Genomic DNA, 72,089 nt, shown 5'->3' with positions numbered 1-72,089 from the left:
TCAAAGGATATATCTCACTATCGGGATCCTTAAACCTCTTTCAACGCCGTGGCGTTCTAAAGTTCTTCGGTTCTTGGGTCCCTGCTACTTTGGAACGTTGTGCTTTACAATATTTACATTATTTCATTTCACCCTCCTTTTACATTCCCTCATTTACACCATTCGTTTTACCCATCCTTGGAAGTCACGGTCTTCCTCTACGCGAGAGTTCATGAGTCAGTCGCGTACTTTTAAGACGGAGTGTCGTGTTGTCGATCCGATCCGTCCTCCAGGGCTGGGCAACCATCTTCCTTTAACCTTAAAGAGAGAGCAGAGTAGGGTGCACAGAAAAAGAACTTTCCTACCCAACCCATATTGTTTTAAAATAAAGCATGCAATACCCGTCCATAGTTTCAAAGACTTTATTTTGCAAATTCATTTCAGCATATGGATTAGGAGGGTGTGGTCGTATTTGGTCGGTCGTGGCAATGGCTAAAGTGCGTGCAGTGGGGGGGGTGTCGTTTGCAACAATAAAAACATCGGAAAGTTTTACTCATTCATTTGTAAGAGACTAAAACGTCTATTAATTGGCTGGGGGTTCGGGGGCATATATTTTCATAATTTAGAAACATAATCATAACAGTTGTAATCAGATTTCCTATATGCATACCGTACGTGTGCATCGTAAATGAGGGTTACATCGGTTATAAAAATATAATACATTGTACATTTGTAATCAACATTTGTAATGGGGATTCTTTCATACTGTTCGTCGAGTGAGCTCTCCTTGTCTTTTCTAGCCAAGTGTACAAAGGATCACAAAAATCTCAGAACATCAAGTTTATATTAGTGCGAAGGAACACCACGAGGTGTTCGTAAGTTCCGATTGATACCAGCGCCATTTTGGGCGGGGCCGGCACAGTCCGGAAGCAGCATCAGGGGGAAATGTTTCCATTACTGGCAGTTTGGACCAGAGTCCTTTTCGGCAGTTCTAGAATTCACGCTAACAGAAGGTGTGGCAATGTCATGTTTGTTTCGTTTGGCGATTGAAGCAGCCGTCCCTTACCGGAAACCCGCAAAGGCCGAAGGCTCCGCCGGGGACCTTTGTATGATCTTCAAGGCTGCGGAGATGCTGTCGGAGATGGGGGCTCGTGTTCCATGGGACAAATGTTCGAGTTGTATGGCTGGCCAAAGTTACTCTAGTGGCCGGGGCCCGCCTTCCAGCGGATCCAGACGCCATTTTGAGGCCCTACAGGGGCCACTCTCGTCGAGTTTGCAAGAATGGAAGAGACCCTTCGGAGTGAAAGGAAGAGGTCCCTGTTTTGTGAGAGCGGGACGTTCAGCTGGGGTGCGGCTGTGATGCCCCCACCTGGGGGGGCGAGGGAGACTCGTTCACATCGTCTCCTTCTCCCGGTGCACTCCATGCCGCTCCTTTTCATCGCCCCGCATGAAGGCCTCTCCACATCCGGTGTTCCCCAAGTGCCACCATTGTACGTTCGGTGCTGCGCAAATACTGGGGTGCCACCATTGTGTGTTCGGTGCTGCGCAAGTACTGGGGTGCCACCATGGTGTGTCCGGTGCTGTGGAAGTATGGGCACCATCGCCTGACTGGGGGTGTTCGGCACCGGGCTGGGGGCTGGGAAACCTCCTACCGGTGGAGGTGGGAGAGGCTCGTCCGCGTCGCCTCTCCCTCCCAGCCCAACTTGGACAAATTGTTGTGGAGGTACGTGCAGGACATCCCGCCGTCCAGGACTGCTGCGGCTGTGACGGAAGAGAAAAGGAAGAGGTGCCTCGCTCTCCTCTTGACATGTGGCGGGACTACCTTAGTCTTTCCAGGCCCGTTGCGGCCGGCCAAGGAGACACGTGGCGGGACTACCTGCAAATGCCCAGGCTGCGGGCTCCTGCCTCTCCTCCGGCTCCCCCATACGTTAAGATTTCCTGACCAAGAGTTGGCGGCGGGGCTCGCCTTATATGGGTTGCCGTTGGTTGGGCGTAGCCGTAACCATGCCCTACTTTGGAAGGTTCCAGAATGGGGGGGGCGAATGTTCTGTTTGACTTTCATTTTCTACAGTTTATCGTTATTATTCCTTGTTTGTTGTGCTAGATTAAAAGTTCAAGTTTATTAATGGTCTACGGATTTTGTTTTATCATTTCTTTCTTTCCAGGTTGCTTTTATGCTAAGTTTCTGCTAACAGGGGTCGAGTAACACGGAAATACGTGTAGAGGGATGACGCAGATTTGTACATTACATACACACGAACTCAGACGGGGGACAGTACAAGTACGACATACAAAGACCCAAGACAAATATAAAAACAGTTATTGGTCATAATTATCTCTTTCCGTCTGTGAATTTTAAACGAGGCTGGGTTCCCGTCTTGACATTGCCCGACCTAGGAGAACTTGATCATGCCGCCGAGATTTTCCTGGCGAAATCTGTGCCATCGGGCATAATCAAACGTGGTGGTTCTGTCTGGTCTGTCTATGTAAGTCGGGTTCTTCTCTGTCTCGCGCCTTTTCTCGTACTGTCGGTCTGTCGTTCTTGTCGGCCCTTTGCCTTTACTTACGCTCAGTAGAGTCGGGCATTGGGCTTTCCAGTGTCCGACATACCTACAAAAAGCGCATTGGTCTGACCCTAAGTCTGGTCGTCCTTTGTATAGTGTCGGGGGATAAGTTGTGGGTAGCGGTGTCCTGGGGTTGTCCTGTCGGTATATTTCCCTACTTGGTTTATCCTCGTTTTTTCTCTGTCGTTTCGTAGCCTCTCTGCGCCACATACCGAGACTGTCGAGCATAATTGGCGTCGTCTTATTATTTCGAAGGGCTATTTCTAACGTTTCTATTTTATCAAGGTCAAAGGATCCTGCCAGTGGCCACTGTTTGTCTTGGCTATCTTCGGTATACCTGTGCCATAATTTATTATAAGCTATGGTGACTAACCCATAGTTTATGAACATGTCCTTATTTGGGGTGCCTTCTAGTGGAGCCATATGGTCCACCTCTAACACCCGGTCCGGGCTAAACAGGCTATTTATCAATGGGGAGAAGACAGACATGACGGCTCGTAACGAGGGACTAAAAAGTCAGCACTGCCTATCTTATCACTAGGTGCAAAGACTAGACAGAATATTTCTATTCTACGTTGTTTGCAGGTAGTGAATACCTCATGGATCCAAAAAAAACCAAAAGACCAACAAAATAACAATGGGGAGAATGAGTAGGACCGCAAAGATCTGCGTTACCTACCCTTTTCACTATCTGCAAAAAGGATGGTCTCTTCCCTGCTTGCAGACAGAGAATCTCCAGGAAACAATAGTTTGTGAACAACAGTTCAGTTTCAAGCAATTATTGAGTGGGGGAGAAAAAGAACAAGCACGGCTGCTACCCTACTTATCCTCCACTGCTTGCAAAGGGAGAGAGAGCCTGTTGCTTCTCCGTTTGCAGACAGTGAATCTCTAAATAAAAATAAACAAGGCAATACTAGTATTTTTGAACAATCAAGCAATCAAAACAAATTCTTTCGCAACTTGTCGTGGCAACACGACCTTACCCGGACCATGTGGACAGTTTCTTGTCTTCCGAATCCAGCGCCCGATCGTCCTCTTTTTCTCGTATTTCTCACGGCACTCCTGATGGTTCCCAGTCAGGACCGTAGATCACTCGAGAGAGGTCTGTTCGGAACTAGTGAAGTTCGGATGATCGGCTGCCAGACGAGGGTCTATTGGGCAAGAGCTCTCCCGATCGTTGCAGTCGTTCACTCTGTCGTCGGGACCTCTCCCACTGGATCCACGAGTCGCTGATGGGCCCCACGCTTGGGACGCCAATTGTAAAAAGTTCAATCGGGTCGGGGACAATCGATATTTGCCCGGCGGTATTGCCTCTGTGACCCTCTAGTTATTTAAATCAATGAAGAGGCAGGCGCTGGAGACTGGAAAGCAGGAAACAAGGTTTTTTTATTTTCTCCGGAGGAGAACACAACGAAACGGACAGAAGGTATCGTTCTGAGGTGCTCTAACTGTATTTCTGAGGCCTGGCCTCTTATATCCACATTTATGACTTTATTGCAGATTACACATACATGTTTAAAGCTTTGATGTGCGGAAAAGACATTCTCGGAACTCCCCTTTGGGCCCGTTCCCACACACATTTACAGTTAAAGTCCCCACCCTAGTCACAACAGGTGATGAGCATCGCGCAGCTGGATAATCCGCCGATTCACGGAATGAGGGGAGTCTGATCGGATCTCATGGGGTGGGGGGGGGCTTTGATCAACCCGGGGATTCTTTGATGGGGGAAGCTTTCTATTGTACGGGGAGGGGCAAGGATGGTATTGGCAGAGCTGGGTGTCGGCTTGGGAACGGGGAGGACAAAACGGGCACACGGGGAAAAAGGGGGTTTGCATCTAAGGGCCGGAGATCATGAAAGGAAAGCAGGGAGGTGTCGCGCTGGGAACAGGATGAGGGCCGGGGGCAGAGCAGCGCCGAAGAGGGGTTTATGACTCAAGGCAGGTGCAAGCAGGGGGTGGTCAGCGTGCAGGCTTAGTGAGGGCAAAGGGCTATGTCAGGGGCCAGCGGCATGCAAAAGGGTTTGTTCTGATCGGGGCATCTTAAAATGGCGGGCGCGCACGACAAAAGTGTGGCATCAGGGGAAGAGGCAAGATGGCGCAGATAATGTTCACAAAAACGCACTAATTTTTCACAATCTTTTGTGTATTCCGCCCAATTTTCCAACCATACACATGTGTTGTACCCTTTATCGAACATCATGAAAGATGCGGGAGTATTTGGTGGCGGAATTACAACACCTTCTCTAGTTTTAATCGGCTTGTCCTTTTTGAAAAAATTCTTTACTTTATTTACAAGGGACAATTTTCTCTTATTTCCGTACATAATGTCGTGTTTTATGCCTTTAAACTGATCTCTCTCAAATCCCAAATCTCTCGGATCGGGTCTAGTATGCGGTCTGTACGAGTGCCACATACGATTCCTACGAGTGACTTTGTTTACAAATCACTTCCAATCAAAATGCGTCTTTTATTTTCGTGCGGCCAATAAAATGTACGAGTTCAAATATTTTCGACCAATGGGTGCGCGACCCTTTCGCGAGACAGTTCTCACGCTTCGGCGCTCACCCCTCCTTTACAATTCCAGCCCCGCTACCCGCCCGCTGCGTCTACCAATCCCAGCGCGGCACAGAGTGACGTCAGAGAAGCTTCGCGACTGACTCCCTCCTTTACAAGGTAACGGAAACTTTCTTACTTTCTAAAGTGCTTAGTGCTTGGTTATTTCACAACGAATACACATTCGCCACTGTGCTCAAGTGTCTAGACAGGAAATAATTTTTCACTGCAAGTAAACTACTTCCATTTACTTTTCACACACTACGGGTAGATCTCTTCTGCCTACCCTTCACTCAAGCATTAGAGAACCTGTTACTTCCCTAGACTCATCCACCTTTCCGGGATATATCCGAGCCTAAAGTTTCCCCAGCGAACCCCTTTGCCTTCACCCGAGCTTCGATAACCCTGCTACTCTTCCGGTGTGACCCTCACTAGGTTATGCCACAATAGGAATTTTACCAATGAACCTCGTTGCTAACATTTATTCAAACAAACATTCAGAAAAACCCTAGTTAGTGCTTCCAGTTCTGCCTAACCTGCACCAACTTTCCTTGTAGCAAGTGACCTCACCGCAAGTGGATTCTATTCACCACTCGCTATGCAATTCCCGGGGATTCCTAACAACATAAAAAACGTTTTACGTACGAATGGATTAATACATATAACAGTATAATAACAAGAATAACGATTTTAAAACATTTCATAATTTTTCAAAGTAAACACTTCAAGTGAGTGATCAGTCCACCTGAATTGCCCACTCTCGCTAGCAGCATCCAACTTAGCTAGACTAACTAGTCCTACCTAACCTTTAACTATTCCCTAACCATCCTCGATGCTACCAGAAAAATACTGATAGAGATCGCAGGTCACCCGACCAATAATTTCGCCACTCTGGCTTCGGGCCCATATACTCCAATTCACTATATATACATTGATCAGATGACCTTACAACCTACTACCAATAATCATTGAGTCCCTTTCGATTATTTCCAGTGTACCCGACTTACCATCCACCGTTACGGGTACCTATGACCATGATGGGTCAGGGAGCTAGCTGTAAAAGGAAAGGCAGCAAAATACAAAAACCCAACTTATTGTACTTTTATTTTCATGAAATGACCACGAACAACTGGGAAGTTTTAAGACCTTTATCTAAAGTTCAAATTCAGTGAGCAGACAATTTATTGCGAGCAGACAATCAATAACTAAGATGACAAAAATTACATATCCATATAGGAAAAATGCTAAAACAACCATTTATGAATGCAAATATGGGAAGTGGAAAACAGGGATATACTATGTAGATTCAGAGGTGAGATCTAATAATGGACATTCCTAAACTTATGCACGTACTAGGGTTGTACTATTGGAGAAGTGTTTTATACTAAGGGAAAATTCAGAGATCCTATACATCTATAGGAAGAGCGAGGAAAGAGAAACACACTATGCATCTAGGAACTACTTTAGTCAGATTTATATGAGAAAATTATAGACCACATCAGCGATAAAAAAACAATGGAGAAATGATTTCTAAAAAAGGTAGGGTAACATAGGAACACGCTATGATATTAAATGCAAAATGACTTTAAGATATGCAATGGTTGCGGAAAGCATGGAAAATTATCATATGCAAAGGTATGTCTTTATTGTAGCAAAGACAGAAAATAGAAAGGTGCAGTTTCAGAGTTTTCAGCAAGATATTTACCTAGACTGGTGTGAAAACCAACCCTGGCCACGGGTCAGTTAAGGACAGGAAATACACCCAGGAAGGATAGACATCAACGGGACAGCAGGTGCAGAATGGACACCCCAGGACAGGACAGGACACCCAGATTAGGATCAGGACAGGACCACCAGGACACGACCAGCACCCGCAGTTTGGACGCAAAGCCTGCGCTCCACCCTCTCTGCAGCTATCAGTCAGAACCCCGATTGGGTTAGCGAACTCCCCAGCAAAGTGCTCCGCCAGCACTTTAAGGTTTAGTAAAACCTTAGTCTATGGTCAAATTCGGACAGAGTGCTCCGCAGCGCTCTGTATCTTTAGTCACCTATTGAGTGCGTTGGGTCAGTGACAGGTCAGCTATTCGGACAAGTCGGACAAATTCCCTAGGTGAACCTAGGCTAGATATACTGTTTTGGGACAGTGTACCACCCCCCCAAATGTTGCAAAGTGTCAGAATCCCCAATTTCGATTGGTCCTAAGGTAGGATTTGGTTAACACACCAATCAGAATAGACTATTTCAAGACTTATTTTGCATGTTAAGGTACCGCCTAGCAAGATTGGGGTTCCCATGAGAAGCCGCATAGTACAATAGAGAAAATGTCATTGTATCAGTTTGAGGACAGTTAACTCCATCTTGCTGGGTCAGAGGTGGCGTTCACATGAGCATCTTGACTGTGGCTGCCAGCTGACTGAGTTCCACTGCCCAAGGTTGTTTCTTGCCTCGCATCATGAGCATGCGCGGAAGGGACCTTCAAGATGGCTCACGACCCATTCGGACCCCCATTTCCCGCGATACATGAAAAGTAAGCGAAAACAAATTTAAACATAGAAAATAAACGAATGTATTACATGTCATGATTTCGTACTTCAGTTTTATCATTATAAAAATATACTATGCAATTAGATATTAGTGCAATACTTAACGACACGAGAGCAAAGGCACGAGCTTCACCACATGGTTATGTTTGAGCAGCCTTTCTAGGCTATTACGCATGCGCACCCTTTCCCTCTCAAACTGTGACTGCGTCATGTCACGTGACTATGCCCAACGCATGCGCAGAAACAGAAATACAAGCAGTGGCCATTTTAGGTACAACGGTTATTTATATTAGTAAAACACATAGGCAAGCTTCGCTACCACACACGCATTTTCAAAATAAAGAGATTAGTAAAACGTACATCTTTGTTATGAGGTTACAACAGATTCGAGGTTCATGAATCGAGCAAGTCGCGATGCGAAATCTTGCTCTATCAGTATCCCCTTATCGATCACAATCTTGGCATTCAGGCATGTCGCCGTTTCTTTCATGGAAAACCTCTGGATAGATATGATCATTCAATAATGTTATAAGAAATGTTCAGATTTTGATTGGAAAACAACTTTTTTCTTCTTTAATGAGGTGGGGACTGCCATGCTTTGCTTCGAGTTACGCCTTCATTTTTATGGGCGGGTGGGAAGAACAGCATGTGTGGGTTGATACGAATGAAAGATGGACCAAACATATCACATTCTGGACCAGCTACATAGACGATTTGTTTATGATAATGGAGGGTCCAAAAGACATCTTGCAGGAATTTTTGACTCCCATTTCCCACAATGATTTAAATCTGAGTTCCAAACAAAATTCATGATAGTGAAATGGATTTTCTTGATGTTTCACTCAAGGTGGTGGACAATAAAGTGCAGACCCACCTTTTTCTGAAAAGTACAGCAGGCAATAGTATCCTTCTTGGAGGCAGTCACCATCAGAATAAGTTGAAGTGGAGTATTCCTTATGGGGAGATGCTTAGAGCCCAGCAGAATTGTAGTACTGATGTTGCTTTCAAAGAGGAAGAGGAAAGTATGACAAAAAGAATTTAAGTCCAGGGGTTACCCTAGTAAAGTATTAGGATAAGCCAGTGGACAAAAACAGCACACACAGCTAGAGAGAATCTGCTCCATACAAGAAGGCTTAAAATATTCAAGGACCAGCAGGCAGTCAGATTAATAACAACCTATAACAGCGAGTCTCACAATATCCGCAAAGTATTTAATAAACACCAGCATATAGTAAAATAAAAACAGACCGGATCAATCCTCGCCCCCCTGATAACATATGGTAAATCTAAATCCCTGCGAGATTTACAAGTACAGAGTTACACGAGCACTAGGGAAAGGCAATGTGGGTGGCTGTGGGAGCAAAACTGTTTTTTTCAAATGTGGCAGATGTAAAACCTGCAAGGGTAATCGAAATGTTAAGGAGTATTTACTCCCTACAGGAAGAAAACATACCAGCAACAAATTTACCACATATAGGAGGGATTATGTGAAGTATGCTTTGATACGTCCCTGTGGCTATAGATATATAGGCATTACTTTCTGCCCAGTGAAGAAACCTGTACAGGAGCATTACAGGGCCATTAAGAATGGTGATGTGAATTAACCAGTTCCCAGGCACTGGGCAAAAGTACAGAACCAAAATGCTGATTTAATGTCTTATTTTGGAATTGACAGGGTGCTGAAGAATACACAAGACAGAGACAAGGAGAAGAGGCTCAGGGTTTTGGAATTGGAGAACATTGTTCTTCTTGGGAGTAAATGCCCGGCAGGACTGAATGAAGCTGAGGAGTTGCACGTCCAAGTCGGCTGATTTGGACCTTGTTGAACTGCATTATCTGAGCTTTGTATTTTTCTTCATTCCTTTTTAATATTCTTTATCAGGCAATTTTAACACGTTCTATCCCGCCGCATCTTTCCTGCTTCCCTTTCATATACCTACTCTATTGATGTATATGATGGAGTTTTCTCCATAAAGCTACTGGTTTCTGGATTTTGTGATGATTAATTGGTATATTTAATTTCTTTTCGAGAATAAGAGAGGCTTGCACAGGATGAGCTTGCTTTGATCACTTTTGTTAAAAAGCAAAACCAAATATGATTTCAATGCTTTGATTTCCCTTTGGCTGGATTCCTAAAATATGTATCAAACAGATGCATCTGTAGTCTGTTATTTTTATAATTGCGATATGGCATCATCAAATGTAAATTAAAAATATGTGTTGGCATTCTTTGTTATATGTGCGCATTAGGATGTCACTGTCCATACAATCACGTGACATTGCCTCCTTTCTAAAGGTGATGGGGCACAGTGTAATTTGTAATCAGGCTGTGACTAAGCCCCGGGGGGGGGGGGGGGTGAAACACGTTGTCCATAAAACATTGTGGAATTCGGATTATTATGTAGGAGTCTTTCTGAAGTCCTTGATGGTTGGATTCTGGTTTCTTTTGAAAATATTACAGGTCCTGCACCAGTGAGAAGCACTGATCCTGCTGAGTGGACATGGCCAGGCTGCTGCAGAACTGTGATATATATACACATATAAATAGATTTCTACCCAACATACATTTTTACCAAGTGTATTCCTTTACCACGAATGCATTTGTGGTGTAATAGCATGAGTGATAAAGGCATATTCATGATAAAAGTTCACCTTGTAATGGTAGTTCATTGTATTAGAATTTGGGTAGCAATATCTGCATTGTAATAGCATGTGTGGTATTAATACACATTGTAATGTTATACATGTGTTTCCTATACATGAGGGAAATGGCATTATCTGTCATAGGGTCAAGGAGCAACTGGTCTTCCAGACCTTTCCTTCTTTGAACAAGGTATAAGAAAAACGTCTAAAAAGCCCATAAAAACAGTCTTAGTAGCTCATCCTTCCAAGCTTATACCAACATTTGTGCAGCTTTGTCACACAGTGCAAATTGTATTAGCAAGTGAAAACTTCAAGCTTTTTTTTTTTTAAACTGGGCCCTTGTTCATGGATATGCATGAATTTGAGGAAAAAACAAGAGTAGGCCAATTACATTTCATACTGATCTATCAAAGTGCCAAAGTCATTAGTTAATCAGAAATGTTTTCACCTCCACCTTTGCTTCCCACTTAATCAGCATACAACAATAAATACCTGCACTAGGTATAACTTGCTAACTACCAGTCGCATTTGAAGTGGATACATTGAACCGCAGGGAAATTAAAAGCCAATGAAAATGTTATTACTCCCCTTTAACAATTACCCTATTAATGGATTGGCACAAAATTTGACATGTTATGTTATGTTATATGATCTTCTATAGCGCACGGCTGCCCCAGCAAAGGGGCGCCCCGGCGCTTTCCAGAAAGGAAAGAGAGTACGCCACAGCAGATGGAACAGTGGTAATCACATAACGTAACCGTCTAGCAGAAGAGATGGGTTTTTATGGCCTTTCTGAATGACAAGAGATCAGTCATTCCACGAATCTGGAGGGGTAGGGGATTCCAAAGCTTAGCTGCAAGGTACCGGAAGGAGCGACCTCCCATCCGGGCTTGCTTAACACGGGGGACCACTGCCAGATTCGGGCCCTCCGAGCGGAGAGTACGTCGAGGCATGTATGTGGTCAAGAGTGGGCATAACATGGGTGGGGAGGCGGTTTTCAGAATTCTGAATGCGAGGCATAGGGTCTTGAAATGAATCCTCTTCTCCACGAGAGCCAGTGGAGATTGGTGAACGTACTTGCCACCGAGTGATGACGGGGGAGACCTGTCAAGGCTCTCGCTGCTGCATTCTGAACTCGTTGCTTGCAGCCTTACTTTCTCCGCCTGGTAACCCCTAAGAGTATGGAGTTCGCATAATCCAGCCGCCAAAGGATGGCAGACTGTACCACGAGCTGGCGCGTCTGGGGATCGAAAAACTTTAGGATCGGCTTAAGGTTCCGGAGGATCCCAAAGCACGAGGCAGCAACCTTTTTAGTATGGTGGGTAAAGTTGAGAAAGGATTCTATCCAAACTCCGAGGTTTTTCACCTGACTTTTAGGCTCAGGGAGCTTGCCAAGGGTCTCAGGCCACCATTTGTCTCCCCAAGCCGCCGCCTCTTTACCTACAAGCAAGACCTCGGTCTTGCCAGCGTTTAATTGTAGGTAGTTTGCTGTCATCCAGCTGGTTATGGCTGTAAGGCCCTGTTTGAAATTTTGCACACTCAGTCCAGCTTCATCCCTCAGTGTCACCACTAACTGAGTATCGTCAGCGTACGATACTAACGATAGCCCCCATCTTTTGGCTACCTCAGCCAGTGGTAGGACGTATATGTTAAATAATGTCGGACTGAGTGCAGATCCCTGGGGCACTCCCTGTTTGATCGAATGTTCTTTAGAAAGGAACGGAGGAGTGGAGACCCGGAATGACCTTCCAGACAGAAATGCCTTAAACCAGTCCAGGGCCTGCCCCGAAATTCCTACCTCCTCTAGCCGAAATAACAGCACCTCGTGTGAGACCGTATCGAAGGCAGCACTGAGATCTAGTAGTATCAGTGCTGCCGTCTCGCCGGAATCCAAAATGGTCCGGAGGTGTTCTGTCACACTCAGGAGTGCCGTTTCGGTGCTGTGGCCCGCACGGAAGCCATGCCGGGATGCATCCAGAGTGGTATTGGACGTAAGGAATTTCGTCAGAATGGTATTAACGTGGGACTCGGCCACCTTAGCTGGCCAGGGAAGCAGCGAGATAGGCCGATAGTTCTCGGGCAGAGTGGGGTCTAACGTTGTTTTTTTTATAATTGGGGAAACCCATGCCTGCTTCCATCTAGTGGGTATGATGGCAGTGGTAAGAGAGGAATTTATGATGTCCCGAAGGGGATTGAGAACCGTCATGTCTGCTGCTCTAAATTGCGGTGGTTTTAGTGGATCTGCAGGCGAGCCTGATTTGACTTTTTCACAAAGTTTGAGAACATCCTCTTGACTCAGCACAGGTATATTAGTGAGCTTGGGATTAGTTTTAGTGGCTAAGGCATTGAAACATAGAGTGGCTGGGAAGGAGTTATATATTTTCTGAATTTTATCAATGAAGAAGGATGCCAAGTTCTTACAATGTGTGGGAGAGGTATGTGACTCCTCAACAGCTTTTTTTGCGCCGAGATCTTTTAGTATTTTAAAAATGGTTTTGGAGGGATTCTGACTAATACCAATCTCGTTAGCATAGTATGCAGCTCATGTCCTACAGATGTTTCTGTGGTAGTTTTTTTGTACCTGGACATATTGAGCCTTAAGCGCGGGGTCATAAGTTTTTCTCCATTTTCGTTCAGCGACTTTACATTCTTTCCTGAGGGAAGTGAGCGCTACATTGTACCAAGGACTAGATTACTGGGAACGTGCCCTAATCCAGTCCGCCGGAATAAGCGCATTTAGAGCCTGGGTGATACAGTAACAGAAACCCTCATACTATTATAAAACCAATGCTTACAAGCTTCTGCCATATTTTGTAAAAATGTGTCAGACACTGCCAAACCTAGTAGTAAGAAACACATTTTTGAAACCCCGTCCCATTTTTTAAACTATCACCCTTCATTCACGGCCCTCCACAAATTTGAAAATATCAATATTGATCAGCATGCTAAGCATCTACTAATTTTCAGGCACGTTCTTCCAATGGTGCAAAGGTCTAATCAAATGAACAAATGGCATTTCAACGGGCAAGATTTACAAAAGTGTTAACGCCCACTCGGCACCGTTCTCGAACTCTTATCTCCAAAACTACTAAATGGATTTACAACAAAATGTCTGCTTTCTAAGCGAAGTTCTATTTTCAAGCAAATTTAGGCAAAAATGTGCTTAACGAGTTTTACTGCAGCGGCGTGCAAAATTTGCTATGGGAGCTTAAATGGGAAACCATCTTTTTTGACCACTCACCATTATTGTTTCACCGGCACATGGAAATGCACACAAAAATGCCATACCGGATGTCAGCTCCATATGCTAAGTATCACATTTGATGCAGATCTGTTCATGGGGTCAAAAATTATAAACGAATAAAAACCAAAATCGTACATTGGAAACGTGCAGCTGAACCATAGCTGCACAACTAAGTAATATTGTGTGAACTTGATTCAGTGAATGACGCTGAAGTAAATCAAGTCCATAGATTTGAGATTAAGAAGTAGTAATTCCGTCTAATCCACAGTCTATAAAGAACCCTGTTATCAATCTGTCTAAAAACAAATTTGCACATATATTTGCTCTTGTAATCTATCATGTACGGAATTTGTTAATAGAAATATCTATTGTGAAGCAATTGCAGACTTTTATTAACAAACATCTTGTTGCAGATACAGGCAGTTTCTGCCCATTAGAAGGCAGGCTCTACCATCAAGAGCTTAGGGGACCATGCTCTTACATTTAAAGGTAGCAGCATCATTAAGCAATGCTCTTCAAGCCGTCTTCAGTCGTAGACACAGTGGATCATTACATCTTGTTGGAGTGTTTGTGAACCATGTTTAGGGCCCCGTAGCCGAATATTGGTGATTTAAATATTTCCTTATAAACCACTTTGTGCATGTCGAAATGGACACATTACAGAAAGGTGAGTCTTGCTAGCTCTATTTAATATTTAGCTGCATCCATATTCAGTCTTTTTGGTGGCTTACAATTGGCTGCTCATTCATATGATGAGGATATCCACTTAAAATCCAAAATATATGGCAATGCTAGCTTATTAAAAGATGTAGAATTTGGGCTGTGCATTGTTCAGTTCTGGGTGGCTACAAACTACCTAGAACTAAACCGTTCCAAGACAACGGTGTTTTGGTTTGGGGCAAAAGGCGGTCTTCCTACATCAGCTTTTCCTATTCTAGATCAACAAGGTGGAAGACAGTACCAAAGACTTAAAGTCAAAGCCGTTGCTTTATTCTGGATGCAGACGCCACACTCATCCCAGATCAGCCCCATTGTGCATAGCGTTATTGCTATTTCCAACTTCTGCAGCTGAGCTCCTCTCCCCAAGTCACCGTTCCATTGAAGTGGGGGCAAGCCATACATTTTCCTCTTGGTCACTCAACACCCTCTATATCTGATTTATCAAAACTAGCTTCCGAAACTTGAAAGAGCACTAAATGCAAAAGCAATATTCAGTAATATCGCGAGTCTTGACAGAAGGGACAATATAACTGAGGTTCAATACGCTTAACCCTCTCTCCATTGTGGTTCATATCCACTTTAAGGTGATCAGCATGTCAAACAAGTATTTCCATCAGTTAGTACCAGTCTGTCTGACTGCTAATACAGACCCCTGTACTCCAAACACTAGTCTTCCTAGCGGACGGTCTCGGAGGGCACTTTAGGATCATTTAAGGACCGAATGAATGTAAATCACATTCTGAGAGCACATTAATGGATTCTACAAGATATCAACTTGATTTAGTAATACACGATGGTCGTATCTGAAGGCATGCTGAGGGGGGGTTGGGCATGTCTAAGGACCAAATGGTGGAATCGAAGAAGCACGGAGACACCATATGGAGGGAGGTAGGGACCACCTAGGGGTTTCCTGGAGTGGTCTAGAGGTGTCATCAGGGAGAATAAGAGTGTTTAGTGGTAGATGAGGGTCTCCGTTGGACTGCTTGGACTGTCTGAAGGCAGTCAGAGTCCAAGACACATCTGATGGCATCTTATCACCAACCGGGGATATCTGAGGGGAGGCAAAAACTAGCAGAGGTAGCCATTGATGAAATAAGTCTTACGACTATGAGTGTGCTGAGGGTCACTGAAGAGTTCAGTATATTTGGGGTTCTGTGAACCTCTTTCAGGACTCACTGAAGGTGTATATGGACCATCTGTAGCCGCTTCAATATGTTCGAAGGAAGTTGAGGATTGCAGATAGATGGTAGGCAGTGTGTGGCAGTCAGGTGAGGGGCTCTGAGGGTCTTTGAGGACCTGCTAGAAGTGTTGACAGGCCAGCAGAGGATCTCTAAGGGTTGGCTAGGAGAGTGCAAGTATCAGGGAGTGGCTGAGGCACTCTAAGTGCATTGTGTTTTCTGAGAACTTTCTGGAGGCTTCTGGGAGCACTCAAAATGCCTGGAGTCAGGCCAGGAGTGTTTAACAGATGTGGGTAACAGAGAAAGCTGGGAGAGTGCCTGATGATATGAGGGTCGCTGGGAGCCCACTGGGGGTGTTGAAGGGCAAGCTGAGAGAATATAGATGCAGGCAACAGAGACTACAATGACTGGCCTGGGGTCTCTACGTGTTTACTGGTGGTTAATTAAAGCAGCCCAACAGTATCCGAGTGGTATGCAAATGAGTTGTGGGGTACCTGGACACAGGACCTCTGGCATGGTCTAAAGAAAATCTTGGGGTGAGTTGAAAGTGGGCATTAATCGATTGGATGCAATAGTATCTAAGGGCTCCAAGGGCCTATTAGTAGTATATTAAGATATACGGAGAGTTTCTGTAGGAAATCTGATGGTGTTCAATGACTAGCTAGAGGTATTTAGGAGTGGACTATGGACTGGTTGATATGCCAACTGGGGTATATATTGATCAAGTGGGTAGTTGGGATATTGACTGAGGGCCCCGGAGGACTTGCTAGCAGTGTCTAAAAGTGTTCTGAGAGATACTGAAGGAAAGCTGCTGTTGTCCACATTAGCAAGGGAAGTGGATTAAGGGCTGAATTATCAAATGCAGGTGTTTGTAGGCCAGGTGAAACGAGAGTTCTGAGGGCATACTGAGGATTTCTAAGCGTTGGTTTGGCGTGTCTGAGGGTGAACCGCAGTCTTTAGGTCCAAGGACATACTGGGAGACCTTTAAACGTTGGTCTGGAGTGTTTGAAAGCGAGCCTGAGGGACGCGCACGAGTGCTTGGAGAGTTGGCTACTCCTGCCTGCAGTCAAAGAGTCACTAGGGCATGCCAGATTAAACTTCGATGGTCTACTTAGTGTGTCAAATAACATGCCAAAGGTCTCTGAGCATAAATGCCATTTGATGTTGAAGGTTTAAATCAAATAGGAGAAGGAAAGGAGCAGAGCTTCATTCAGCTTCCAACTGTCAATATTCAATCAAAAAAGAGGGAAATGAACCACAACAGTCTATATACCAGAGTCTCAGGGAAAATGGTCTTGGAGACCCTCAACCACACGTTGACAGTTGGCAGCATATATCATCTCTGCTAGTGTTGTTTGGTGGATCGGGTCAGCATTGGGTCAATCACTTGAGTGTCCCATTTTCCAAGTGATTAAACATCCTCCACGAGGAGGGAGACTGACAGATTTTGACAGTGGTGTGTTATTAAAATTACCACCTATCCTGTGAACAAGAATTTATTGAGAAAAGGAAATCAGGATAGGGAGAAGGCTAAAAACAGGTCGGTATTTTGTGGATAAGCTACAGGTCCACAAAACCTAGTGGTCAGATCGACATGTTTTGGCCGGGATCTGCCAATAAGGGTCTATGGCCGACGTCAGGACAGAGTGTATGGAAGACCTAGAGTTTAGGGCACTCCACAGATAGTGCAGGTAAGTGTATTAACTCACCAGTCTTCGTCAATGAGCGCACTCTGCTCATTGACAAAGGCTAGAGCGGTCAACCTCGAAGCTGGGGCACCAGGTTCGAGTCTCGGCAACAATGCTAATCTCCCCGTGCCTAACAAAAATGAATGTGTCCATTTGTATCAAATCTGGAGCTCCTGTAAAGCACTCTGATACTCGATGTTTTGGGCCTAGTTTGTGCTATATAAAACTAAAAAAAAGACAGATCTCTGCTATAGGCACAGTCTTTGGCCCATAACTAGAAGAAAGCCAGGAAAATTAATAACAATATAGTCAGTATTATGCCATATGCAGTTGATTCGCAACTCACCCAGTAAGACACTCATAGAATTATAGTTAATAGCATAACTAGTAGTGTAGCATATAGATGCTCTAGGGCATGCATGAACACCAAAGGGAAAGTAAACAATTTGCCCATTACAGTAAAACACTAATCCCTTTCTAAAAAATGGTTCAGGGTAATTATATGGCAGTGTCAATTTTTTTTAAAAACGTGGTGTACCCGAGTTGGTCTAGTTGTAGACAGTTGCAATAGGACATTATTTGATTAAAATAAAGGCTACTCACGAGACTACTATGGAAGACTGGCGTACTGGTGGGGTGGGGGGGGGGGGGGGGTGTTGCTTTGGGGTGTTAGGGGGGGGGCGGGTTCTTAAGGCTGGCTTGTTTACCTGTTGCCCCGACTAGGGGCGTCTTTCGACTTCCGGGCACTACCTTTCCATCTGAGCATGCTCACCCTGCTCATCTAACGCTTATTAAGAGAAGACGTGTCTGTCTGTCTCGCTCGCTTAACCTGCCTGTTGATTGTGCTTAGCCATGCCATGCCTTTTTTTTTTTTGTGTTCTGAAAACTTCAATAAACATACTTTGAAATTAAAATAAAGGCTACAAGGTAATGCAAAGGTATGAATAAATGAAGCAAACTAGTTACCTTTAACGGGAATACAGGTCACCCGATGTGATGGAAGAGGACGTAGAATGGTATGCTTAAGTCCAAGGTAAAAGTGAAAGGGGCAAAAAAATTGAATAAACCACTTATAATGTATCCTGTAGATCCAAGAAGGCAGAGTGAAAGAGGAGGCTTACAGCATCAGTTAGTTACTAAAGGTCACCCATATCACTTACCTCGCATAATGCCATCCTGCGTAATGCTGCTGCATGTCTCTCTCATCCCCAATGTTAGTGGTAGTAGGGGAGAGCGTGTTTTTATATTGAGCCATGTGGCCTTAATTCAAGGCGTAATTACGTGCTAAAAACATGGGCTTCAGGTGGGAGCTGTGATAAGCGTGGGAATCCATACCAGGTGGAAGCGATCTAATAAGGCACGCTGGGTAATCATCACTGCGTATGTATCTGTGCAGTATGATCCTAAACGATATTGACAGTTTTCCGGTCTTGTGTCACTGAATGGAATTATAGATAGTAGAAGCACTTCATTGCTAGCTTTTTTATCTATTAAAGAAGCACATACAGAGATTTCTGTATAAAATATATCTATGAAAGCGATTCAATATGCTTCTAAAAAGCCGTGCTGGGCCACCAACCACCTCGGCATGTGCGACTACCGTGGTATATCCAAAATAATTAAGTCAATAGTGTGCCGCTGAAGAGAGTAGTAGAGGTAGTTGATAAACTTCATGGCAGCTTTATTTAGTAGACATATGGGGATATATAAAATAGCTGAAGGTACGTACGGTGCATAGTATGTGTCAATCATATTGTTACATCTTGCTTATGCTTTGCATATCCCCTGCTTGGATTTCCCCATTGCTTTGCCACTGCATCTTGTAGAATGTTTGATGACACCTTAGAATGTTTGGTACCTGACTGCTCTGAGTAGAGGCAGTTGATCGAGACAGGCTGAGCGAGAGAAGAACTGCTCCTGGTGGGGTTTTTATTATTACATCTATTGATCATTTATAGTTAACTTAACTTGGATTTATCTACAATAAATCAAACCTACTTTTACTTACTGGATTCAAGAACATTATTTGCTACAAATTGGTGACGAGGTACAGAACAGAACCTATATGTGGAAAAAGGACTCTTTTAATGAAATACTACTGCAGCCAAGGAACTACTAGCCGGAAAAGAAAAGGTAAATTTACAGAAACGCCCTGCTTAGCCCCACCAGTGTCCCCAGCCATCTGGACAGCCTGCTATCCCAGGGTGTTTGAGTTCTGACTGCGTGATTTAACCTGAGAATTTGGATCACTTCTCATATCAAGTTTAAAGGGTTTGAGCAGCGTGAGAATAGACATAATTCTTTTGCTTTTACCCCTCCAAGATAATGCTGGATTTTGTGTGCTAAGCTCAAAGGGCTGTGTCTGCTGTGTTTTTCTATACTGGCGGTTATGAGCAAGAGCACATTTCAAAGCAACTTTATTGATGTAAGGAGAAGTTTGAAAATATTTGGATATTCTGCTGAACTATCAAAAGCTAAAGTTCACTGCATACTCCTTTGGATTCGTGGCGTTTTTGGCAAGAAGGCTGTGCTGAGAGGGTGTTGTCCGTTTACTAAAAAAACGAGTTTCCTGAGTTTTACTATAAGTGATTCACATTATTTCATATACTTTGCGAAGTGTTTACCTTTGATTGCTGTTTCAACGGTTTCACCACACACGCGCACGAGGAATGAAGGGTGTCCATGTGACGGAGTTTCCATGCTACGGATTGGAGCGAAGGGTTGCCATGGTTATTGCTATCTCAATCTAACATTGCTGCACGCATACAACGTCACGTCACGTAACGTGAGAGCAGATATCGCGTTGTGGAGCACCAACTCTCCATTCTTAAACCGCGTCTGTTATGTGGATGCGATTTTTCAAGAAAAGGACATCGCTGCTTCTGATTTCTTATCTCATGGCGGAACGGAGTCCTGGGGTGAGTTGTCTTATCATTATACACTTCATGGAGGAACTCTGGCCCAATTTTTGAAGCCGCGTGAAACACGCATGAATTTTCGTCAGTTTTGAAGCCCAATTAAATAGAGGTCATGGCTTTGTCTTCTTTGAGGGAACTTGCAAATTTGTGAAGAACCTACGTACATGACTTTGGCATTGGTGATGCTTATTAAGGCTTCAGTTGTGAACTTCCCGTCCCGGCAATTTACTGTCATAACATCTAAACTGTTTTCTAAGAAGAAATTTCAGCGTTTTCCTTGGAACTGCGAATTTTACTACTTATAAATGAAACCCATTCGGGTGAGAGATCGCTCACCGGAGTGTATGTTCATCTTTTTGTAGAAATTTAACATCTTTATAGTAACTTGTTTTCAGAGGGGGGTGGTGCTGCATCTTTCGTTTATGTATTTCTGGGAAGACTGCACATCATTTTAAATTGCAATGTATTTCTTCTCATATTAGTTGCATGTGTGTACTTTGTATGTGTGTACTTTGCATGATATATTTTGAATGTGGGAGCCATGTTAATGCTCAACGTATGTGGAGGTGCCCTATCAATTTTATTCAGATTTCTGGTTTTAGTTATTTATGGAGTGAGCCATAATTAAGATCAACTTTTGGTTGTGGTGCTCAATTTGTGTTGATTTACTTTTATTGGATTGAGCCACGTATGTGCTCAACTTTTGTTGAGGTACTCAATTTGTTTATTTTTCGTAATTATTTGCGGATATGTTTGATATCGATATGCTGTTTTGAACCACCATTTAGGTGCTCAATTTCCATTGAGGTGTTCAATGTTATTCTTTCTTACTTTTGATGTACCACGTTATTTAGTGCTCTAAAATATTAGAGGAGTTCACATGTGTTACTGAGTAGAGTCATGCATTTTCATTTTATTGTTGTGAACCACTATGTGCTCAAATTATTTTGAGGTGTTCTTTTCAGAGGATTAGTTGTCCTAGTGTTGGATTTATTGAATATGTATTTTGCGGAGCCACATCTGTGCTCATTTTGAGGCGCTCCATTTCTTGATATGAACTCTGAGGAGTTGGGATTTATTGGATATGTAGTTTGAGGAGCCACATCAGTGCTCATTTTGAGGTGCTTCAATTTTTTTGATATGAACTCTGAGGAGTTCAATTATTCTATGTTGTGGAGAGCAGTAAGTTGCTCAATTTTCTTGATATGTACTCTGAGGAGTTCAAATTGTTTTATGTTATGAAAAGCCGCAGGTTACTCTATCTGGCTTATATGAACCACGCAAGTGCTCTAAGGTTTTAGAGGCGTTCAGTTTATTAAGTTTAAGGAGCCGTTGTTTGCTCTATTTACAAATGTATTTATTTATCTGTCCCATCCATTTTCATTCTTGTGGATGTTATGTATCTAATCCAAATTTTCCATTCTAGTGGATTTTATTAAGTTATGCATCAAATCCAAATTTTTCTATTCTAGTGGATTTTATTAAGTTATGCATCAAATCCAAATTTTCCATTCTAGTGGATTTTATTAAGTTATGCATATAATCCATATTTTCCATTCTAGTGGATTTTGTTATATTATGTAATATAACATATTATTTATATTTGATATGGAAGTTGTGTGAGCTGTGTACTACAATTCAATTTTTTTTAAAGTTTAGAGACCTTGTGTCCAAGTTGTAGATTATAAAAACATCTGTCTAATTTTTTTTAGGGAAGGGGATGGGGTCATCATAGAATGCAATGTAATGTGTTCCTTTGGTCATTATATTTGAAAATGCAATCCTTATTATATTTCAACTGTTATATGTAGGAATGCAATGAAATATATTCTATCATCTTTATTTATTGTTTTCTAAAGAAGGGGGATGTGTTACATCTTGCTTATGCTTTGCATATCCCCTGCTTGGATTTCCCCATTGCTTTGCCACTGCATCTTGTAGAATGTTTGGTACCTGACTGCTCTGAGTAGAGGCAGTTGATAGAGACAGGCTGAGCGAGAGAAGAACTGCTCCTGGTGGGGTTTTTATTATTACATCTATTGATCATTTATTGTTAACTTAACTTGGATTTATCTACAATAAATCGAACCTACTTTTACTTACTGGATTCAAGAACATTATTTGCTACACATATTTATGTGAGTGATATCCCATACTCATCAGTGCACGAAGGAACTGTTATTTTGGCTGTGCCAAATGAGGTTAACTATAACTGGCCATGGGGGCGTGGCCAGCAACATGGCCGACTAGACGTGCCTTGCCGGAGCTCCGGCCGAGCAGCACGATTATCCGACACTACAGATCACCCATGGGCCCTAACACATGCCACAACGGAGAAACGACGTCCTGATACCCGGAGGAATCCCCCCAGTGATAGTGCGGAGCTGTCTCCACCGAATAACGGACACTACAGTCACAGAAGCTCCCCGGCGGCCATGCTGACGACCGCGGCGCGCGGTGAAACGCGGCGCCCCTAGTGCCTCACCTTCCAATCCTACCGCACAGTGCCCGGCTACTGGGGGCGCCGTGACCCCCCCGGCCCCCCTGGCGGCCAAGCGGGACCTGGATTCTGCCGCTGGAGAGAGGAGGGCAATCCGAGGCGGACACAGCCGACCGGCCACCTACACCAAGATGGCGGCCGGCGGAGTGTGAGGTGGACGAGGCAGACGGGAAGTCCCCACCGCGGCCATCCCCAAGTGGCGGACGAACGGGGAGACACAGACGGACCGCAACGGAGGTGAGCCCGAGGCACAGGAGCCGGGAGCCGACCACGCAGGAGCCGGGAGTCTGCCTCTGACTTGCACTCGGTGCCCGCCTTTACCAACATGGCGGCCGAGCTGCTTTGTCACCCAGCTTGACAGTCACTATCGAGGGTGTGTGCCTGAGGGGCGAGTGCCACGCGGGGTGAGGAGACCTAGATCCCCCCGGTGAGGAGGCAGTCTGCTGGGGCCCGTGGAGAGGTCCTGACCACACGACCCCAACCTACGCATGACGACCGGCAGATCACGGTGAGCAGTCAGGGGACCCTCAGGACTGAGGCGAGAGAGGTGCCAGGGGACCCGCGGGCGAGTCTCTACAAACGGGGCCACCCGGAGTGACTTTACTGCCACCCGCTGCCCGGGGCTGGGCACATCTGCGCCGCAGGGCCCGGAGAGACGCGATATCAGCATGGGGAAAGGTGACCGGACTCCCGGGGCCTCGAAGCGGGGCCCCATGGACGACTTCACTGCAACGCGGTCCGGGGCGGCACAGCAGTCTCAGCAGAACGGCGCGCGCAACGACACGGCCATGCTACTGGAGGCCATCCAAGCGTCCAGAACCGATATACAGGCATCTCGGACGGCCCTGGAAACGAAGATTGGAGAGGTGCGATCCGAGGTGACGCTACTACGGCAGGACTTCCGCAACTTAACCGAGAGGGTTACGGTGACCGAATCTCGCTTGACCGACAATGAGGAGGCGATTACAACACTCAAGAAGGACATGGCGGAACTGCAGGCATCTCATCGCCAACTGCTGTGGAAGGTGGATGATGCCGAAAATAGGTCCAGACGCAATAACCTTCGCTTTGTGGGCTTTAGAGAAGGGATTGAGGATGGGAACATGTCCGCCTTTCTCCTGAACTGGCTGAAAACTACCTTCCCAAATGCACGATTCTCCCAGTGCTTCATCATCGAAAGGGCGCACAGGGCGCTCCTCGCCAAGCCTCCGGAGGGAGCGCGGCCGAGACCTGTCATAGCGCGCTTCTTGAACTACGCGGACAGAGACCTGATCCTGCGCGAGGCCAGGAAGTTGGGGGAAATCCGTCTGGAGAATGCCTCCATCATGATCTTTCCAGATTACAGTCAGGAGGTCTCGAAGCAGCGTCGCTCGTTCGACTCGGTCAAGGCAAAGCTGAGGTCTTTGAACATTTCTTACATGCTCCTCTTCCCTGCCAAACTCAGGGTAATCTATACAGACAAATCCATCTTCTTTGCCCACCCGGAAGATGTGTGGCAATGGCTCGAAGAGAGGCCCATTCTGAATAGTAGAGAGGCGGCAGGCCGAGCTGCTCTGGACAAGACGATACGAGAGGGGCCGCTCTGGGAGGTGCCGAAACCACAGCGAAGGGGTGCGCGGAGGGTGCAGAAGAAAGCCCCGGCGACGCCGTACCGCGCGCGAGACAAGGAGGGTGAGAGAGGGAACAGGTCGGCGTCCCCGAGCAATGACTTGGTGGCGGGCTCGAGATTCAGCTGCCTGAGGAATAGAACCCGATCTGAAGGCGATGAGGTGGAGGACTCGGAAGCCCACATGTCTGAAGGAGAAGGAGACATACCAATGGACAACTCGGTACATCCGCTGGTCACGGTGATCCAGCAATTGGAACAAGAGTCTTCAGGCCAAGAGATGAATACGGACACTCAGGACTCGCATTCGTGAACATGGCTGAATGGGGATCGGAGGAGATGACGGCTCGGCGAAACGGAGCAAGCAAGTTGACACGCACCCCCCTACTGTTATTTAAGTTCTCAGTGTTGGTTCTTGTTTAGCGTGGGGAGGGATGTGCGGGAGGGCGACAGACCTTCTCCCTTGGATGGTTCAGGCCCGGGTTGGGATGCAACTGGAAGGGGAGGGAGGTGGGGAGGGGGGAGCGGAGGGGAGTTGGTTCTTGTATTGCCCCCGGTTGGGGTCTACAAAGGTTATGGGGGGGAGGGGGGAGCCCGTTCAGGAACAGCAGAGACATGCCAGCCCACAGTTGGTGACATCCCTAAGTCACGGTCCCACCCAGGGAAGGCTTAGAGCAACACAATGGCAAGTACACTAGACGCCACACCCACGGGTGACACAGAATTCACGGTGCTAAGCTGGAATGTGAATGGCCTGGGGTCGAAAATTAAAAGAGGTTTAGTTAGTGAGTACCTCAAACGACTGACACCAGACGTCGTCCTCCTCCAGGAAACACACCTTAGAGGGAACCAGTGCGCATTTATTGCGCGAGGAAGATATACTGTCCTGGCTCATGCAGGATACACGGCAGACTCCAGGGGGGTGGCGATCCTTATAAAAAAGTCGGCGCCATTCACGATTACACGCACTTGGTTAGACCCACAGGGCACATATGCGGGAGTCCAGGGGTTGTGGAGAAGACGTAGGTTCACGATAATATCAGTGTACGCCCCACCCAAGTTGCAGTCTCTCACACTGAAGGCGGTTGCTACTATCCTACTGGACACGGCTGACACAACTCAAGTAGTGGGGGGGGACTTTAATGATGTCATGTGCACCACACAAGATAGATCGGGGACTTCACGCTCAATGGGGTCCACAACTGCCCTAGCCCGGCAAATGAATACCTTCGGCCTCACCGACATATGGCGTTGGCTCCATCCAACACAGGTAGCCTATTCCTTTTACTCCGGGGCACACAAGGTCTTCTCCAGGTTGGATTATATTTTTATGTCCAGGCAGGATATCGCGGTCGGAGACCTAGCAGAATACAAGGCGCGGGGGATCTCCGACCACTCCCCCCTATTAGTGCAGGTGGGACGAGGCAGAGGGGAGAGGCAGTCACAATGGCGATTAGCGGCATGGGACATCCAAACTCCGGAAATACTTAAGGGCGTGCGTGCGGACATACGGGTGTACATGGCTGAAAATGAGGGTTCAGTGGACTCTGGTGTTACCCTCTGGGAGGCAATGAAACCAGTCCTGAGAGACCGCATTCAAACTAGGCTGGGAGATGCTAGGAGGTCGCGTCAGGGTCAGGTAGCGAGTGAAGAGGTCTCCATTTTAAATTTAGAAACGGAGTATCACCAACAGAAGGGCGAGGCCCGCCTCAGGAAATTGATTGACGCACAGAGACGATACAGGGAATTAGTCACGGATGAGGCGCGCACTCAGGCACTGGCGACGTTGCATCGGCTATATGATGTCGGTGACAAGTCGGGCAAACTTTTAGCCTGGCTGAGTAGAAGGGAAACTGCAGCGAGATGGGTGGATCAGATCTCGTTAACAGGGAACAGGCAGGTAAACACGGATAGAGACATAGCAGAGGCCTTCGCGGCCTATTACGAGGACTTCTACAGGGCCAGGGACCTGGGCGACAGTGAGGAAGCCCAACGCTACTTAGGTGATATGGAATTGCCGACGTTATCCGCAGAGGCTACTGCAGCCCTGGAGGCGGATTTGACGCTGGACGAAATCTCTGAAGCTGTAACGGCGTTGAAACCGGGGAAGACTCCCGGGCCCAATGGCTTCCCGGCAGAATTTTTTAAACGTACGGCGGATCTGTTACAGCGACACATGAAGACCCTCTTCACGGACGCATACCATGCAGGGAGTTTTCCGACAGATCTAGCCTTGGCCACTATTATCCCAATATACAAAGAGGGCAAACCCAAAAACGACTGCTCCTCCTACCGCCCAATCTCCCTCCTAAATACGGAGACGAAAATACTGGCCACTATCCTGGCTCGGCGGTTACGACAGGTGATAACGGAGTTGGTGCATATGGACCAGTCCGGTTTCCTTCCGGATAGGGCGACCAAATTAAATCTCCGTCGCACTCACAACTGGCTACAGGAGGTCCGTGAGAGAAGTGAACCCCACTGGTTCCTCTCATTGGATGCGGAGAAGGCATTTGATGCAGTCCACTGGCCCTTCCTGATGGAGACCCTCCGAAGTTTTGGGATTGGACCCAAATACATGCAGTGGGTCGCGCTCCTGTACTCCAACCCGAGGGCGAGAGTGCGGATCAATGGACGGTTGTCCCGTGAGTTCCCCATTGGTAGGGGTACACGCCAGGGCTGTCCATTGTCCCCCCTCCTGTTTACCCTTACGATTGAAATTTTAGCGATACGGATTAGACAGAATAAGGATATCAGAGGTTTTAGATGGGGTAATACTGACGGCACGCAGGAAAAAATATCTCTGTATGCCGATGACGTACTATTGTTCGTGACCGACCCAGACAGGACAATTCCAGCACTGTTCGGGGAGCTAGGCGGATTCGGGGCGAGGGCGGGACACACGATCAATTGGCACAAATCGGTCCTTTATGACCCACAAGGCAAGGAGCGTCATGAGTGCCTTCCAGGGCAGCTTATTCATACGAAAGACGGCTTCCAATACCTGGGCGTATATATAACGCTAGACAAGGAACGCTCCTACACTGCAAACGTAGCTCGGATAATGGTAGAAACAAAGTCAGAAATGGACAGATGGAGGCAACTCCCGCTCACCCTATTGGGTCGAGCCGCACTGTATAAAATGGTCCTACTACCCAAGTTTCTCTATGCACTCCAGAATGAGTATTATCCCCTACCGTTGGCGACTTTGACTAAAATACATGCGGACCTGCGCGCCTTCCTGTGGCTGGGAAAACAACCTCGTGTAGCCCTCACCACGCTGCAGCGCCACCAATATAGCGGGGGTATCTCGCTTCCCAACCTGGAGGCGTACTACTGGGCGGAACACCTCGCCCCGATTAACGAGTGGCTACATGCGGCGGCCGATCACCCCACCTATGCACTGGAAAGGTCTCAATGGTCACGCAAATCTATATTACATTACCTCTATGGGGAGACGGTAGGCCGGCACTTCCTTCCCGCCACTAGGATAACGTTGACGGCGTGGCGTAGGGCAACAAAAAGAATGGGTTGGGACAAGAGGGTTACTCGTCAGACACCACTGTGGTGCTGCAAGTGGCTAGGAGAGCTGAATAAACTGAAAGGCTTTAGGAGGTGGGATGACATAGGCATCTCCACTGTAGGAGACGTGATTGCAAAAGGGGAATTAAAGACCTTTCAGGCACTCAGAGCAGAATTTGGCCTACACACTACTCAGTACTACAAATATTTACAACTGAAACATGCATGGAGCGCACAAAACATTACACTGGCAGATCTCCCAGAGTACACACCACTGGAGGGTAGACTGCTGCAGGAACAGATGCAGGGTGGGGCGATATCCCTAACGTATAAGACTCTAACCAACAATATGCTGGGTGACCTGCAAGCCCTACGAGATAGATGGGAGGCGGATGTGGGGGATATGGAGGATTTAGACTGGGAACTCGCCCTCATGCACCCCCGTGAGGTGGCTATTAAGTCCAGACTCCGCCTCATACAATTTAAAATACTGCACAGATCTTACTTTGACAGGGTACGACTCTTTAAAATGGGTAGGATACCAGACACAACATGCCTTAGATGCCATCGGCACACAGGTGATTTCTTCCATACACTATGGGGGTGTGAAATAATTCAAGAATACTGGGAGGAGGTGTTCCGGGAACTGGAGAATGTATTGGAGGTGGCCTTACCACGTGACCCTAGACTGGCATTGTTGGGTACGATCACAGAGGTGGACCTGCCCCGCCCCTTGACTATCTTTCTGGTACTGGCCTTAGTGGTAGCAAAAAGAGACATCGCAAGATGCTGGGGAGCGCCCGAAAAGCCGAATATGGAAGAATGGCGGAGGGGATTGGATCTGTACATGGCGGCGGAGAGAGTTACTTATCGTGCACGGGGCTGCCCCAAAAAATTCAGGAGAATATGGGCTAAATGGAGACAATTCCATGGACTAGACTGAGACCTTGTGGACTAGTAAAATGTGGGTGGGGACCACCTGGACGAGATGGTGTGCACAGTGGGGACTCATGAGTATTATGTGACTACATTAATACCTGTTCTTGTGTGCGAGATTGTCGGGTGAGACACGTCGAGAGAGGGTGGGGACCAAGGGGTAGGGGGGGGTGTGAAGGGTTGGCGGGAAGCTGTTCCGGGGATTTTGTTGGGTTTTGGTTTATTTGTTCTTACTCTTGCTAGTTTGAAAGCAAATCTTTTACTGCAGGGTATGATATGATGTAATTACTGAGAAAAGTTGCGTTCCTGGCGGATAGGGCGGAATGTTGACACCCTACCGTCTGTCTGCCTTTTTCCATAGAGGTGATACTACTGATGCAACAATAAAAAGAATTAAAAAAAAAAAAAAAAAAAAAAAAAAAACTATAACTGGCCATGGGAAAGTACTGGTTAGCAGATTTGTCACCGGAGCTCCAGTCTAGTAAAATGCATGATAGTGACCTTAGTGGCTAGGTGTTGGATCCATAATGTAATTTTAGGCAAAAAATGCTGGTACTGGACTTCCTTTGTTGAAATGCTCTAAAAGAATGGAATGGAAAAAAAGGCACGAGTATTCCTAGTTTAGCATTGGGCATGATGTGTTGTCATCCACATGTCCTTAAGAGCCAGGTGATACTATCATTCAGTAATTTATCGAAAGTCCTGAGGCGATATACTCATTGTTGCGCTTATTAAAAAAAAGAATGCATTCAGTTTCACTGTGTTTTATGTCCAATGTTTCGAGGATCATTGTAAGGTGAGGAAGAGATTGCTCATTCATGTGGTGACTTTTTTGCATCTAATATTGCTGCGGTGTTCTATTCGCTTTGTGACTTTTTGGTAGGTCATGCCAATGTACCTTTGCAAGGGCACATGATCATATATATTGCATGTGTGGTATTTCAATTTGTGTGAATTCTTAAGGTCCACTTGACCTTCTCACCAAGTTCCAGGACTTTCGTCGCCTTTGTCAGGTGACACGCTGCACGAGCAACACAGGGGTAATACCCCACTAAAGGCTGTAGGCCACAAGTCACAAGGACCGTGGTTTTGTTGTTGTTGTTTATTGCGTCTTATTGAGGTTGGAGGCCATGCAGTATGTTGTTACACACGCAAAGATCTTGTCATCCATGATCTTCTCAGTTTGTGCCAGGAGGTTTTCTTGATCCAGATTCCTGGCTCTTTTTTGACATATGTGGATGATACGAATTGGTTAGTCTCTCTTTCAGTTTCTTTATCTGGTCCAGTGCTTGCTTTTTCTAGTCCATATGTCGATACAATTGCAGCACATTCGTAAAACTGGCTGAAGGGGAGATTCTCAATCATCGTGGGTGGAACCTGCTGAATAAGGAGGGTAATTTTAACAGTAGGTTTGAAATAAGTTCTCATTTTGAGGTTTGTACCTTCAGCGAAAAAGAGAACACCCAGAAAATCCAATGTGTTCTCATGTGTTGTGCATGTAAATTTAAGAAATTCATCACCGGTATGGAACCATTCAAGAAATCCTGGCATGGCAAAAAAGAATCTTCGTTTTATAAGGGTTGGAACTGTTAAGAATATATTGGTCCTCAAAATAGCTGATGTAGAGTCCCCAGACTATGGGCAAAGGTACTCCCCATTGATGTCCTGTGGGTCTTGAGGTATAGTGTACCTTCAAACTCAAAAAAGTTCTGTCAGTACTAATCATCAACATTCTAAAATAAAGTTGAATTGCAATTCCTCTTTGAAAAGAATGTCTTCATGGTTTGAATTGTGGCACCTTGCGGAAGGTTCTAGGACAGGCCTTCTATATCTAAACCTACAAGTAGGTTGATACTGTGGTTGTATGTTTGATCTTTGAGATGGTTCAAAAGATCCCTGATGTCTTTCAGGTAGAAAATAGTCTACAAATTGAGAGAGTGGTTCTAGTATAGAACCCATGCCAGACACAATAGGTCAGCTATCTGTTCTTATGCATTTTAGGCAGCGAGTAAAATACAGTATTTTAGGTGCCTTTGTCAGTAAGTATTCTGCCTCATTCTTGGTTATCCTGTGATTGGTCTCTGCCTCTTCAACCAAGGTGGTTATGGTTCTGCACAATCTTGGTGTGGGATCTTCCGTCAGTGGTCTATGGTATCTGTTGTTGGACAGTAAGTTGGTACATTGTATCCAGTGGTCGTTTTGTTTCAATAAAACAATTCCTCCACCTTTATCTGCCAGCTTGCTGACCAAATCCCGGTTGATTTTCAGTTTGAGTGCTTGTTCTTTTTTGGTTACATTAGGAAACAGTTTGTTGTGTGTCTTGCTGATGGTTTCAACTGCTCTGAATATAGTCTGTTCAAATGAGAGGATCTCAACAGGTACGGAGGAGTTTGGTGGACAGAATGTTGACTTCCTCTTGGTTTGTGTCACCTTCTACCAGGGGAATAACCTTATCCCTGAAAAAGGCTTTGTTTGATCTTTCGCCAAAACTCTGCTATCTCACAGTGGAGTTTAAATTGGTCGACGGTTGGTATAGACCTTTATTAAGGACAATTTGTTGTTCTCCTGTAAATGTAATATCAGTTAAATCATGGGTATGTCAGAGAGACAGATTAGGCCTCGGGTTGTAAAATGATGGTCTGGAGGTGACAAGGTACATTGGGAGTTTTTGACCGCGTAGAGGATAGAACTTAAAACCAGATAGGGGTGTCTGAAGAGGGGCTTCTATAAGAGTGGTACAGAGCAGCAATATAATTTTTCCACAGGCTCAGGTCTGTGATTAACTTGCAGATATAGAAGGGGAGCAAACGTCAGCAAGTTAATAACCTAATAAGCCCCCCCCCCACCCACGTCATCCCCATTCTATCCTTGTACCACGCATCTTGCCTTCACAAAGTCTAATTTAAATGAGTGTGAAACTTTTATTGGAATCCTCTGGCAGTCCTCTGTGGCTACTGTAGATTATTAGTGTACCAAAATCATAATACTATGGCTAGCTTGAATAGCAGGTTGCCCCCTTTTAGCACGTCTCTCTCTAGGTTACTAGGGTGATCTTACTCTCGGGTGTGATAGGAGTTAGAAACTCAGATACAGTAAGATCATAAATGATATTCTAAAACGTCAATATCCAGGCAGAGCTTTAACTTAGAAGAGGAAAATTACTCTTTCACAGCTAGGTAAATAGAATACTTAAATCTCGGCATAAGCGACCAGTGCTCCGACACTGTTGTGCAATTACAGTGCAGACCAAGTCGGAGTTCAGGAACCTTTGGATTATTCTGTACAAGTAAGTTTGAAAACTCAATAAAAACATATCTAAACAACAAGAACAAAAATACTAACTCCCGGAACCAGTTGAGGACCCAACTGTATTCTAGCTTGCTCAACTGGATAGTTATTGCAAGATGCAAGCACGTCCCCTGGGGCCAGTATCTTAGAAGCTCCCTGTTGTAGTAAAGCATTTACTGTACAAGAAGGGGGCAACTACTGTGGCAATTAGTTTCCCTAGTCATTAACAGGAATAGGACTTAGGGCTAGACTCATCCACGAGGACAAAATTGAACATCTTACATCCTAGGGCTAAAAAGATGGTACCAATTGCAGTATAAGGACAACCTACTTCTGCAACTGGACCAACATGACAAGGGTGTGAGTGGGGGGCCACTACCTGTTCCTTCTGGGACTGTGGAAAGGGTGATACAAGTATCAATTTGTACATGATCATTAACACTTATATTTTCAATATCGTCAAAAAACCGCAGGGATCAAAGCGCCCATCATTGCATGGTGCAGACTAATCAGAATATCGAAAATAAGGGAGACTGCAGTTCAACAATACAGACGCTGCTGTTCTAGATTCTTCGGTCTCCTGGTCAGTTCAGCTGCAGGGATATTTTTCCGACGCTGCTCTCCACAAAAATTCTCCAGGCAGCTGCCTTGTTAGTGAGATGTTTTATTCTGTTTTCTGAAAACAAATTCCCAAAGCAGGAGTTTACTTTGAGAAAACTAAAAAGCAATCTAATGTGAAGGAGTCTAAACATTCAATTTAGGGGTAAAGGGCCATTTTAAAATGGTTTTAGAAACACCGGTACACCCTTCCATGAATAAATAAAACTTTATTTACAATACGGTACATCGACTTTTCAAGTCAGATAAGCTATATACATATTATCAGCACCACATAAGCTCAAATGTTGAACTGAATAATCAACTTTGCCCAATCAGTAGACATTTCCTAGAATCTTTACTCCCTCTGTGTGGGCGACAAAGACGGTGAAAAAGTAGGCATGCTGGTAGCATAAAGGCAGGCCAAACATAACAAGAACTGGCATAAAGGCTGCATTTCTGCTCATCTCAAATCCGTAACCAATAAGCAAATATGTTACTTTTCATTGCCTCTCATCTCCAACAAGGTTACTATCTTACTGCGTGAAGATTCCATTAAACATTCATCATGCCAAACTAAAAAGGCTTTTCCATGTTTTACAGCTTTAACTTGCTCACTGTTTCCCTGCTCACTGTTTCCCTGCTCACTTCAGTCAGATGCTATACCATTTTAGCAGTGTTTACTGGCCCGCTCAGGTATCCAAACATTAGGGAAGCTCTGACACGCGTATCCAGATTACAGTCGAACAACAGCTGCCCAGCTCAACCAAGAAACAAAACTCTAAGAATGTTAGGAAAAAAAGCAACACTTTTGATTGTCTCTGTAGAGGAACACATTAAGCGTTCAAAAGGCGATTTCGGAAACAAGGCACCGTTGAAAAGGCCAAATACATCAGTTCCAATCCTGGTGTTCACTGCCTTCTTTTTGGGCCACCCTCACGCGTCTGGTATGGTGACTTTGAGGTCCTCATCTGTTTCTACTCCAACTTCCTCCTGCAAAATAGCAACGCAGCGGTTAGGGGAGACGCACCTGGATTACCTTGAAACGCGTGCTTGTCTTCTGGGCTTTGTCCAACCAGTAGGTAAGGTTGTAGGCGGGATTGGTGTTAGAGCAGTCTGTGTGTAATAGGAAGGACTGAAGTGTTAGGGTGAGAGTTTAAGGTGTGGTCAAGGGGCATAAGAGGAACAGTTTATTTACCTCAATTTAAATAGTTACACCACCACATTATTTCTAGGGACTTCTTCAGGTGTAGTGGTAGTCTCCATGGTGAGAATTGGCCCAGTCTGCCCGCTTTAAAATTTCCATTCTTGGTGTTAGCTTAACAGCGCTATGTTCCCTCATCCCCCCCCGAAATCAACATATTACATGAAACGTGTTCTACAAACCCCAAGCTAAAATAAATGTACTTTCACTCCCATGTGACCAGTCATAATACAGTTATAGTATACCAGTTTGCTGTTTATACCACAATAAATCAAAACATTAAAGGACAGGAAATCCAGTACATATCATTTACACACCACCGAGACATTTACCCATCCAGCATAAGTCTTGCAAAGCTCTCACTACCGTCACCCTAGGTGCAGCTGGAATGCAGTGACACCCGGAAGTAAAAGCAGCAGGTCTGCTACTGGTTCAATCAAAACGTGATACAGGGCTACAACTGGGATGAAAAGTGGGGGTCTGCAAGAGAGGAGTGGCGTATGTAATTAAGGGTGCGGCCTAAACACAAACTACATTTCTCAGATTCTCATACTGTGGAACAGACTGGTATTTTGGTTGCACTGAGCTTTCAGTGCACCTAAATATAGATCATCTACTTGGCATGTACCTAAAACCTCTCCAGGATGTTTGGCTTTGTCAATGTTTGTTAGCGGTTTAAAATAAGGAACAATTATTTTGTCACAAATAATTAATTCTGAAAATGTTTCAAATCTGAACGTGAGACTGAATTCAATATCACTGATGCTTGTGAAAGGGGTATTGGTCTTCAGAGTGTCTCAATCATTCCTGTTATGTGTGCTCAATGTTAGACGTATACGCCCTTTTCTCTCACATCTCAATCTCTTACACCTCATCTCTTGCCTCTCCAGCACATTTCCACACTCTCCTGAATATACTGCCTTGCATCACCTTCACTTCACCACCTCCCCAATCACACAATGCACCCAGTACATCCTTCACACATATTTGCACCCGAAATCAGTCATTAGCAAAAGGACAGTCCCTTTAATTTTTGTATAGCATTACACGACAGGATGCGCTCTTCAATTTACAATAAATTATAAACCACTGCCATTTTTACAAGACTGGTTACTCTGAATGTGTTCTTGCTCACTAGTGTTTAATTTCAAAGTATAGCTTATGTATTTAGTCCACACAGCTACTAACACTTTCATGTGAATATCAAAAGATAAAGAATTCAAGCTCTTGGGGCTGGGGGAGGTAATAGTGGGACCATGTATTGTAAGGAATAGAATGCATGTTGCCATGGGTTAGAACGATACAGTGAATCGCCTCAGAGTTCAGTAACCTACTAATAGAATACTGCCTTGTGTCTCGTTCGTCTACATGGTGACGGAACTGTTGGCTGAACAGCAAAATCTGAATATATATGCCCAAGTGTCCTTTATTCACATTCAAAAACAATTAGAAAGCTTTCTTGGAGGCCCGGAATAATCATATTCCGCAAGCAAATTAAGATTGGTATGTCTGAGGCAATCTTAAAAAGAAAACAAATGTTTTGTAAACCTCCTGTAGACTAGACTGGAGGCATTCTGACCTTAACATGCAGAGCCGCTTTAAAAGTAAGTTTGTCTTTGGATAAATCCTGGGTTAAATCAGTTAAATAATAGAGCTTACCTTTTGTGGTTTCCACTGCACTTGGTACAGAGAAAGAATTTGCTCAAGTTGGCAGGGTTTTTAATTTAATATTTAAATCAGGCTATATTTGCTTAACTGCTTCTCTTTAGAATAGCACGCCCTTTTCTGACATTCACAACTGTTTTACTCAAGTGATATCCAGGCAACAATGACATGCTTTCGTTCTCTACATATTTGAGACTAACAAAATCCACGGTTTGTGAATTACTTGAGTGGTCTGAGAAATAAGAAACAGGACAAAAACATCTGGGGTTTGTTCGAAAAATGGAAAAAGATGCAACGCAAAAAAGAAGTCCGTTTTCCTAAACAGCAGTATTGACAAAAGGTGTGTTGTGCTAATTTCGCCACTCTTGTCCTTCTAAAGAAGTTGAGAGCCATTTCTTCCCTTTAAAGCAGTGGTAAATATTTCCCATTTCTGTTCCATCTGCACACTCACTGTAGTTGGGAACAAGAAGTTATAAAACCTGTAGTGAAACCAGAAAGCTTTCCAAATGGAAACTAGGCAAAATCTGATTTCTGAAATGTGTCATTAGTGTAGACTGTCTTGGGAATGCTTTTATTGAGATTTTGAATAATAGTAAATATAAAGTTGGAAGATAGATATTACAACATTCATAGTTAGTTATTCTGAAAATAGGTGATGACTCCAGCAGGAAACTCACCTAAGGCATGATAAAATGAATGTAGTAGACATTGGGTATCAAGGAAGGCTATACATTTTAGTAGAGTACTTGGAAATCAGAATTCAGGCGTATGTGACGCTTACCTCCCAAAGCTTTACTTTAGCTGCTTAAACACTAGGTAGGGCGGGGAATGCAGCCTCTTTTTTCAAATGTCCTAGCATCCTGCACTTCCACACTGGTGCATATTTGAAACGTTGTAAAGTCTATTTGAGAGATGAATTTCAGATAAATTTGGCACGTGGAATGGCTGCAGTATTTCGCTCCAGGGTCACAAGACACTTGGGGAACCCTGGTTATTTGCTTCTGTCACCAAGATTCTCTGATCCATTTCCCCAGATGAAAAATCTGTAGCAATAATTGGACATTTTTAAGTGAAACTGTAAATGTTCAGACTATCTTCTGGTTTCTCAGGTTTACAAAGACCTATGTCATGCTACCTTTGTACTGCCTCAAAGCTTTTCGCAAATTTCTCATAGGCTAAAATGATTGTGATCTAGTAGCTTTTCGTTTGGGCAATACAGTCTAGTCGGTTCTAAGCTTAACATAAAAAACACAATAAAATTATGAAGGTATATTAAGATGGTTACTCACAAAAAACTGCTTCTTGCTTTTGGGATATCCTTCAAGTATTGCATCAAATAAATCGGTGGCCTAAAACAAAGTTTACAGTTAAATATCGCCCAATTTATTAGTGAAATATTAACCTATATTGGCAAAGTATGATCTAAGAGTATGTACAGGACATAATAACCTCAGACTTTAAATCACCCATTTCACTATTTATAATGAATGATAGGAGTTCATACCAGGTTTAGAACTGCGGTAACATAAAATAAAGCAATTACCATCCTTTTTCTTTTCCTCCATTCCTTGCAATATTGCTTTTTCTCACTGTACACCTAGAAGAAATAGAAACACCACATCATCAATACCTCTTAATGGACTAAAATACCAGTGGACTTTGCAAAACATGCTGTATCTGGAATGTCCACAGCTGGAAGTTAAATGAGGGATGGCAAAGTAGCATTTGAGTTCTAGAGGCAGCTTAAGTCCTGGGTGGTCCCCTTGAGCGATGTACCGGTCTCAACAGTGAACTCTTATTTGGTCACTCCACAGGAAGGGGCGGGGGAGGGGGGGGGGGGAGGGGGGGGCGGGTGGCTTCTATTTACAATTAGTTGACTTGGCCCATAAAGTTACCCATATGCAACAAAGCTGAAGACAAAACTACCTCTGGAAGAATGAGAATTTCGAGAAGCCCCTAGATCTCAGGGCTGGCTGCCCAGAGGTCTTCTATACAGAACACTCTCTCGGTCTGAAGAGCTTCTGGTAAGAGGTCAGACCTATCACCATTTCGAGTAAATCGTCATGCTGCAAAATGGTGTACATTAATCTGTGAAGCATGGAGATGACTTGGCCTTGTTTGAAAATATGCCAAATAAATTAAAGTGGCACTGGACTTGTTTATAGGACATTTCACATTCCCACTGTAGCCCCTCCGACACCGCCAGCTCATAGTCTTGCGTATGCTACAATATCCGGGTTCACCTCAGCATTTTTAGGGATGGAGGGTCTCCTTAAATGGAGGTTTGTTCACTTCGCTTGGTGGAGGAGTTGGTTAGTTAATTAGTTTGGCTAAGGCATCCAGGAAAAAGTCAGAGAAAGTGGATATTATGGCAGAATCTGTTATTTCCTGTGTCACACTACTTTCAGTATCGGCTGACAGTGGGATAATAGCTCTAGCGGACTGCTAGTAACCAGAGGTAAATAATGAAAAGAAAATAGTCTGATTTACCTCTTACACGAGCACTGAAAGTGACAAGTTGAATTACAGATTTAATTTCCTACAATTTAAGTGCAAAGGCCTGCTTGTATCAAAACTGGTCGTTAGGCACATCTTGGTCAGCTGATACCTTTCCTCCAAGTGTCTTTTTCTGAGCCCCACCCTTTCTAGTCCTATCCAACCCATTGTACTGGATGCTGCATTCCAACTCACGGGGAAGGGATGAGCGGGTTCATCCACCGACTGATTATTAACAATAAATTCTCTAGGCCTGGCGACTTGTACACTCTCCACAAATACTGGTGGAGGAATACGAAAAATGAGGAGTCTGCGATAGAAGCCAACTCCTTCAGCATGAAGAAAGGAGGCTGAGAGGAACCTTCTGAGGAATAAAAAAATAAATAAAATAAAAGTCCCACTCCTCCTGTAGAACTGAAATGTATTGTGACGGATGAAACTCAGCACCGAGGGAGAAGTCAAAGTTTCAAAGATTGCAGTTTGTTTGAATAATCTGAAGTTCAACTTCCAGTATCAATCACAAGAAAACTCCAGTGGTACTGGTGTCAGCACTGGTCTTCCATTCGCTTCATCCTTGGTCTTATGTATTTTATGCATCAGCATGTAACACATTGAGAGATGGCGTCTGGATGCTCCAGGCTCTACTAAAGCAGCTGGAACATTCGTAATCACAAGTGGATTTGGGTAAGTTTGTACCTCGCTTCATGCTTGATCACATGACCCACGGTGAGAGGTGGATACCTGAATGTCCCTGTTAAAGATCCCATTGGAAATTATTTGTATATGCGTCGAAACATTCCCATGTTGACTACAACTGAACCGCACTCCGTTGAATTTGTCTTATAACTTGGAGTCCTGGCTTCTTTAACTAAGTGGCCATTAAGTCAACATCATCTGTTTCTGTAGACATTCATGCTTCCAGTTCATCTTTGTCACTAACCAGCATCACTGTGCCATTTTTTTGGAGCACTTACTTGCTGTATTGTTATACTGAATAACTGTCAATAGGTATTAAATAAAAGTATTAAATGTTTGAAGATTGCATGTGTGTTTTTGCCTAGGCTTAGTGCTTTTCGGAGGAAACCATTGCTCTTGTAAAAATAAGAACCCATAAGCATAGCTTAAAGACTTCAACGGGATGTGTGAAAGAGAAATGTAATTTGGTAAGTCACTTCAAAATTGAACATGGTCGCTAATACAGAGTTGGACTGGTGAGGGGTGGAACAACCAAACAGAGGAAACCCCCAAGAAGAGAGCAGCATTAGTTAACCTCTGCATCTTGCCAGTAGGACAAAACTACACGGCTAAGACAATTTGTGGCTCTGGCAGTGATGGAGTACACTGGAGGAAGATCGCAAGAAATGATTACTGTTATGTGTTTCTCAAACGGGTTTCCGTCCTCAGTACGCAGCGGAAACAGCTCTGTTGGCGGGGACGGAGGAGGCGAGGAGGCTGCTGGACCAAGGAGGAACGGCTGCCATCATCCTTCTGGACCTAAGTGCAGCGTTCGACACGGTCAATCATGCCATCTTGGCCGACCGACTTAAAAGTATGGGAGTGTCGGGCGCGGCACTGACTTGGCTCCTATCCTTCCTCAGCGACCGTTACTTTCAGGTCTTTGAGGGGAATGTGGTGTCCTCCAGGCTACCTCTTAGCTGTGGGATTCCACAGGGCTCCGCCCTGAGCCCCTATCTATAGGAGTCCTTTGACAGGGATTGTCCATCCATTCGGCATCAAGATCATCACCTATGCAGACGACACTCAGCTAGTGGTATCTTTAAATCACGCTGAGGGGACATCTGGCACCCTAGGTCTTTGCCTAGAGGCGGTGGCCGAGTGGATGGAACTTTCATGCCTCAGACTCAACGGGGACAAGGCAGAAACCATGCTGTTGGGTAATCCATCGTCCTCTGTCCCCGCCTCCCTGTGGCCGGCTTGTTTAGGCCCCGCTCCACCCCCAAAGACACAGATAAAGAGCCTCGGCATATGGCTTGACAGCTCTCTCGATTTCACCTACCAGACAACCAAACTCTCAGCTTGTTGCTATGGACTGATGAGAATGCTGCGTAAAAGGCAACGAAGAATTATGGTTCAGGCCCTCATACTTTCTCGCGTGGATTACGGGAATGCCTTATATCTCGGAGTCCCCCAAGCTACGATCAACAAACTGCAAGTAACACAGAATTGTGCAGCCCGCCTGCTCTTTCAGACCCCGCGATTGCAATCGGCAAGACCAGCACTGAGGAAACTCCATTGGCTCCAGATTTCAGCCAGGATACAGTTTATGGCTATGTGTTTGGCCCACAAAGCCATCTGGAAGACTGGTCCGGCGATTATGCACTCTCTGGTCACCCCCAATCTCCCTCACATAACCCTGCGTTCCAGCTCTTTATGCCTGGCCACCACTAAGAAGATATGTAAAGCGAGATGGGGCGGACGCTCCTACTCGGTTAATGCCGCAAAGATTTGGAACTCTCTTCCCCATGCCCTCCGAGAGAACGATAACCTTCTGGAAGCTTTTAAAAACCCATCTGTTCGGGAAGCTTCCATAGCACCGTGGGTTGATCTTCCCTGCCATTCAATTAATCAGCGCTGGGAGGCCTCAGGGTAGCCATTCGCTAGAGAAATAGAACTTCAATTCAATTATTCACTGTACCCTCACCCTCTATGCACGCTGCCAGATAACATTACAGAAAATGTAAAGTAAGCTACTAATACTTCTGCAAGAAATGCAAGCAATATCCAAGTCACCTTGCTTCATCATTCCACACATTTGCTGACCCAATTACCTATGGAAACTCTCAAAATACATATCCAAACCAATATTATCTGTTTTTGTACAGCAGACAGACAACATTTCTTGGAGCATCTCGCAGGTCTTAAGCAGAGGAGCTATGGATTGAGCGCTGCGCAAGGACTTGCAAGTTCACACGGATTCATTTCAATAGTTTCAAAGTAAAATGATGGCCATGAGGTTGCAAAAAGTTGTTTCTAGTTAAGTGGTCTAACAGATTGGATATACCGGGTAATCTAAAATACTGCTCCCCAGCTGGACCACAAAATTAGTGTGTGAGGAGTTACAAATTCAATAACTATGATTGCATTTTTACACTTCTTGTAGAGCTTCTGATTTAGGGGATTACAAAACTGGCAATACCAAAGATCTGAACGGAGAGTACCTCTTACTTCAGTGTGCACAGGGTTGGAAGGACCGTTCAAGTAATTTTGGTTTGGAAAGGAGACCACGGGATCTAATATCGGCTTCTCCAGTAGAAGAACCCATATCCAACATACATGGCACATCATTCGGGGAAGCCACAATTCAAACTGGGCTTGGAATATGTGGTCCCTATTGACAACCACCAGAACCACCCTGCAGAAATGAAAGTCACCTCTCCACTCAGATCTATCATGTGAACGAAATTGCTGCATAAAACTCCAACGGCTAAATATGATTTCATGGTTTACTTTACAGGGTATTTATTGTGGCAACTTCTTAGTTTTATTCCATTTGAGTCATTTAACTATAAATCGTGAAAACTAAATGCAAAGAGACAAAAACCATATTAAACTCAAAATAAAAAATAAAACATTTGCAATACTCATCGGAACAGACATTTCATTCGGCCCATTATGCTCCCCCCACTTCTAAACATATATGTGATGTGTACACATATATACTCATGTGCGCCCACAAATCTTTGTTAGAAGTCACTGGAGCAGATGCACAGACTTCCCTGCCCATACTTGTATGTTTACACTTGAATACCTTTTCTTTCTCTGCAGGAGTCACATGATTAGTGGCAGACTTAATTTTCTTCAGTTTCTCTGTGTGGATGGCACACTCCTTTTTCAAGTCGTCAATTTCTTTAACCATGGCTTCTGTGGTCATCGAGCTGTTCAGATCTTTTATTTCTAGGATAAACCATTGGAAAAGAAAGATCAATGCGTAACTGAATAAGTATTAAGAATAAAAGCAAACACTTCAATGAGGCAAACAAAGCTGGATAACTGTCCAGTGACATCACATCGAAGAACCGGACTGCAATGAAACATCTGAGCCCTCTGAAATAAGAAAAAATAATGCAGAGTATGCTGGGAGCTTCATGGCATAAGAAGATCACTTAACATGTTTAGAGTTCCGACACCTAAAATACATGCACAAATAAAGTAAGAAAACTGGTATATTTCAAGTAGGTAGACATGGGTTCTACTTCGTAATTAAGGTAGACAGATGGGAAGGGTTAGGGAACCGAGCGGACTGTTAAATGAAGAATTGTAGATATTCAAGTTATTACTCAATATGGAATTAGATTTACTGGAAGGTGGCTGTAGTAAATGAATGACGCCTGGTCCATGTAGATTCAGCAGGTTGATTTATTAAGATAGATGTCATCATCAAGAGCCCCACCAGGAGCAGCCTTCCTGCTGCTCAGCCCATCCTCCAACTGGCTCCCTCATTCATCCAACATTCCGCCACCACACACACACACTGGCTGAGCAGCAGGTATAACAGTGGCCATCGTTAAGGCAAATAAAAGAAGACAGCTCAACTTAAAGGAGGTAAACTAAAACAGGGCTATGTGAGTTGCAGTGAAGAGAACAATGGTCCTCAATTAATGGCTGGGAGGATGGTGTATGTATGACTGAGAATGTGCGTGTGCACATCTGTTTCTGCACGTGCCTGTATGCTCATCACTGGGTGCAAAGGTGGAGTGGAACAAAGCTACACACATAGCAAAGCAGATATTCTCATAGTTAAGGGAAGGACTGACCCATGTCACTTGCCTTGGTGTTCCTCCAAGTAAACAGAGCACGGAGGATCTAAGGCCAAGTTTCATACCTATTTCCATTTGTTTGCAACTCTGCTGTGCCGTCTGCACCTTTGACGACAGCTCTGCAATCTGACTGTCTAGGCTCTTGATTTCAGAGTCACTCACGCAGGGAAATTGAGCCTGAAAAAACGAGATACATGCAATGAAATACAATCTCTACCAGCCCAACAGCACACACTCAAAAATGTGGTAAACCCTCATTTCTAAAGGGAAAACCCACCCACAATCACGACTCTCAACAAATACTGAAACATACTTCACTGCAAAACTGACTGCTGTTCAACACTGGAGAGGAAGCAGGTGACAAAAGGACCATTGTACAGTTAATATAATGATTAATGAAGAAAGTATGGTTTCAGACACCAACGTTAACAGATGCCCTATGGCGAGGCACGGTGGGATACAACAAGCAACACTTGCAGAGTAGATTTGCCTTGGAGTTAAACCAGCCTGGTTGGACAGTTCGACTGTCCAGATAATGTGGGTTTAAAGCCGTCTACACTTGGAAGAAGGGAATATCTCTTGCACGTGAATCAGGCAGACACTTTCATGATAACAAAGCTACATAGGCATCTAATAATCATTCAGGCTTGACACGCTCCGATGAAAGAATATTCTATAGATGTTGCTACTGGCAATAAAAGGTTTAAGGCGGCCTTATGAAGGGACTTAAATATTGCATCCCAAAGAAGAGCTTTGTGTAACCAAAAAATTAAGTCCCCTCATGATTACTATTGTGAGCCATAGGTATTTAAAGCACCTCCGTATTGATCTCTCCCAGGGAGAAAGAACAGGAAAGCATACATCTTAGTTAATTGTACTGTGGTGTTCAAATTGTTTAAATGTATTTATATACTATTGAATGGATTTGTATCTATAATACACTTTTTTTTAAATAAAACTTAAACTAAATAAATCACCCAAAAAATAAAAATAAAAAATAAAATATGCTTGGAAAATGTGGGTACTAGCCCCAAGAGTTGAGCGACTTGTAGAATAAGCCTAGCTAAGCAACCGTAGACTCAATTGCACTTCGAATGATGTGCAGCAAGTTACTGTGTGTACACTTAATACATAGAAAAGACAGTAACAACAACTGGGGCAACTTGGAAAGAAAGACCACGTCTATTATTTTTTATTCACTTATTCCGATGGACTTTGTTATTTCAAAACAAAGAGGGTTTAACACTCCTACGGAAAACCACTTACTCCTCCAAGTGCCCATCTCTCAGCCAACCGGACTTTACAAACCTGGTCTCTTTCATTAAACCAAACAAATAAGACACCCAGGGGATGATTGCCTAATAAAGTACTAGGGGTATATATAGCAAGTTGACTGCAGCAATGTATATAGGCATCCAAACTTAAGGCTGCTTCAAGATTTGACTATGTTAACCCAAGTTCAAGTGCATTTGCAATGCAGCCAGTTACCACTGAAGCTATGCTGGGCAGTCATATCCTAACATTATGCCTGGTGTTTACTAAACGTTTGATGAAGAAATGCTGGCGAAGGCCATACTAACCTGATCTGCAAAATAGATTTTTTGCTTGCCGTACAACTTCTCCTTGACTTTCCCTTGCTGAGCCAACTGCTCCATTGCTTTAACCACTGCCTAAGGAAAAACAATGCATTGGTTAGCTAGTGTTACATCAAAGAGCTTCCAACAAATCATATCAAATGAAAACGATGCATTAGTACCTTGTTTAGGTATTTTAAATAGAAGTATGGTTATGCAACTCGATTGCCGGTTACATTTGTTTGTTTTAGCTTACTTTGTACAAAGCTGAAAAATTTGACCCAAAATATTAGCTTGTTTAGCATGTAAAATAATAATGATAATATATAAACTTAAAAACCTCCCAAAAAAACACATATGAAAAATGTATATAACAGGACTGGGGGGAATATTCGAACGCCATGGAGAATGTGCTCCGAAGCAAATGTTAAACTTTTGAGACCTTACATATAACAATATTAAGAAAAGGCAAAGCAATGGAGACTGTGGCAATTCGAAAACATACAACACACATCTTTATTTATTCTCAGGGGTTTTTATTATTTCGAAATAATACTTGAAAATGAAAGGCTTTGTACGAAAGGAAACCAAACAGTCCAACATTTAACATATTGTTTTAATAAACATTATCCTGCTAAATGTACCCACACTCATACTTCATTGGCAAGGTTTCCTACGGTCTAGTAAAGCCTCTCAATTCCTTGCCGTAAGTCGCCAGAACCTGGAAACAAACAAGCAAAAACACATACAAACTTTCCTGTTACAATCCAAATCCTAACAAGTGAATTTGCAAAGAGAACAATGGAAGTAATGAACTGGTAATGACTACACAGATAATATAATACATATTACCAGTGACAGCACCAATGACATCATTAACGCCATCATCCACAACTTCACATGTTCTCGCATCAGTTTATGGACAGTGGAAATATGGTCTGTTATTGATCTGCAAGGGTGCCTTCATGGCGACAGTGGTAGTGCGATCTGAACTACTGCAGATAGCGTGTACAAGGAAGGGTATGCGAGTGAAGCAGCAGTACATTCTTAGCAAGAACAAATGTTGCTGAGAGGAACTCTAGTGTATTTAATATACAGAAATACCCAAACTCAATGCAAGTAAAACTGCAGCAGCCTTTCTCCTCTACAATGAAATCTGGCAATTGAAGACAAAACTTCTTACAGTCTGTAACAATAGGTCTGGTGAATACAAGAGCTTCTCACAGTCTTCACCCAATTAAGGAATTCCAAGGTCCATCGTGTGGCAGGACTGAGGTGTACTGAGGGAAGAGGTGTGGCGCAGTGGCCAGGTCACCTGACTTCGGACCACAGTGTTCACAGTTCGATCCAAGGTGCCGGCAGCAGGTTAGTCCAGCACCATGTAACTCTGGGCAATAGATCGCTTAATCTTCCCGATGGCCCAAAGTGCCTTGACACCCTTGGGTAATTGAGCGCTTCACAAATACTGGATTTAATTTCATTTTCAGATAAACAAGTAAATCATGCAAAACAGCTCTCCTGAAGTCATTTTAAACCTTATCATAACTGCCAGCCACTACTTGGGCAAATGTACGCAGAATAGACCAAGTGGCCACCCAACCAATGTCAGCCACTGGAACACCCCTGGTGAGAGCAGCGGAAGCGCCTTGTAGAATGATCCAGGTAATTGGGCATGGGTGCCCCCTGCAGAGTCTCTTAGCCAAGGCATAATAGAGCTTAAAGTGACCCTATGTGGGATAATACTCGTGGTCATGGTTTAGCTTTTCTTGGAACCAGTGACTTTACGAAGAGTCGATAATCTATTTTTTTCTGATCTCATTTGAAGAGCATAGTGGGAAATGCATCGCCTACAGTCCATCCCATACAGCTTTTCCCTTTCCATGAGAGGATAACCTGGGTTGGGAGGGAGAGAAGGAAAGGTAGCAGAATGACCCATTTTGACGGCAGACTTGGCAAGATGGACGGACAAGTGTATAAAATTAGCTTGGCTGGATAAAAGATTGCAAACGGCAGGTACACCAGCAAGGCCTAAAACTCGCAAACCCCAGCAGCTAAAATAAGAGCACCATGAAAACGGTTTTGAGCATCAGAAGCATCGGTTTGAATACCATGGTGCTCCCAAGAGAAATGTAAAAGAACAAAAATGCAAGTCCCACTTCAGAACAGCCAAAATGCGTGAATGGAACAACACGTCCACAGGATCCTCACCACTAAATGTAAATTTCAATAAAGAAAGCTGGTCATGGCAAGATCATGTCTTTGACATCAGGGTAGAGTCCCATTCGTATTCCTCTAGAAACGGGCATCTGGCTTCACATTCAGAGTGACCATCAAATGGGCAGTGTGTGGGAAAATGCCCCACTACAGAGCCAACTACCAACAAGGAACCAATGCCGTCCTTTCGGTCGATCTAATGGACAGTGGTAGTAATGTCCAATAAAGCCTGCTCAACACATTCCGAGAAGGGAAAATAATACTTCAGGGGAAATCAAGTCTGCTCTAACGGATATGCCCTTCATCAGTGAGAGGCTTCTTAGAGCAATAGAGTCCACACAGAAGTAGTTTAAAAAAAAAAAAAAAACGTACAACAATATGTGTTGTGCTCAACATCCCGTCAGAACCCACAAAAACGGTACCACTCCTTTCGTTGTAGAGAGGGACCTAAAGCTCAGCAACAGCAGCAGCAGCTCCATTCTTCACCTACATCAACAGTCTTCTGCTGGATTTCATATCAAAATCATTTTAGTTCATTTTTCCTCGAACCATCCGCTTCCGAGCCAGAGGCCATTTGGCCTCCTGCCCCATGGTGACCATTAGTTGCATGGAGGTACAGGTGGCCGAGGGTGGAAAATTGTGGTCAGGCCCTTGAATAATATATCTTTATATAGATAGGTCATGAGGAATCAGACAAAAACATCTTTCATCGACATCATCAACAGGGTATGAACCCCAAGACTTTAAAAAGGTGATATTTTACATAATCTGCTGTCATAGGAGATGTGGAAAAATTCAGAACGCACCAAAGAAGAGCTCAGGTCCCACATCAGTAAGGAGCAGAAAATAAGAACAACAACCAGTGCAGCAAGTATCACCGTATCTAGACCAACGTTGTAACATTGGAAACACTATAATAGCTGTGCAGCAACACCTGGAAGTGTGGATAACTATTGCAGCAGGAAAATGTTTTCCAGACCGGCTGGGACCTGGGGATAATCTGAAAGAAGAAAGTGGAACAGCATTCTTAAAACCCAGATTAATGTCTCCTAATCTCAACCCAATAGTGAGATCTTCAATCTATCCTCTTTATAAAATCTGGGAGATCTATAGAGGACCATGGTACTGTGGCCTTTAATCTCGATGCAATAAACCAGATGAATTGCATCTTTTCTTCACGATATGCTTTCAGTGAGGACATCTAGTTGTTTAATGATATGCAGGCTTTAGTTTCATGCAATGTCAGTGAGGACCTTTGCTCAGTGAAACTGCAGCATTTCCTCTTTATAACCCATGTAAGTAAGTCTGGGTGCTAGTGCAGAACATTACATCCTCTCTCGGATCATGAGGCGTATTTTGGAAGGCTCCGCGATTGCTTAGGCAATAGTATTTAAGTTTTAGATCATAAACAATACATCTTTTCAAATTAACGTTTCTTCCAGGAATTTATTTTATTTATAATGTTCGCTAATTATTGAACCGCACACGCATAAAGGCCCTGTAAGGTTTGTAAGGATATGCTTTATCAAGTTACCATAATTCACCTATGCGCCTGCCTCAGTGCACACTAGGCATGGCCTTGAGCTACTGCAAGTAGTGTGTACTGCGGGAGGGGGGTCCGAAAATTGTAACAAATACCGGCAATATGTCCAACAATCTTCCACGCAATATTTTGTGCCTCCAGTCTTACGTATAGCACTTACATGTACTTCATCTAACGCCTTAAGAGTGCAGCTTGACTCATCTAAGCCAATACCACTAACTAGTTCTTATGTGCTCAGGGTCCACAATAGAGCTGCGTTAAAGACCCCAATTTGCATCTCCCTTCGAACGCAAAAAGAGGCAAAACGAGTCAGAATTGTTCGAGTTCCTCATTCATACCTTAGCAGTCCACTTTGAACCATCTCATTTTCATCAGAGCCAAGAGTGATTGGAGTATGTTATGTTATAAACTGTTTTGTAACGCGCTCAATTACTACTGGAGTATCCTGGCGCGGTATACCGCTGGGGAACCCGTCCTGGCTTTCCCTGTGGGATGGTCCCTACTGGGAGTCCCCAAGGTGAAGCCAGGCATCCCCGGCGTTGATGGGGCCGTTGTGGAGATTAGGCAAGCTAATGCCCAGAGTTGCCGAGTGGGCCCCCTGGTTAGAGTAGGCACCGAGGCGAGAATTATCGAGTCCGCTGACCCTGGTCCACGACCCTGCCGTGTCGGGAATTGAACCCTGGTCCCGGGCCGACTCCTGCTTCCGGGTCTGCTGCCTCTAACCAGTGAGCCACACCACTCCACGTGGTTGGTCCATATCCATAAACGCACTATGAGCTAATAAAACCAATGGAATGAAATGCTGCCCAGGGTAATTACCAGTGGTGAAAGTTCATGCAAACATTTCCATCCATCAAAGGTAGCCCAAAGGCTCACATAATAAAAAAAAAAAACAAGAGCAATGTATGAAAGCAAGAGTCAGAGTCTTACAGTCTTTCCAAATCCATGTTCGCGTTGCAGATTTCCAAAAACATCTTGTGTGCTGTAAGGCCGGTTTTGGTCATTCAAATACTTCAGGATAACGGCAACAGCTGCATAATAAAATATAAAAAACAATACAAACAAATCACTACTAAATATTTGTTTGGTGAGAGGTTTCAGGTGTGCAACACTTATCTGCTCATCACAAATTATTCTTTCAATTTGATTCCCCTCCCTGAATTCCTAGGACAACACGATCGTCAAGTCCTTTAACCTACAGAGAAAGGGCGACTACTTGACCACCGTGTGATCTTCTCGTCGCAATAGTGCAAGGCTGCGCTTAAAGGCCAACCCCTCCAAGAACGAAAAGAAAAAAAGTTTTAGAAGTTTTATATTTAAAAAGCAAAAAAACAAACAAAAAAAACTCTCCTTTTATCCTGCCATTTTATCCTCAAACCAGGCAACTCAACATTTTAAATACGCAATGCCTTTAACAAACTGCAAAATGTTTATGTATCATTGTTGAGTAAGATCTACCAGCCACTTTACCTGCTAAGTTCCCCGTTTGTTTATCCACTCAGAAGGGACAGTCTAGCTTGCTGATATGCACAGCATTACACGCGGAGTGTTCAATCTCTCTAGTTGTCAATTCAAAATACTGTCCCCTCTTACTAGAGACGTTGTTTTTCATTTTCTGCTGCTTAAATGCTTGCAAAACAATTTGCCCTTTTACCCTTCTCGCCCATCTAAGCGCCCGTATTTCAACAGGCAAAACGTTTTTTTTGTTCCTGCCGAAAAACGTATAATAGAAAAATAATGGATTTACACACGCCGACTGTTTTTTTCCCAGTACTATAGACTGAGAGGATTTGCCTTCAGTTTTAGATATGATAATAACTAGTACTCGCTTCACACTTAATTTATGCAGTGGCTTTCACGAAAAATAAACAGGAAACAGTGTTTGTGTGTATATATATATATATATATATATATATATATATATATATATATATAATGACCTATTCTTAACGTTCAACTTTTTATATTAGGCAAATCCTTGGCAAGCAAGCAAAACATTTTTACAAATAAGAGGCGTTACACTTTCGAAACGTCACACCAAAACAAATCCAAGAAACGTGCAAAAGTTTAATGTACTAGCAGTATTTCGGAAACAGATTAAGCTGGTCCGTTTTAAAAGGTTCTTATTCCAAACACGGGGCAACACTGCCACCGTGTGACAGAAAGAAAACAGCGTTTGAGCCACTTTAATAACGGGTGTCAAAGCTATTGCAATACAAAGGAGAAAGGTGAGAGGATGAAAAACCCATAACGCATTTTATAAAGGCAAGGCGAGCCTCCAAATAAGCAGGAAACCAACTCTAAGAAGCCTCATTAAAAAGTTGGTTGATAATTACCGACTTAGGAACTATTATTTTATCCCAGTTAAATTCTGGCAGGTTAAACCTAAACAATTTAAAGGGAGAAAAATACCAGGGAAATCTCGGGACAGGTAAATATTGGCGCATCAACATCCACCTGCTATATACCCCCATTTTAGGGAGAAACTGTTCTCATAGATAACGTACCCCACATTTTTAGGTCAAGCCTAGCGCAGCGCGCATGCGATGCCCTAGGAGAGGGCCTCTTGGAATCGAAGCCGGTGCGTGTGGTGCTCACACGCTGTTGGGCTTTGCGTGCGTCTTCCTAAAAAGACAGCACGCAATTGGACAAATGCGGGTGCTTCTCCCAACTTTGTATCCGCCCGCGGCCTACGGCTTGTGAGCATCAGCGCCATCTGTTCCCAATCATCACGCCCGCGTCTCGCGCTAATGGTAAACAGATTAGAGAAGCGGCTTTCCTCGAGAAGCGGCTTTCCGCTCTCGTCATGCCTCATTAAGCACAGAGCGCACTAAAGAAATAAGTGCTTGTCAACAACTAAGCCAAAAAATATAAATAAGCACCTCGGGGTAAAGAAAACAAAGACATTCTAACTGACTGAGCTGAATGCAGCAAGATTGCTTCCATGAGATAAGCATGGATTATACCAGCGCAGGCCTGCTTCATGTCCTGCACTCGGAGGAGTTACACAAAATGTCGGAGCTCCCCCGAAAAATGTGCTGAGAGTCGCCTGCGAATTGCGCATGTCAGGCATACGACCGTGTGCCACATGTCTTCTTGCCTCATCTCAGCGCCACTCGCTGAAGAGACATAAGGACACGTTTTCTCAGCACCACTGTGTGTCAAGTGATATCTGGTTCAGTTGCACGGTTACCGGTTGAGGATCTGGTGTCGCACAATGGTAGACAACGTGAGCGAGAAACCGTGCAGAGAGCGGGTTTACAACTCATTGTGTTGAGGTGGGGTACAGCTGATGCTAATGGGGTTTTGCGACCTCCCACGGACATCACATTTAGCCCTGGAAGTCTCTTTGTTGTTTTTTTTTTTTTAAGGGTGGTTAGAGCAGCTCTCCTTGTACTCTTCCTCCCTCGGAAGCACTCTCATAGCTTGGAAGGTAATGAGCTAAAGGCGCTGCCCACTTTCCAGATCCCACCCATTCCTGGTTTCCGCTCCTCACGTGATGATATATATTATATTTATATATTCTTTAATTTTTATTCAGTTTTATATAGTGAGAACTTGACTCAAGGGTATTGGAGCGCTTTACATGAGCACCAAGATTTAGTTACATGTCCTAATGTAACTGGTTCTATATTGTAAAGCGCGCCAACACCTTCGGGTAAAGTTTGCGCTACATAAAAACAAAGAAATATTATACACTAGCAGCCGGTCCCGACGTTGTCCGGGTATGAATTGCTGCCGGCCAGTAGTATATGGTTTTGTAGGATTTCGTTTTGATAGCATTTCTTATCTGTGACAGGCCTGTGAAACTCTCCGATTCACAGTGCACTGCTGATGCACTTAAGAGTGCGCGTTCAGTAGTGTGTGAACTCTAGTTTCCCTACTTTATTTTTCCTTGCAATATTATAGCGCGAACTCAACAACATGGCATGAGCACAATTTACATTACAGAAGAACACATTCATTTGAGGTAGGCACGGGGAGACAAAGCGATTTGCCTAGAATCACAGGATGTTGAGCTGATGCCGAGATTCGAACGTAGCTCCCCAGCTCTAAAGTTCGCAATTCTAGAACTTGTGGCGGGAGGTGTGTCTAAAAGTGTATGTCGGTGCTGGTCATCAATGAGAGAGACCTGTGCATTTTTCAAATGGGTGGTGAAAAAATATGAGTATGTTGCTGGAGATGTGGGCCGCCGTGCCACCAATGTACTTACCAGGGGAGGGTAAACACCCATTATTCCGCAACTTTCTTTCCGCATACCATCACTCCGAATACTTTCATTACGAAAGTACCATGACTCTGCAATGCCATTATAACGCATGGCATTACATTTTATATGCTTTTACCATGCATACATTTACAACGAAATTCGTTGTAAATGCATGAATGGTAAAAGCATGTTTTTTTTAATGTTTGGATAAGGTAAGTATGGGTATAGGGGTATATGTTTTGGGGTACTGAGGTATATGTTTTGGGGTGTTTGGGTATTTTAAGGGTTCAGATATAGTTTTGGGTTATGGGGTACAGGGATAGTTTTAGGGTTCAGGGCTAGGTTTGAGTTTTGGGGTATAGGGGTATTTTTAGGGTTATGGGGTAGGTTTGGGTTTTGGGGTACAGGGGTATTTTTAGGGTTCAGGGCTAGGTTTGGGTTTGGGGTACAGGGGTATTTTAGGGTTCAGGGGTAGGTTTGGGTTTTGGGGTACAGGGTTATTTTTAGGGTTAAGGGCTAGGTTTGGGGGTACTGGGGTATTGTAAGGGTTCAGGGCTAAGTTTGGGTTTTGGGGTACAGGGGTATTTTAGGGTTCAGGGGTAGGTTGGGTTTTGGGGTACAGGGGTATTTTAGGGTTCAGGAGTGGTTTTGGGGTACAGTGGTATTTTTAGGGTTTAGGGACAGGTTTGGGTTTTGGGGTACAGGGTATATTTATAGGGTTAAGATGGGTTAGTGTTTAAGGGTGTTGGGGTATTTTAAGGAGTAAGGGTGGATTATGATTATGGGGTGCAGGGGTATTTACAGGGAGCAGGGTGGGATTCGCACACGATATGAGACATGGCATGAAGGGCGGAACGTACCACACGCCCCCAGCACACGCCCACAGGCCAACGCAGACATGCCCACAAGGGACTACTTTGCTGGCACGGTTCTTTTACCTTTTAAATGTATAGGGTGGGCATCTGCATAGCCTATGTCCTTCTGCTGCAACTGCCCTTTCCAACGCTGTATTGGGTGTTGTGATTGGTGCTGTGGTTCCTGAGATTACCCGCCTCAAAGGTTTGGGCTCTCTCTTTATTATATTAGTATAGATTACACAAGGACACATTCATTTTTTGGTAGGCACGGGGAGATTAAGTGATATACCCAGTTTCACAGGATGTTGAGCCAAGAGACTCAAACCTTGTTCCCAAGCACCAAATTTGGCAGTTGTTGCTGTTAGGCCGCACCGCTTTTGAAACTTAACAAGTATGGTTTCCAATTAGTGTGAACACTACACAGCTGGGCTCCAATTAAGCCCTCAAAAGGATACAATGTTGGCGCCAGATGAGTACGTTGTAGGGGCGGGTAGGTGTGGCTGTGTAGGCACAGCAGGAGATCCAAAGCCCCACTTCCAGGGTCACACCCCGTAAAAAGGCCACGCCCCGTCTCCCTGTACACTCACACAGTGGAAAAAATAATGTTGTAAGAATGTTTTACACATTCTTAAATTTTTACGGTCTGTATGTATACTGTATATAGTAGGCCTTAGGCTGGACAGGGCCCAGTGAAGAGAGGGCAGCCCGCAGGCTCTTATATCGAACGCCAAACTACACTCCCACGACCTAGGCGCTATAATGTGAGCGTGGCCTGGCTGTCAGAGTAAACCTGTTAAACATTCAGCACACTACGAAAGCAGTAATACATTCTCGGAATCAATGTTTACTTACTGACTGCATCAATCGCCGAGCACATTAAACGCACAAGTGACTTTCCTTCACCTAAAGAGCAATGTAGCTCAGTCATCAGCTTTCAAGCTGATCTCAAGTAGGCATATGTTAAAGCCTATGCACCTGCCAGCACAGCAGCACCACCAGTGGTGGAGACAGGAGACACCCAGACAATCTTCTGAGAAATTAGAATAGGAGGAAACCGCACGTAATCTGTAACCAGTACTTAAGTGTGTTTTGGGGTCCAAAGGTTTTTCTTAGTAGCCAACGACAGGCACTGGTAAATACCAAGGCTGCCTAATCTTGATTTCACTGTATGCCTCACTCTTCTACTACTTCAAAGCTGCTTAGCAGTAGATTCTTCCACTTTAATAAACTGAATGTAAGTGGACTTTTTATTACCTTTCCATGGATGCTTGCGAGGGGCCGGCGGTGGGTAATATTGCTGGACCTTGCCAGGGTCGCCTTTCTTCATTCAGTCTTTTGCAGGTGTCATGAGGTGTTTGGGGGGGGGGGGGGGGGGGGGGAGGGCTGAAAATGGATGGGGCATTGTAATATTGTCAAAAGCACTTGTTTGCGGCACAGTGCTAAATCAGACCATTTGCATATGGATACTGCTTAAAAAAGGGTCCACAGTATGCAGCACTTGAATAGCTCTTCAAGACCTGGTGGCACAGCTCATGGAATAATGTGCTGCATGGCTAAACACTTAAAACGGTCCCAAATGTGAGACCTATTGGTTATGCCAATGCTTGTTACTTTTCTGGTGCAATAAAAATCACACCAGGCAACTCGTAATCAGTGACTCTGCAGGGGCTTCCAATTCATCGCCTTTTTGCCATGTGGCATCTACTGAGCATGTGAAAAGACCAACAGATTGATACAATGCGAGCACAGATCTGCCTACTCACCCATTCATCTGAATAAGTGGCACATTCAGAGACTTTTAAGCCAGTTAAGGCATAGACAATTACTGAAAACTTATTCAGTCAGTAACCCAACGATAGTTCGGGTGGGGGCTGGGGATGCGTGGGTAGGCGAGTGGTAAATAATAATTTTTTAAAACGTACCTCCCCAGGTCCCGCAATGTCGCGGCTCCTGGCAGGGTCTTGTTTTCCTGCTCTCCTGTTGAAACAGGAAGCAGGCAGCCTCCCTCCACTCCCCTCAGCCAATCACAACGCTGCAATGACAGCGTTATGATTGGTGGGGACGGAACCCAGCCGGGCACCAATGGGGAGGCCATTTTCTCCATGAAGGCTGCATGCAGACTAAATGGAGAAAAGGGAGAGTGCGAAACATTGGAAAGGCACTCCTCCCTGACCCGCCCAGCCGCCCGCCCCAACCAGGCATACCCTTCTGCTTTCTCCAAGTCTGAGAAGCAGAAACATAAAAATGGTAGTTTTACCATTTTATGTTTCTGCTTCTTGCATTGCGAGAACACAGTGGGGCGACGCTCCTCCGCCCTAATGGTGGAGCCACCCCTGGGGAAAACACCTCTCATGGTCCCACTGCTTTCCATTGAAAACCACAGCACTCCTCAAACTTTCAAGTACCTGAAACGGTCTAGAAATATAATGATTGATTGGGGGTGGGGGAGCAGCAAGGGGAGGGGGTGGGGAGGAGACGTGGCTAGCAGGCCAAAATGTCCGCTGCCTAATCTTACAGCTCCGCGGCCTGGGCTCTGACATCCACTGTAATCCCTGGTGCCAGATGACATTCATGCGCCCAATGGTTCTCCTAGATCAGGGGCGTGGCGGGGACTGTGTGAGATCTGCGGTAAGGCTGCTGTGAACCAGACCCTGCGTGGGAGGAGAGTGTTGGCCTCATTTCTGATAATCAAGCATCAACTTAGTTCTGACATTTTAAAGCACTCTGTATCACTTTTAAGGTGTCTGACCCCGAATACAAGACAACGCTTCCAATGGTACTCACGCTAATCTTCAGCCTTTAAAGTAACTGTTCCCAAACTCAGAAGATGATACTGGTAGGCAGAAGCTTCATTATCATTACTTCCAAACTTTGAAATACTCTTCCCCTTACCATAAGAAAATGATAGGACCAATGCCTTGCAGGAAAGGTCTGAAAACATGGCTTTTCAATCAATAGTCTGCTCTTATTCACATCTTTCAGTCAGTCTGTCAATTATCTTTCAAAAAAGGATTTTTTTTTGGGACAAAGCTGGCTCTAATCTTGTGCTACTAACTACTGGAAATTGAAAAATGTAGGATCTTTACACTAGCAATGAGTCATACCAAATGGGCGTAGAAGGTCTTCTGATGGAGCTAGACCATTAAATGCGTCATGGAGCGACCACAAAAAGCTGATGATCACAGAAGGGAGTCAAGGAAAGCAGGAAGGTGGTATCCCTCGCTCCCTTGTGCAGGGCTTTAAGAGGGATGAAAAACGTGTTTGGGGCCTCTATAGGGGGCCTGCCTGTGTAATTAAGGGTGTGGCTTAAGTAGGTACACTAAATATCTGCGATTCCCGTAGTGTGCCACCCCAACGCTTTTTTGGTTCCTTTCTGAGGTCTCCATTATTGCATTATTATATAGAATGACTCGCATACACTTAGAACCAACCAAGACTATTGGCTTTGTCAGGGGTTGTTAACTCTTTAGGATAAATTAGTAACAATAGTGATTATATTTAAATAATGAATTTTGAAAATGTTTCAATTCTGAAATCGAGAGACTAAATTAAACATTACCTCCTCGTCCGTCTTCCTCGCCACAGAGCGCATAGGCCTCCGTAATGCCCCGGTTACTTACCGGTAATCTTCATTACTCCGAGTCCTGTCTTCCTCGCCACAGTATTACCACATGAGCCTCCGGCTCCCACAGAAACTCCAAGCACAACTTTTATCGCTCTAGTCTCCCTCCTCCAAGATGGCCCCCAGTGGCTACAGCCAATCCCATAAAGGGACACAGAACCAGCCAAACGACCTCTTTTTTGGTTTCTGCACTTCTCTGAGTGCTGTCTGCCTGGTGTGTAGGTGTGTGGGGGCTGGGGTCTTGCTGGAGCGGCCCCTTATGTCCTTTGGTGTATGGAAGGGTGGAAGTTAGTTGTTGTGTGTTCCTTCGGTGTCTTTCGCTTATTTGATCCATTTTTTTCCCCCCTCTGTTGCCATGCACGCTCCATGTCCTGCTCTAGCGGACTTGGTGGAGCGTTTCATCTGCGGGTTCGCTTTGGGACTCGCTTCGGGGGTGGAGGGGGTGCCTGAGGTTCCTGCTGAACGGGATGTTTATTGTGTGTGAGCCCCTTGCCGACCGCGCTTCCTGCTTAGCGGACGTAGCGCAGTCGGGTGATTTCTTTGCCGGTTGGAAGCGCGCTTACCTTATGGCCGTTTGTGTTGGCTGCGGCTGCGGGGAGCGCGTTTTTCTCACGCTACTGTTGCTCTTTGCTGGTGGGGGTCAGGGACTTCATTACGGAGTGCGCGCGGGACTTCCTCAGTTTTTATGGCTATTTTGTGGGCGTGCATTCGGAGGTTTACATTGGTTGCTTGGCAACCTCCAGCCTCTTTTACCGGTCAGATGTTTCGAGGTGTTACCTGTGTTTTTCACTCATTGTGTGGCTGTCATGGAGGGTGGTTCATCCAATTTGGCTAATCCTGATTCCTTAGAGGCTTCTGGGGTGACGATTCCTTCTATGGAATTGTTGCAAAAGATGATAAATTCTGCTGTGGCTGCTGCTTTGCAGGATAAGGTGCCGTTTCCTCCTGATAAGAGGGGGAGGACTGATGGCGATCCTGCTATTGACTCTGACACTGAGGAGGATGTTGACGTCAAGGGACGTTTTGTGCAGGGTGCAGACCTTACATTTGCAAGAACTTGTTTTTTCCTGACTCTGTTGTGCCTCTGGAGGATGATTTGTTTTCTCAATATCAGCGTCCTGAGCATGATTATTTGCCTCTGCATTCTTCTGTGTTGAAAGTTTTGGAGACTGAGTGGAAGGATGTGGACAAGGGCTCTTTTCCGCGTTTTTTGAATAAACGATATCCTGCAGGACTTTGCTGTGAAATTCCCTTCCTCAGTTAAGGTGGATCCTTGATGGCCAGTATGTCCTCTCATGGGACTGTTGTTTCTGAGGATTCCTCTCCTGCTGACCCTGTGGATCCTAAGGTGGATGGTGCGGTGAAGCGCACTTTTGCGGCTGCTAATTTTTCCATCCGGGCTGCGGCCTATTCCTCTTACGCAATCCAGTCTTTGCTTAAGGATTTTCAGTCTTTGGCTGAATTGTTAGACCAGGGGGAGGATGTGTCTTCTACTCTGGCGATGATGGAGCAGCAAGTTCGCCTGCTTTCTGATGTTTCTTTTGATTCATTGGGGGCGGCGGCTTCTGCAGCTGGGTCTTCTGTAGCTGCGAGACGTCAGTTGTGGCTCCGCTCCTGGAGGGCTGATGCTGATGCTATGCAGAAGAGTCTCCTGACGAAAATCACTTTTTCTGGGGTTAAGCTGTTTGGTTCCCCTTTGGATGAGATGGTGAAGAAGACAGCGGAGGACCGTAAGCTCCTTGCTCCTGAACGTACTGGTCACTTCCGTGCCTTTGGTTCCCAGAGGGCTTTTGATCATTCTCGGAGGGGACGTGCTGGTCAGCCCTTTCGTGGGAGGAGTCGTGGCCGGGGTGCTCCTTCCTTTGACAAATCCCGGTTCACCGGTGCTTCTGCCTCATCCGCTCCAGCTTCAAAATGATGACTGGATCGCTCCTTGAGTGGGTCCGGGCTCGTGGAGTGGGTCCGGTTGGGGGTCGCCTCACTTGCTTCATGGACTCTTGGCGCGAGACTGTGTCAGATCAGTGGGTGCTTCAGGTGGTTTCCGACGGTTTGCATCTTGGGTTTACCCAGGCTCCCCCAGACTGTTTCAGATTCACTCCTTGTCCCAGGGACGCTCTGAAGTGGGTGGCGCTTTTGGAAGGCATCGACTCCCTTATTGTCAATAAGGCAGTGATTCCCGTGCCCGACGATCAATTGGGGTTGGGTGTTTATTCCATTCTCTTCCTGGTGTCCAAATGCACAGGGGATCTCAGACCTGTGATGGATTTGAAGTGGGTAAATACTTTCATTCCTCATCAGAAGTTTGAAATGGTTTCGGTCCAGGTGATTCTTCCTCTGGTGTCTACGGGGGATTTTCTGGCCTCAATAGACTTGAAGGATGCTTATCTCCATGTGCCTGTTCACCCGGACTCTCAGAAGTTTCTGCAGTTCTGCGTCATGGGTCGACACTATCAGTTCCAGGTATTGCCTTTTGAACTCAGCTCTTCGCCCAGGGTTTTTACAAAAATTCTGGCTCCTCTGATTGGCCTTTTGCATGGGGAGGGCATTAGTGTTTTTTCTTGTCTGGACGATATTCTGATTTCTGCTTCTTCTCTTTCTAAGGCGGAGTTGCATGTCCGGAGGGTGTGCCATGTCCTGAAGAATCACGGATTCCTGGTGAATGTTCCGAAGTCCTCCCTGGTTCCTGCGCAGGAATTGACTTACATTGGGACATCAAGACTCAGTTGGGGATGGTGTTCCTGCCCCCTGCTCGGATTCTGTCCCTGATCTCTGCTGTTCGTTCCCTGTACTTGGGTTCTCACTACAGATGCCACCCTGCTGGGATGGGGTGCTACTCTGGGGGATTCCACGACCCAAGGGGTTTGGTCTCCGTCTGTAATGTCCTGTTCTTCCAACTACAAAGAGCTGAAGGCTGTTTTGTTGGGTCTGTTGGCCTTCTCGGATCTTCTTCGGGGGCACCATGTGCAGGTCCGGACGGACAATCAGGTTGTGATGTCTTATGTCAACCATCAAGGGGTTTGCCGGGTTCTCTCCCTCGGTTGCCTCAGCTGTCGGATTTGTTCTTGGGCGAAGTCGCACCTGGCGTCCCTGTATGCGATTTACCTGCCTGGTCGCGAGAACTCTGTGGCGGACTGTCTGAGCCGTGTGTTTCCATCCATGGGGTCTTTGTCCCTGACTCCCTTGATGTTCGGGAGGTTGCGGAGGATGTTTGGGTCCCCGGTAGTGGACCTCTTTGCTTCCCAGTCCAATGCCAAAATCCGCTGTTTTTGCACGATTATGCCTTGCCAGGATGCTAGGAGAGTGGATGCCCTGTCGTTCCTTTGGCCAAGGGGCCTGTTGTATGCCTTTCCTCCTGTTCCCCGGATTCCGGCTGGCTTGCTGAACATCAAGAGGGAGGGGTCCTTTGTCCTACTTGTTGTTCTGGGGTGGTGCCGTCGCCCTTGGTATCCCCTCTTGTTGGAATTGGCTGTGACACCGGGGTGGGCCTTGCCGTTCGTGCCTTACCCTCTGCTGGGCCCTCCACTTCCTCTGCCTGTGTTCCGATCCATGGGTCTGCAGGCCCGGCTCTTGAGAGGGATTCGCTGATCCGCGGGGGTTGTTCGTTGGCTGTTGCTGGGGTTCTCAAGCTGTCCCGGAGGCCTTCTACGCTGAAATCCTATGCTAAGCATTGGGATAATTTTGCTTCCTGGTGTGTTGGTCGCGGGCTGTCGGTGGCTTCTTTGGACCGTGCTCGCATTCTTGAATTTTTGAATGAGGGGTTTGAGTTGGGCTTGGCCATTTCTACTCTTCGGGCACAGTGGGCCGCCATTAGGGCATTTCATGTCCTCCCTTTGCTTTCGGTGGCTCGACTTTTTAAGTCGCTGTCTTTCCTGCGTCCCCGTCCTATCCTATGTCCTCCTCCTTGGGACCTTCCTTTGGTATTGTGTTCCTTGCAATTGGCTCCTTTCAAGCCTTTGGAATCGGTTGACTTAAAGTTTTTAACACTCAAGGTCGTGTTTCTTGTGGCTATTGCTTCTGCCAGGCGTATTGGGGAGTTGGGGGCTTTCCTACGGTCTGCTCTGTTTTTGGTTATTTTGTTGGATCGGGTGGTTTTGCGCCCTCATCCTACATTTGTACCTAAGGTTGATTCCTATTTTCACCGTTCTGCTGAGGTTGTGCTTCCTGTTCTGTGCCCTGATCCTTCCTCAGCAGAGGATTGCCTTTTGCACCTTTTGGATGTTCGTCGTGCCTTGTTGGTGTATTTGGACCGCACGTCTCCCTTCTGCAAAGTGGACAATTTGTTTGTCTATTTTGTTTTGTCCCGTCAGGGCTTGAAACCTTCCCTTTCCACGGTCGGTCGTTGGATTAAGGAGACTATTTTGTTGGCATTGGTTCTGTTTCAGAGGTTCCTTCTCTCCCTGTTCAGGGCCGTTCCACCCGGTCGATGGCTGTGTCTTGGGCTGCGTTTAAAGGGGTCTCCATGGAGGATGTTTGCAGGGCTGCCACTTGGTCGTCCCCTCATACCTTCATGTCGCATTAACGCCTTCAGGTTGGGGGTGGGGGTTCTGTTTCCTTTGCCTCTTCTGAGCTAACTGCTGGTATTCCTTGAAGGATTTCTTTGGTTTATCTGCCTCTTGTTAATAAACTGTGTTCCACTGCATTGATGTTGCGGGCTGTTTTCCTTGCATGAAGCTGATTGCTTGGGTATCGGCTCATGTGTTAATACTGTGGCGAGGAAGATGGACGAGGAGGTAATGCCCCGGTTACTTACCGGTAATCTTCATTACTCAGAGTCCTTGTCTTCCTCGGCACAGTATAGTTTCCCTTCCCTCTGGTGGTGGCTTCATGTCTGCGGCTTGGTTTTTCAGGTCGTTTGGCTGGTTCTGTGTCCCTTTATGGGATTGGCTGTAGCCACTGGGGGCCATCTTGGAGGAGGGAGAGGGAGACTAGAACGATAAAAGTTGTGCTTGGAGTTTCTGTGGGAGCCGGAGGCTCATGTGGTAATACTGTGGCGAGGAAGACAGGACTCGGAGTAATGAAGATTACCGGTAAGTAACCGGGGCATTACGGAGGCCTATGCGCTCTGTATAGAGGCCAAGAATTGGATGACCACATATATTCTGAACTCCTTTATGACCCATTACCGGTACTGTGAAAACCTCGCACTGCCTTCATGCCATTATAAACACCTGGAGGGAACTCAGTTCAAAGAATACACTTTACAAAATTAATATGCCACATAAAAAATTCGCAAATACAACATCCTGGGAATAGTTAACACTCTTAGAGAATTTAAGGGTTGTTACAAATTGTTTAATTTAAACAGGAAATAAGTCGCTAACAAGGATTACCTGAACGCTTTTTTCCTTCGTTGTTCGAAAACAATCAGTGTTTTGCTACATAGGGTAGGGACATGAAATTAGGGCTAGATAGGGGCGGCATTTTTAAATTACAACTGGGTCTGACATTCGGAGGGACCCAGCCCACCTAAAGCACTGCCCTTACCCATCTTGTGACCCTTCGTTAGTAGAAGCAGGCCGTGTGATCATTCATCCTCTACATCTGATAACACGGAAGGCAGAGGCGACCCAGAAGGTTATAATGCTAGGCACCCTTAGAACTTTTATAAACAACGGGGTAGTCAATAAAGACAAACGCTAGTTATTGTCAGCAGATTAGTTAACATTAGTGTTCAATCAAATTACACAATAACAAGTGCTACTCGATACTGCCTTGGCCTCTCCTGCCATGAGAGTTAACTCTCCGCCAACAGGCATTCACCCTCTAGGGATGTATGAGGTGACTGCAATGCTACTTCCTGCCTTCCTAAAGGTCAAAATGTCTTCTGCAATAGTTAGATCTAAATATCTGTCTTTGATATTTAAATGAGGGAAATAACTAGTTTCAACTTAATGATCAAGGTTACTACAGCAGTACAAAAAACACTAACTTCAAATAACCTGTTAAGAGGGTAGATACATTTACAAATGCAAGTACTTGGTAACACAATGCGATATATATATATATATTCTTTACCTAACCAATGTTGCATTCTGCTTGCTAGGCAATAGGTCGCAAAAAAGCAGCAATTCAATCAAATGATAATGCACACAATTAAATAAACGACACTTATAATGCATACACGTAGTTTATGGTCCAGCTTATGGAGCAAAGTAACGCTTCTTGTCAAGTCATGCGGAGGCCTCCACAATCCTCATTGAAGTAGGACTGGACCAAATGCACTTTAAAACTGTTATACGCAAATACACTGCAATATTTTCATTTTTTAAATTTTCACACCAGCAATGAATCAAGGCATAACTGCATACCATATGCCAAGCGCGAGCTGAGCATCGGCAAGCGCGCCCTTAGGACCCGGCCCCCCGGCCCCCGCCCTCCTACCTGTTCAAGATAGGGGCGACCGGTCTGCCCCAATGGGCGACCGGTCGCTGACCACTTCCGGGGTCAGGAGGACGCACTTCCGGTGCGACAGAGGGGCGGAGCCTGGTGACCTATTTAGGCACTGGGGGCAGTGACCCCGGCCTCTCCTTCCTCTGTGGCACCGGATCGTGGCGGCCTCCCTGAAGCGTCCTCCCTCCTACAGCCCTTAGGATAATTTTTTTTTCGCAATTATTCGGTCTAGGCTGACATACGTGGCATGCCTTGTCTTCGAAATAATAAAGAATTCAGGCCTACGGACACAGAATTATGTTATTCCTGTGAATCAATCAGACCTGTAGCAATAATTGGGGGCTTATTGCCATAAGTAGCAGACTGAGGCCTCATAACGGAGTGCATAGACAGTCAGATGTCAAATTAGTGTTCCGCCTATCCTAGGAGGGCATAACAAGGATTCCGATTGTACAAATCTGTTATACCACGGGTGTGCTATAGGAGATAACCACTGCAGAGGCAGCACAACGGGCAATGTCGGGCGCTGGTCATCCTGCGGTGGCGGAGACCCGTTGGACCAGAATGGTGGTGTCAGAATTGCCGATTATTTGCCAATGACCATACTTGACTTTTCTATTTCTCTCCTGTGCATTAGTGTACCCACGAAGGTGGTGGTGCCACAAGGCACTCGTCCAGGCGGCAAGCAGTAAGGTGACCGTGGCGAGGGCGAGTGGTATGGCCGGAAGGCCTGAAGGGCCCAGCTTTCCTGTGTCTGGGCAGCCGGCCCTGGAGGAAGTTGAGAGCCTGGAATGTCTCGGTGAGGCGGCTCAAGTAGGAATTGCCCAAGTAGCGCTCAGTGTAGGGCCGCTGGGGTAACATTCCACCTGAATGGTTCCAGTTTCCGGAGAGGTGAGGTATCACAAGGGTTGGAAGCGACCAGGTGGGCTCAGTGAAGGGCTGCTGGTGTCACATTCCGCACCGGATGGTTTTTTCCGGTAAGGTGAGGTATCGCAATGATGGGGTGCAGTTATCAGGCATCAGTACATTGAGCCGGGAGAGAACATTAGGGTCTTTCACGCAGAGTGCAGGTGGGGAAGGTGACGGACCTGTGGGCCCTGGTCACCTTTGTGGCGGTAGAAAGACCTTGGAACAGTACAATTGACCGACGGAATGGACGGGAGTCCGCCTTGCGTACTCCCTAGGCTAGCACCGAGGGGGGAGACGGTAAGGTCCCCGCTGTGAAATAGGGCCCCGGCTGGGGAGGCTAGGGCGACAGGTTACGAGCCTCCTGGGTCCCTGGTCAGCCTGGTGGTCGGAGGGTGGGCCCCTGGAGAAGGCGGACAAGGATTAGAGGTTGGGGTCCCTCTCCTCAGGAGTCGCAGGTGGGTTGCACCTCGCGTGGATGCACGGCATGGAAGAGGGGAGCCGGAAGTCTCCCCCCCACTTGGTGTTGGAGGATTAGAAGCTGTATCTGGCGAAAGAAGATCAGGAAGACAAGAATAAAATTGTGTAGATAACTGCATTTAATGAATTTTGAAATGCCTTGTCATGTTTATGAAAATGTCAAAATATTAAACATGGCCGTTTTTTACACCCACACAAATCTCTGTGGTTGATTCTCATGTGGGTTGTCAAGTCATAAGGAGGGAGCGGGGAGCATGCTGGGGGATCCGGGTCCTATGCCAAGCGCGAGCTGAGCATCGGCAAGCGCGCCCTTAGGACCCGGCCCCCGCCCTCCTACCTGTTCAAGATAGGGGCGACCGGTCTGCCCCAATGGGCGACCGGTCGCTGACCACTTCCGGGGTCAGGAGGACGCACTTCCGGTGCGACAGAGGGGCGGAGCCTGGTGACCTATTTAGGCACTGGGGGCAGTGACCCCGGCCTCTCCTTCCTCTGTGGCACCGGATCGTGGCGGCCTCCCTGAAGCATCCTCCCTCCTACAGCCCTTAGGATAATTTGAACTCCCACCCACCCGTCCCTTTAGCTCAGTGGATTAGAGGGGCGTGTTGCGGTAGAAAGACCTTGGAACAGTACAATTGACCGACGGAATGGACGGGAGTCCGCCTTGCGAACTCCCTAGGCTAGCACCGAGGGGGGAGACGGTAAGGTCCCCGCTGTGAAATAGGGCCCCGGCTGGGGAGGCTAGGGCGACAGGTTACGAGCCTCCTGGGTCCCTGGTCAGCCTGGTGGTCGGAGGGTGGGCCCCTGGAGAAGGCGGACAAGGATTAGAGGTTGGGGGCCCTCTCCTCAGGAGTCGCAGGTGGGTTGCACCTCGCGTGGATGCACGGCATTGAAGAGGGGAGCCGGAAGTCCCCCCACTTGGTGTTGGAGGATTAGAAGCTGTATCTGGCGAAAGAAGATCAGGAAGACAAGAATAAAATTGTGTAGATAACTGCATTTAATGAATTTTGAAATGCCTTGTCATGTTTATGAAAATGTCAAAATATTAAACATGGCCGTTTTTTACACCCACACAAATCTCTGTGGTTGATTCTCATGTGGGTTGTCAAGTCATAAGGAGGGAGCGGGGAGCATGCTGGGGGATCCGGGTCCTATTGTAGATAGACGAAATGTATACCTGGCATCAGATCCAACCCTTAGAGCCAAATAAACGTATTCTTGACATCCCCGAACCCCTACTGCGGGTAAATGGAATCTACTTAGCGAAACAAGAGAACGTTTGAGACACCAGATATACAAATGCCTTGCGTACCGAACCGTGTAGGACATGAATTAGTGCCCGAGATTACAGCACTTCATTGCGATGGGTAGCGTTAGGAGAGAATTTCAACATATAAGTATACAATGAAGCAAAACCATAAATAACACAAAATCGCGTGTCTACGCTCACGGCAAACTTCAGCCACTCTTCTCCTTGCAAAAGTATGGTCTACCTACTAATACAACCAATAGATTTGAGCAGAGAGAAACATTTTTCAAGGACAACACATCTTTTTCGATAGAACGTAATAAGAATCAATGGTGCAACATTGCTCTACGTTAGAGCAAAGCTGTATGCAGGCAGCTTGAAACACATATGCCTCTCAGCCGCATGTTCCCCCTTCGTCCGACTTCCCTCTCGCCCCGGCTTTCTCCTATTACCTGCGGCATCCTTGGACTTGCTCATTTTAATATCACCCTCTGGCTTCGGAAATAGACTTCAAAACACCCCGCGTTTAGTCAACAAGCGCCAAGCATGCTGGGACCAACGTACACAGCCCTTGACGTGACGCTTATTCCCCGCCATTTTAGGAGGGGAACTATTCCCTGTTGAGACGTATTACTGTCGGGCTGCAAAACTACGGCAGACATGCGTGGGCTTGTTTATTTCCTATTCACCGGAGATGATGACATCGCGCTCATCACCCCCCCCCCCCCTCCACTCCTTGCAGGTTGCGAGATGCTAATGCTTTAGGTAGAAGATTAGTCGAAGGAGGTGGCCATATTATAACTGTTAGTTCGTCATTGATCTGTTGTTATTAGATGGTTCAGTCTCACTTATAATTTATTTTTTTGTCCAAATTTAATATTTTATTTTTAGTATAATCATAGCTGCCAAGGTTTCAGATTGATACGTCTGACATTTCCACAATTTCAGTGTAATTATGAGTGACTTTTCAACGACTATGAGTGACACTTTCTCTCAAGCAAAATCAAGGAATGAAGATGGGGCAAACATATAAATATCAGAAATTGACACCAATTTGAGCAAGGAGAAACTCTAAGAAGGTGTAAAAATTCTATGTCAGGACGGAGGCTCCGATTATGCTTTTCTCAATTTCTTTACTGAACACAGCAGCCAATAAAAACACAGTAAAGAAATCAAAAAACTACATTACCCAGAAACCCTGGGTAACCATAGAGTACATAGATAGTATATAAACAGTCATAGAGGGTCGACTTCCTCTTTCTTTGCTGCTCCACAGCCAGTTAAGTGCTCTTTCCTTTATTGTTCATATTTGTGCCTTAATTGGTGTTCATATTGTATGCGCTTTGTATTTTGCTGTTGCGCTGTCGCTATATGCTAATTTGAACCTTCCGATTCGCGTATTCGCGCTGTCACCTTATGCGCTCTGCTTTCCGCTTTGGTATCTTCGCCGCTTCTCGGCGTGGCTTCGGGGGCGTGTGCTCACCCCCCGGTTGCAGGCTTGCTTCTTGCGCCTGTTCTTCTGTTTGTGGAGCGGGAGAGGGGCTGAGAGACGCGCGTCCTTCTCGCGCGTCTCCCATTTTCGGCAGGCTTACTCGGCGCATGCGCAGTACACCGGCTGTTTCGCTTTAGCGGTCGGCGGTGGTACTGCGCATTTAGTCCTCTGAGGAATTTTGACAGGACGGTTCAGCGCTCGTGTATCTCCTTCGGAAGTTGAGTGAATTGGCTTTCAGCCTTTGCCCTATTACCTGTCGTTAGGCCCCTCACGCCCTGGTGTTCTTCAAAGACCTGGGGTTGTAAAATTATTGCAGAGTCTCTGCCAAGAGTGTGTCAAGCAAGCCCTCCCTCCACTTTTTAACATTGTTTTGACAGGTTAGTGCCTGTTCTTTGGCTTGCTTTGGGGTTTGCATTCCCCCTGAAGTGCCCTTTGGGTGTCAATACTTACCTTCTCCTCTTGGGCATATTACCTTTTCATAAGGTCAGAATGGCAGACTATTATGAGGATGAAGAGGCATACTATTATGCTGGGGAAGAGCCCGCAGGCTCTGAGGGTGCTGACTACATGGACCAGGCGTTGTACCAGGCTTTCTCCCCTCTAAAGAGACATTTGGCTGAATATGCCACCCAGCAAGGTTGGCTACCTTCTTCAGGTCGGTCCAAGAAGTCGCCAAAAAATCCTCGTAAGGCGGATTTTGTTAAATTGGCTAAAAATCTATCCACCTCCAAGACTTCAAAAAGGTCTGCCTCGTCTTCTCAGACGCACCAAGTAACTACCGTGACGGAGGATTCTTCTTCTACTGACTCTTCTTCAGATCCTGTGGTTCCGCCTCCCAAGAAGAAGGCTCGCAAAGAGCATTTTGTCGATGCCCCTTCCCTCCCACAGGTCTTAACCTTTGATCCGGATGACATTATTCATCCAAATTCATCAATTTGGCTTCCCTCTCCTGAAGTAGCTGAATATGTACAGTCGCATATTCGTCGGCCCTTTGAAAAGGATATTCGCGCTAGGTTGCGCTCTGAGTGTCCCCGGCCGGACCTGGCAGACAAGTTAGCGGATACTCCCGAGGTTGATCCCTCTATGGTTACTTATATGCGTAAGTATGCCAAAGACCCGAAGAAAGGTCTGGACAGATCATGGAGGTCCTGCCAGGATAAGTTACTAGATCTCTTGGGTCCTTTGACCAAGATTTTGGATTTGGCATATTGTGCAAAGAATTCTAACTCTCTGATTGATCCCGACGAGTTAGTGGGATGGTCTCAGAGGGCCATCTGCATTTTAGGTAATGCAAATTGTGCCCTGTCATGTGAGCGCCGTCGCTCAATTCTGATGAAATTGGACCCTAAATTGACGGATCTCGCATCTTCCAAATCAGGCCCCTTAGCACAAGGGTTTCTCTTTGGTCCCCCCTTTCTAAAGGAATTAACTACTTTTGTTGCAACGTTCAGTGGCCTTGACAAGGCACAAGCCAAACTGCGTCGTGCCTTCCGTCCGGTTTTCGGACGGGCCGGACGAAGGGGACGTTCGTCCGGCCGGGGAGGTAACCAGCCTACTCAGCGAGGAGGTCAGTCCCAGAGAGGAGGCGGCCAGGACAACTATGGCTCTGGAAAGACTAAATTCTACCCTTCCCGCAAAGGCAGAAACAACTACGGCAAGGGAGGCTACGGAGGTGTCCAGGGAGGTCGTCAAGATTCCTCCAACTCAGGTGAGCTTGATTCTGGCATCTGAGGTTGTTTTGGGGGGCAGACTGAAATATTTTCTCCACAACTGGCAGCTAATCTCCAGCGATGCTTGGGTGTTGGAGACGGTGCAAGATTTCAAACTAGAGTTCTACGAACGCCCTCTCCAACACCGCCTTCCATATCCCCTTGTTTTTTCCCAACAAGATCAGGACTTCATCTCCGAAGAGATCGAATCTCTTCTGGCGAAAAGAGCCATGATTCCTTCTTCCCGTCATCCCGACGGCTTCGTCAGCAACATTTTTCTAGTGGAGAAAAAAGGGGGAGGTTCCCGTTTGGTCCTCAACCTCAAAGATTTCAACGGCGGGGTTGTATACCGTCATTTCAAGATGGAGGGTATCCATCTTCTTCGAGATCTTCTTCAAGAAGGGGACTGGATGGTCCGTTTGGACCTGAAGGATGCCTATTTGTCTGTACCGATCTATGTTCCCTACCGTCGCTTCCTTCAGTTTCAGTGGTTGGGGAAATGGTACGAGTACACTGTACTCCCCTTCGGTCTTTCTTCCGCTCCATGGTGCTTTACGAAGCTCATGAGACCAGTGATGGAATCTTTGCGGGCCCGTGGAGTCCGTTTGATTGTCTATCTCGACGACATTCTTTTGATGGCTCATTGCCCTATTCTTCTGCAACTTCATTTACAATGGTCCATAGAACTCTTACAGTCTGGACAGATCATCGATTCGATAGCCTGTCAGCTTCTTTTTCCAGGCCAGAAGATCAGAGCGATCAAAAGAGAATTGCGCATGGTCTTGTCCAAACAAATGGTCTCTTTGCGGACAGTGGCTCGGATCGTGGGTCTATTGTCCTCCTCAATCCAAGCCATTTTTCCAGGTCCCTTACATTATCGCGCTCGTCAGCGCCTCAACATCAGGCATCTTCAGAAGGGCCTACGCTACTCCGATCTGGTTCCCCTTTCGGAGGATGCTCGCTGGGAGATGTTATGGTGGCTGGACCACATGGAATCTTGGAACGGTCGTGCGCTGTTCGGGAAGACTCCAGACATAGTTGTCGAGTCCGATGCGAGTCTTTGGGGATGGGGAGCCCGGTGCAGTTCTCTGACGACACGGGGCCGTTGGTCCCAGGAGGAATTATCCCTCCACATCAATTGTCTAGAGCTTCTGGCAGGCTCTTTTGCGATCCGCTGTCTTTCCCCTCAGGCGACGAACTGTTGCATTCTCCTCCGCATGGACAACATCTCTGCGGTGAGTTATGTCAACAAGCTCGGGGTCACAAAATCCAAACTCCTTTCGGAGATCGCCAAGGACTTTTGGCATCTATGCTTGCAACGCCAGATCACGATTATTGCCGAATACCTTCCGGGCCACGACAATCTTATTGCGGATTGGAACTCTCGTCACCTCCGGGATTACAGCGACTGGCGTCTTCACCCTCAGGTGTTTCGGACTTTGGTCCGGATTTGGGGCCAATGCCACTTGGACCTCTTTGCCTCTCGCCTGAACAGACAGCTTCCCCGGTTTTACAGTTGGCGCCCGGATCCGGAGGCCCTAGCCACGGATGCCTTTCTCCAGTCTTGGCCTCCTCTCCTGTGCTATGCGTTTCCTCCCTTCATGATGATTCCCAGGGTTCTGGCCCGTACGAGGCGTTTTCTCTCGGACATGATTCTCATCACTCCTCTTTGGAGGGCTCAGGCGTGGTTTCCAGTTCTTCTGGAGATGAGTTGCTCTCCGCCGCTCCTTCTCCCCAACAGGTGGAACCTGTTGCTGGACCCTCTTCTGCAGCCCACCCTCTCATTCTGTCGGGTCATCTCCGTCTTGTGGCGTGGCGGATTTCGGGGGACGTTGGCAAGTCTCAGGCCTTTCTTCAGACGCTGCCCGATTTATCGGTGAAGCTTGGGCCCCCAACACCCACAAACGTTATGCGTCAGCTTGGAAATGGTGGTGTGATTGGTGTACTCAACGATCAGTGGATCCCTCTTCTGCAGATGTCACTGAATTTTCTTGCTTCTCTTGCTTATTCTGGTTTGGCATACAGAACGGTAAATAACTTTCGTTCTGCTATTTCGGCTGGTCACATTCCAGTGGATGGTAAACCTATTGGGGAGCATCCTTTGGTTTCCAAATTACTCAGAGGCATCCAGATGGTAAAACCTCCTTGCCCTAAGTATGTTACATTATGGGATGTCTCTGTGGTTTTGCGTTTCTTGAATTCCTGGCCTGTTAATTCATTGCTTTCTTGTAAGCAATTGTCTGCCAAACTGACAATGTTGCTATGCCTTTTGTCCTGCAAGCGCATGTCAGATGTTCGTGCACTGGATCTTGCCGGTCGCACTTTCTCACCGGAAGGTGTTTCATTTTCCATTTCTCGCCGTACTAAAAGTAACACGTCTTCTGTGTCTTATCCTTCTTTTCCACACAATCCGAAGCTGTGTGTGGTACAATGCATTAAGGATTATGAGGTGAGTACTGCACCTTTTTGACATGATTTGCAAGGTCAACTGCTTATTGCTTTGCAGAAGCCTTTTAAGCCTGTCTCTCCCGCTACCTTGGCACGTTGGGTGCGCTGGCTCATGTTAGAAGCGGGCATTGACGTTTCCGTCTTTGGGGCCTATTCTGCTCGGGGAACCATGGCTTCAAAGGCTTTTTCCTTGGGGGTTGGCCTCCAGGATATCATGAAGACCGCTGACTGGTCTTCGGAATCTGTATTTAAAACGTTTTTATTTCAAACCTATTGTTGATGTTGCTTCTGTTGTGGTGGATCAGCTTTGAACAAGCATAATCGGAGCCTCCGTCCTGACATAGAATTTAAAATTTGCTAACATTCGTGCCAAGAATTTTCAATTCTATTAAGGACAGGAGGCGAGGATTATCCCACCCTTATTTACAGTATTTATATTGTATTGATGTATGCTTTTTTGCTATACTGTAATGTTCATGAATCTATGACTTTTTTCCCGCCCTGTTTTGAACTTTTTACTCCTTCCTTTTGGAATGGCCTTTACGGCTCTGTTTTTCTTTCCTCCAGGCTCCGACCTTAAATGAGATGTGTTGCGAGTTTCTACTTTTCGTTGGTCTACTGTTGTTCCTATGGCTATGGGAAGTTCCTTCGTCCCTTCCTCCGGATGATGACTTGTCCGTGGGACGTTCTTAATGGATTTTGGGACTTCTGTTGTTCTTTATATATGGTTCTGGACAAAGAAAGAGGAAGTTGGACCCTCTATGACTGTTTATATAC

The 72,089-nt window shown here is 45.6% G+C and overlaps 1 protein-coding gene across 1 annotated transcript; it reads right to left on the bottom strand.

The window, feature by feature from the left end:
- Nucleotides 1-32,688: 32,688 nt before the first annotated feature.
- Nucleotides 32,689-66,291, bottom strand: PSMC3IP (PSMC3 interacting protein). Its single transcript, XM_078645371.1, has 8 exons — nt 66,116-66,291; nt 48,883-48,983; nt 44,202-44,291; nt 42,687-42,798; nt 41,613-41,758; nt 36,891-36,944; nt 36,637-36,696; nt 32,689-33,471 (listed from the first exon to the last, which is right to left on the bottom strand). Exons 1-8 carry the CDS (start codon nt 66,138-66,140, stop codon nt 33,415-33,417), a joined length of 645 nt encoding a protein of 214 aa, XP_078501497.1. The 5' UTR covers nt 66,141-66,291; the 3' UTR covers nt 32,689-33,414.
- Between the last annotated feature and the right edge of the window lie 5,798 nt (nt 66,292-72,089).

Source organism: Lissotriton helveticus, chromosome 5_1 (genome assembly GCF_964261635.1).
Source record: "Lissotriton helveticus chromosome 5_1, aLisHel1.1, whole genome shotgun sequence".
Lineage (NCBI taxonomy): Eukaryota > Metazoa > Chordata > Amphibia > Caudata > Salamandridae > Lissotriton > Lissotriton helveticus.
This window is presented reverse-complemented; position numbering and strand designations above follow the sequence as displayed.

Bases quoted from the DNA above. Each gene is read 5' to 3' on its own strand.
- PSMC3IP (XM_078645371.1), bottom strand. From the start codon at position 66,140: ATGAGCAAGTCCAAGGATGCCGCAG. The intron at 48,984-66,115 runs GTAATAGGAGAA...TTTATTATGCAG, and splicing joins CAAGTCCAAGGATGCCGCAG to CTGTTGCCGTTATCCTGAAG. The intron at 42,799-44,201 runs GTTAGTATGGCC...TCGTTTTTTCAG, and splicing joins AAATCTATTTTGCAGATCAG to GCTCAATTTCCCTGCGTGAG.